The sequence below is a fragment of the Magnolia sinica genome, chromosome 6 (genome assembly GCF_029962835.1).
Source record: "Magnolia sinica isolate HGM2019 chromosome 6, MsV1, whole genome shotgun sequence".
NCBI lineage: Eukaryota > Viridiplantae > Streptophyta > Magnoliopsida > Magnoliales > Magnoliaceae > Magnolia > Magnolia sinica.
Genome location: NC_080578.1, coordinates 44,426,927 through 44,499,015, shown reverse-complemented (window position 1 = coordinate 44,499,015; position 72,089 = coordinate 44,426,927). Strand labels below are relative to the sequence as shown.

The following is a 72,089-nucleotide window of genomic DNA, read 5'->3' as shown; positions in this document are numbered from 1 at the left end:
TAAGCTGTGATGCCAATGACCAGTATGTGATCAATAGGTTTATTCACAAGTTGCTTGTGTATGTTGCACTCTTTTTGGAAATGTGAATGCCGGATGCATCGTATGATTTGATTACTATTTGTAATATGAATGCATCGTTTTATTTCCTGATTGCATTTTATGTACTAATCTTAGCAGCATTAGTTGTATTAGCTTAGATGAGTTGATCAATCACAACAAGTTCTTAACAATTGTATTGCTACGGATTTCATTCTACTTTTAGCTACAGATATTATCCACAATTGTATGTGCATTTCGCGACAGAAAGTATAGCTACGGATTATATTCGTAGCTATTGATATGTATTGCTACGGATTTAATCCGTAGCCAAAGACTTTTGACCTTTACTACACCACTAATTGCTACGGTCGTGATACGAACTATAACTGTAGCAATAGGTCTTTAGCTACGGTTTTTATCCGTAGCCTTTGCCCCTTTTCTGGTAGTGAGAGTAGGGGCAGCTAGATGTTCATGTCACAGTGAGTTGACTCGACCGAGTCACTGGGTTAAGTCGAGCTGAGTTCGATTGGGTCCATTGTTGGACATCTTCCAGTAGAAAGAGAGGATAATGGATAGGAAGAACGAAGAAGAGCAATAAGAAGAAGAAGAAGAAGAAGAGAGAGAGAGAGAGAGAGAGAGAGAGAGAGAGAGAGAGAGAGAACCATAGGTTAAGTCAACTCAGGGTTGAGTTGACTGGCTAAGTCGCATCGTATTAGAATCTGGTTGACTCCGGGCTGACGTGTTGTTAAGTTAATCAAGAGGTAAGGTTCGCCTCCAAGCCACATTTAAATCGCATCGAGGTGAGCTACCGAATCGACTAATGATTCAATCATGAGGACGCATGCACTTCCTAATGACAATAGTTGGCGATTGTGATTCGACTCATAAGGTGATGATTTCTTCTCCTTGAACTTTCCTTCTTCCATGTTAGCTTAAGTGATAATTCAACTTTTATTTCAACTAATGACTGATATCTCTAATTTATGATTACTTGTGCTAGTTATTGAATCTGATTATCAAATTATATGCTCAACATTTATCTTGTATGAACATCTTTATGTTATACTTGTACATCTTCTCATGCTTATAGATTGCTTAAATGGACTAGCTGTTTGAAAAGTCCATTCTCTTACTTAAACTGGTCAACTGTTTGAAAGACCTGTTCCCTTACAAATTGAATGAGCCAACTATTTGAAAGACCCATTCTCTTACTTCAGTGGACTGACTGTTTGAAAGGTTCACTATTTTACATGAGCGGGTTAACTACTTGAAAGACCTGTTCCTTTGCAAGTTGAATGGATCGACTGATTAAAAGACCCATTCTCTTGTATGAGTGGACCAACTATTTGAAAAGTCTGTTCTCTTATTAGGGATGAGCCGACTGTTTGAAAGGTCCATCTTCATGCATGAATGAGCCGATTGTTTGAAAGGTATATTCTTTGCTTAAGTGAGCCGACTATTTGAAAGGCCCACTATCTTACTTGAGTGGGTCGACTATTTGAAAGACTCGTTCCTTTGCAAGTTGAATGAGTTGACTATTTGAAAGACCTATTCTCTTATTTGATAGCCGACTGTTCGAAAGGTCCATCCACTTACTAGGAATGAGACGACTGTTTGAAAGGCTTATTCTCTTGCATTAATGGACTGACTGTTTGAAAGGTCCATATTAAACAGTTGATGTACATTTACACATCCATGCATTCAAATAAGATCGTATCTTGGATTGTTTTGTATATTTTCTTATTTAAACTATGCTTAACTAATGCATCGGTGTGTAATATTAAGAAGAATTCAAACTGAGTTGGTCACTCATCCTTTGAATATATAACCGTACAGGTAGTACAGGTGACTTAAATGATATTCATGTTCAGGTGGATGAGGAGCAGGGTACAAAGTCTACCCAAGATCTGCTGCATGATCTTACAGTTTAAGACTAGTTAACAATTTATGTAATGCCCCGGTTTTTGAAACCCGAGTGTTAGCTTTTAAAATTTAGTCCAAATTTAAACCATCTTATCAAATATTAGTGTTAGCAACAATTTTTGGCGGAGTAAACCATGCATTATATAAAAATATTTTGATCATCACAAAATTTCAATTGTAGCGCCCATATAGGACTTATATAATCTCAAATAACAAAGTTCATTAAACAAAAACATGAATATATCATCTAGTGACGGAGCTCAATACGGGGTCGCAGAGACCCCGTTTAGCTCCTCAGCTACCCGATCTGCTCTAGCAACCTAGTGAACAGCATCGAATCGCTCTACGTTTGCATCAACTGATATGGTTTGATAACGTCAATGGCTATCCCAGTGAGGAGTACCCTCTAAGATTACACACTCATCATTCACAATCCAAGATAGATCGCAAGTCATGAAATTGGACATATTAAACAGCGCAATTCATAATCATTATCATATACTTAAAAAATTAAGTCAATCAACATAATCTCATTATTAGCAAAATATAATAGCAATCACAATGCAAGTTTATATGTCCAGATACTCCAATAATCAATCATGCAACTTTTTATTGAACCCGAAAATCACATTGCACATGAACTTCGCAAGATGGCTACAAAATCGATAAGCGAACTCCCGCTCCACCCAAAAATCATGGTACAAGTAAACTCCTTAATGTGAATAGAAAATCAACTTTTAAACATCTACTTCACTTGGAAATAATATCGTACATGAACTCCACAAGATGGCTAAAAAATCGATGAGCGAACTCCCATTCTATCCGAAAATCATGGTACAACTGAACACCGTAAGATGAAGAGAGAATCAATAAGGGCATTCCAACATTATCCGAAAATCATATGAACTCCGCAAGACGGCTAGAAAATCGATAAGAGAGCTCCCTCTCCACTTGGAAATCATAATGAATTTCGCATAATGGGAATCAGCATACAAACATCTACTTCACCCGGAAATTATATCGTACGTGAAATCTGCAAGATGGCTAGAAAATCGATAAGCGAACTCCCGCTCCACCAGGAAATCATGGTACGACTGAACACCGTAAGATGAATAGAAAATCAACATACAAACTCTAAACCACCGGGAAATCATATCGTACGTGAACTCTGCAAGATGGCTAGAAAATCGATAAGCAAACTTTCGCTCCACTTGAAAATCATGGTACGACTGAACATCGTAAGATAGCTAGAAAACCAACATACAAACCTCTACTTCACCTGAAAATCATATCATACGTGAACTCCGCAAGATGATTAGAAAATCGATAAACGAACTTCAGCTCTACTCGAAAATCATGGTATGATTGAACTCCACAAGATGAAGAGAGAATCAACATGGGAACTTCGGCGTCATTCAGAAATCGTATGAACTCCACAAGATGGCTAGAACATCGATAAGCGAACTTCAGCTCCACCCGAAAATCATAACGAACTCCGCATAACGACCCGAAAATCAACAAAATATGCGAATATAACCAACAAGCCACAGAATGAAGACAATATCCATCAAAGCCACAAAGGGCAAATAATCAATCCGTGCCAAGTAGGGTAATTATGCAGTCCAAGCCATATAAGGCAAATATACGATCGAAGCCGCATACGTCAAATGTGAATCGCAAGATGGTAAGTCCACAACAAGTCACATTCAATCCATCAAATGATCACAAGTATCAACATATAATCAATTAGCATGTTATATAACTAAAAATAGCATGTGAACATCAAGTCAATTATGCTTGCCAAATTTAAAAAGACATATCCATTATCTAACACAAGAATCAATTCGGCAACATACTAGCATATTCATGTAGTAAGATAGGTAATTCAATGAGAGAAATCAAAGCATCATCTATGTCTAGATTGATGAATTTAAGTGGGAAGCTCAAAGGGTGAGTCCTCACCTTGATCAAGCAAGATGAATTCAACTCGAATCACCTCAGTATACATAAATCCGATCTCAGTGTCCACACCAACTCATCTTGGACTTAACAAGAGGGATCTAAAGTAACCTTTAAGGAATTCCTATATTCAACCAATACAAGAAACTCAGTAATCTAGATAAAGTTTTAAATACTAATATAAGGCGACTAGAGAGTCAACTCACCTAGTTGTCGACTCGTCCTCGACGTGGCCTCAATCTGGATTAAACCCAAAAAGACTACCGAGTTGACTCGACAACAATCAAAGAAAACTCCCTCTCTCTATTTTTCTATTCCTTGCTTTCTCTTCTTTCTTTTTTCCTCTCTCTCTTCTTCTTCTACTTCTCTTCCCCTTTTATTTCCTCCTGGAACATCCAGGAATGGGTCTGGACAAACTAAACCTGAACCAGGTTTGAGCCCAACTCATCCTAGTCGAGCTTGGTTTTGGCCGAGTTAACTCGACAGCCACAAAACTCAATCTCTCCTCTCTCTCTCTCTCTCTCTCTCTCTCTCTCTCTCTCTCTCTCTCATTTTTATACCTTCTTCTTCTTCTTCTTATTTTGCTGAAGGTCCAGCAGTGGAACTGGATGTTCAAGGGCTTGCACGAATCCAAACTCGGATAGACCGAGCCTGCAACTCAGTGTGGTAGCAAGGGGACAACACTCTATCCCTCTTCTTCGTTCCTTCCTCCTTTCTTTCTTTCTTTTCTCTGCTTCTCTTCTCTTCTTCTGACCTGACGATGTGGCTAGACTCGATCTAGCAACTCAATCAGGTCGGAACTTAGATGTCGAGTCAGCAGCAGTAGCAACAGCAGCAGTCTCGCCTCTCTTTCTCCTTCGTTCATTTCTCTCTCTATCTCCTTCCTCCTTCTTCCCTATTTTTCTCCTCTCTCTCAGTTGCTTCTAGTAGCATTTAGACTGAGAGGCCCGACTCAAGCTGGTGCGACAGCGACGGGTAGCGCTCAACTCTCTCACTCTTTCAACTTTCTGTTTTGGGCATGGAATTCCCTAAAAAGGAGGCTATTTATAGCCATTTCTCGGTCCTAAAACGGTCTTCCACTAATCTCTGGATTAGCTACAGCATGAGCTCTAATCCACATGAAAACCTGCTGTTATTATGTCAATGGGATGTTGATCACCCCTAAACCCTTGCATGGCTTCAATTAGACCTCGAGAATGAATTTTTTTAGGACCCTAACCCACCTAAAGGATGGCCTAGATCAAAGGATGGGGCCCACCTAATGATGGTGGGTTCTTTCGGTCAAAGGAGAAGATGACCCGGCCGTTAATGGCTGGTCATCATCGAAGGGTTGATTCGACGATTAGCAATGATTGGACGGTGTGGATAGGTCCCATCATCACCGTGGGACCCTCTGGATGGATGGTCATTAGCTTCTTTACTAATGAGCTTGTGCTTCAACTCGTGGCAATAACAAGAGAAACTCGAGCAGTAGCCTAGGAAAGCCCTAGCTTGGAGGGTTGTGATCTGCTGAAGTGGAGGGCTGGGATCACAGGAAGAGGTTGCACACAGATTGCCAACCTGGAAAGGAGAAAGAAAATGAATCTTTCCGTTTTCGAAAAGATAGCCGCACGTAGTCTAGTTTGTGGCTAAGCTTATGCACGCGCCTGTGCCATTCAACGGTGGAATGGGCAGGGACTGGTCGTCTTTGGGTGCTCTACAATATGGACAGTTTAGATCATCAGTAGGGCCCTTGATGGTGGGCCATATCCAAGCCAAACGGACATTGTCCGTTTGAGTTGGTCAGGCGAGAAGAAAGCTCCCTGCTTTCTTGCCAAATCCATCGGGTCAAACCCATTTGACTAGATTTCCTGGTCCAGTGCACCATGGGTGCGCGTGTGCTGTGCATGTGCACTACCAAAAGTGGGGCCCATAGGACTGATTCGTGCAATCTGCGCCGTCCACCTACTTCCACTGGCCTCATCAAGATCCCTGACCTGAGATGGGGAAGATCCTAAATTCATGGAGGCCACACTTAGAATCTTATGCTTTAATTGTGAATCTTCACTGATCTGACGACGATTTATGGCCGAATCCCGTGATCAACACCGTTCACCTAACTAGTGAGCCACCCAGAGCCAATATTTACTTTAAATCGATGTCATCTTATATGTATAAGCTACACAACATTTTCCCTTTTTGGATTTTATTGAGGATTTTCGTCAATTGGACGGTCGGATCATTTCTAGATTTGATATTTAGGTTTCATATGGATTCCTAGTTAATTTTATAGGAAACTTAATGGCGGGTTAGGTTTTGATTAGTCAATTCATATGTTTTTTGTGTGATTCGTTCTATGTTATTAAGGATGCATTGAACGGTGGATGGTGCGACTTAAGATATCATATTTGTAGAAAGTGGTTTAGTTTTAGGGTGACGTGATGGCTCATCTTGAGAATTTAATGGATGGATGGGTTGGTCTATGGATGAAGATCATCCGTAATAATTTTAGGCTAGAGTGTGTGAATGTTCGCATAAATCAGGCATGTGTTATACCAAGTTAGGTCCTCCTGGTAACATCCGAGTACTGAAAAGTATGGGGTGTTACAATTTATCTTGTTTCATTTATTATATTATTTCTTTTTGTAATTATGATTATGAAACATTGGTTTGTATAAGTTTTCAGGCAGCCACTTGAGTATTTGGATGTTATATTTGGACTTCCTTTTATGCTTGATTTGTCCCTCTTCCATTAAACTGCGAACTCTTAGAAAGAAAAAAAAAAATTTTATTTACGTGAAATTTGGCTATCTTTAGGGTTAACACTCGGGTTTTCAGAAAATGATTCGTGGACTCGGGTATAAAAAATCGGGGTGTTATAAGTTGGTATCAAAGGGGAGAGACAAACAAGGCCTATGGAAAATAAACTTATACAAACCTTAAAACTCAAGTTAGGATATTAAAATTAGAGATTTGAACCTAGGTGAATCTCCCCTTAACTTATGAAAATTTTGAGAATGTGGAGACCCAAACTTTTGTTCCCTTGTAAACTACTAGAATAGTTGTTTGAACTTAGAAATTAGCCTCCGATACTGTGAGAGAACAAATGGCTGCTATGATTAATTAAGATCAACAAGAATACTCCCTGAACTTGTCTCTTAATGAACAATATTTTGAAAATATAGAATCTTTTCAAAAACTTCTTAGTTAGAAATAACATTCTTACAATTTCATCAAAGGAAATGACCTTAGGCATCTAGGAAATCCCTTGCCACCATATCGTATGTTAGGTCAAACTTAAGCACTCCCTAAGCTTAAGTAATCATATGAGGAAATATAATTTGAATTCTGTATTACATCTCATTAGTTAGAGACGATCATTCTGATAAATTTCAGCACTTAGATTAAATAAAGGTGAAGTTATGGAATTCTAGGTAAATTTCCAAACCTAAACTAAGCATATCGGAACTAGATTTGAAAGTTTGGATAAGTTTAGCAAATTTCAAACTCAAATTTCATGTAGAAATCTTGCCTTGAAATTTCAGGTAATGCATTAAGTAATCAGAATGCACAATGGAAGCGTGATGGCCATACAGTTTGCTCACATAGATCTTGAGCACTCTTATTGCAAAATAGGAAATTACATGATAATTCCCAGAAGTCTATAATGATCAGGATTACAGGCTGATGGAATCATGTTTAAGTGAAGTATACGCAGTTTTATCTAAATTCTACATCCTAGCAAATCCCAATGATCTTAATGCTCTAATCAGGTGGAAGATTGAGATTTACTAGGATTAGAGAATGATACCACTAAATCCACTATTCTGCGCAGGCAGAGGATCAATGTATCGGGCTCAAACCTACTATAACCATCTGTTCGTGTAGCCCGAACACTGAAAAGTAGAAAATTGTATTGTACTTTAGACAGCGGGGAACTACCATTAAAAGCAAAAGAAAATAAAAAGAAATAAATGGATTTGTAATCTTAGGAAATATTATAGGAAATTGTGATGTCATTAAGCAGTGAAGTAAATTCCCAGTTTTGAGAGATACTAAAAAAGATTTTTAATCTTTAAGGGAACACGTATACATTCAACGATTAGGTATCTTATACACTTAAGGGGATTAGGTATCTTATACACTTAAGGGTTTTGGTAGATTTAGATATATCTTAATAAGAATGGAAGTTGTGATTTCTCATTTAGATAGATGAAAGATAAGGTACACCATTAAGATTCTTTAACTACTCATAATATTAATAGTTAAGATGTACGCTAACAAATCTCGAGGGTGAGATTTTCTTTAAGGGGGGTAGATTGTAACGGCCACAGTTCTGGTAGTCAAACAACCATTATAGGCAAATAATGAATGCTTAAAATCACTACAAATTAGATTGTACTCGTTCCCATTCATGGTTGAAATGTTGATTTTCGGGGACGAAATTCTTATAAGGGGGTAGATTGTAACAACCCGTACTTTTCAGAACTCAGGTGTTACTGTGTACCTAACATAGTATAAGTACCGACCTAGCTTATGTGAATATTCACATTTAATCTAGCCTAAGTCTGATCATTGTGAGTAATCTCCACCCATAGATTAAGCCATCCATTAATTGAATTCCAAGATGACCATCAAATCATCAGGTCCACGGTTTAACATGTTTACAATATTCCGTTGTACGGTTCATCATTTGAAAACACAAATAGGATTATCTAGGTTCATATTCAACTCCTAGAACACACCTAAACATTCTTTAGGATCCCTAGGGTTATTAATAATTAAATACAAGTCAATCCAATTGTTGGATTGTTTGAGTGCTCAGTAAACCAAGATTTGGTAACTTGATGTTCATGTGGTATGGCCCATATAGCAGTTAAAAACTTACACTAAGAATTGAGTACATTATTTATAAGGATTGATCTACCATAAGGATAATTCTATTTAAAAGCAAACACTACAATTTTAAGATTAAGATAATATTGATAATAGTAATTTATATTACGAAAGATGTTATGGTAAAGGCATTAATAGTGAAAAGTCATAAATAAGCTCCATAATCATCCAAACAAATTCCCAGGACCCTTTGACCGTTGAAATTCATATTGAAATCAATCCGACCGTTGGATTAATAAAAGTTAGTAAAATAACTCAAAATCAAGCTGTATAGTCCACCTAAGCATTAAATCTGCCTCAACATTGAATAGCTGGTTTATCTAGGCAAGTAGAACGGAATGGACAGAGTGGATGTCACTAAGCATCACAGTGGACCCTACTTTTGACCTATGGGTGTGCAACAGCTCTTGTGCACAGGCGGTGCACTGAATCCACATCCAGTGAAATCGGGTGTTGGCCGATACAAATCGAAAAGGGAATGAAAATCCCTTCCTTTCGTTTTCCCGCTCGAACGAGATTTAAACGGACTATATCGGTTCTCAAGAGAGCATGGCCCAAGTTACATGTGGCAAGCTTCTATGTCGACTACATCACACGTTACTTCGTCCTTATAATATTTACTAATGGAAAAGGATATATAACATCGTTAGGTGACCTCTGTTTTGTTAACCTCTTAGATCCATCTAATCGTGTATGGAGATGAGTGCCTGTCTATTTTCAGTTGTAACTTTTCCACCATTGTTTTTGACATGATATTCTCACTGCTCCTGACATCGATGATCACATTACAAACTTTTTGGTTTACAGTGCACCTCGTTCGAAAGATGTTGTGCCGTTATAATTCTATCTCTACTTTTGGTATGTATAATGGCTTCATCACGATTAAAGTGGTGGTCTGCGATTCACCATCATCGGGTGGTGCTTTACGAAAATTAGGGTTATGTCGTAGAGCGACCACAGGTGGTTGAGCATCGCCTTGGGCTCGTGGTAGAATTAACACATCCGCAATATGGTTGAGGGTTGCCCATAGCCCTTGCATGGTCAATTGACTCTCCCGGTGGAAAGCTTTCATTCTTTCCAAAAGATAATGAATCATAGGATCACCTTTCATAGGATTTTGGTCTATACCTTCGTTATTTTCCATCAGTCCAAAGGGAGTCCTCGCTTTGATACCAATTGACACAGGGATGAATGTGATGAGGTCGATCACTGTCTTCCTCAAAGGGATAACTACTCTGAATGCATAGAGCTTCTTTAGACTCCTCACAAATATACAACGAATCCACAAGGAAAAAATAGGAAAGAATAGAAATAAATTCTAATAAATTTAAAATCTCATTGATGAATAATAAAAATGAATTTACAACCCTTTAAATAGTGATACCAAACCTTGAAAGAAGTTTCAGAATCAAACTCCCTAAAATTCGTAACTTACTATAAATGGTAAATTTACTATTTATAGTAAATGTCCTATTTGGCTTAACCACGTTATTCTCTTAATTTTTCTAAGCACTTCTCATGTTGGACACAACTCCTAAAGCTCGAAGGATGAAGAGTTATAATCAAATTAAAACTTACTATAAATAGTAAAAACAAAAATAAAATGGATTTTTGACCGTCTATATGATGGAATCTCACAAATTCGACATGGGAAACTTTGCATATCCGGGTTAGTTGGCTAAAGTAGCTTCTCCTACCCCAAAATCATATATGGTATTCGAGTAACTCATTTCGGTTTGCAAGATGCGCCTGTTATAAGGTTCTGATGGTCCAAATCACCTCCACCTTCGATTAGGCCTTCTCTGGTCCATCTTGGACATGAAAGTGTCCCCAACCCACTCTACATCAACCTCTCATCTCCTTGGTCACCTCAAAGGAGCACTACATGTAAGGTTGTTAATCTTTAAGCTAAAGTCGTGGCGACGCATCGGCATCATGATCGGAGAAGCAAAGGGGAGATGATTGAAGTACGAGAGAGCATCGATCAAGCAACTTAAGATGACACTACAAAAGAGGCTCAATCCGACAAGTAAGTTATTAAGTGTAAGAGTTTGTGTACTCTTTTTCCTTATGTATGATTGAGGGTAAGTGTTTGTAACCCAAACTCGACTAGGTTCTTGTGTAGGACCTTAGCTCATGTAGGGTCTAAATCCAGGTTCTTGTGTAGGACCAAAGTTATTGGTTAGCCGATAGAAAACTAACTGAAGTCTCTTGAGGGAGCATATGGCGGGAGTGTACGTCAATAGGTTCTTGTGTAGAACCTAGGTTCATGGCGAACTTATAGAAAACCACAGAAAGTCTTGTCCAAGAGCCGGTCCTTGTGTAAGATTATAAAAGTTAGAGGTCAACCTAATTTAAAACTTCTGATAGTAAAATCCGATACACTCATGGTTTGAGTACGTCCACTGGGAGTGGAGTAGGGAAACTGAACCATTATACATATTTGTATTTGAGATTGTTATTTGAGCATCTGTTTAATTATTCTTATGTGATAAATGTATAATTATATGTATGCATGATTAGATGAATGCTATTAGTTAATAGTTAGCACATCTCACATACACATGTACACTATTATGTTATATACTCGTTTCTTATTAGCATATCATTTGTAATCTATGTGATTGGACCTTCTAATGGCTTGGAAACCTTAGAGATAATTGCTTTAGTTTAAGCCGTATATTAATTTAAGTTAGACAATTGTGTTTTAAAATATGAAAATTTTATTTGGTCCTAATCACCCCCCTCTAGGACATAGCCATCATTCCTTAGCTCCGTCAAGCTTTTGCACGGGCATAGTCCCATGCACCGCCATCAAACTTTCAGTGACCTTTCATTCAAATTTTCAAGTAGTCCTAACACCTTGAAAACTTTAATGTATTTCGTTCACTTATTTAATCATGTGTATGAAAACTTTACCTTAAGAAATAAAAACCATAATGCTATAAACAAAATTGTCTGTTGTACTGTATAAAAATAAAATAACACATTACTAAAATATATGTATCTTCCACTAATTGAATACATTTTTAATGCTAACCAATACCATATCATTTACAAACTCCTTGAATGCATTGGGAGGTAAACCTTTAGTTAGTGAGTTCGCAATCATCAGTTTCGTGCCAATATCTTTTATAGACGCTAGACGATTCTAAATTCTTTCCTTCATAACTAGAAACTTTAAGTATATGTGCTTCGACTGAGATGAAATTTTATTTTTATTAGAGTAGGTATACCACCATAGTGTTATCACAGTAGATTCGCAGAGGCTTTAAAGCTGAATCCATAATCTTAAGCCCCGAGATAAAGTTTTGTAACCAAATCACCTAACATGTGGCTTCATAACAGAAGATAAATTCTGCTTTCATGGTGAATGAAGTCATAAGTGCTTGTTTTGCACTCTTCCAATTCAACCCCGGGATTCTTGAGTCAGGTTCTTTACTGTTCTGGAATGTTCTGTGCAGGACTAGGTCTTCAGCTCGGAACCTCCTCATTTTCACCCTAGAGTTGTAGAAGTGGGCGACATGCTATTATCGAGCCACGACTTTGAGTTGGGCTTGCTCCCTTTTCTCTTCGATTAAGTCGAGGTCTAATGCCATTTGCTCGGTATTTTGATGTTCATCATAAGAGCGGGTCCAAGCAGTTTGGAATCCAATCTCGACTAGGACAACGGCCTTAGCTCCGAAGGCCAGGGAAAAGGGGGTTTCCTCAGTGGTCGTTCGAGCAGTAGTCTAGTATGCCTAGAGAATGTGGGGGAACTCCTATGCTCAGGCTCCTTTGGCCTTCTTGAGCTTGGTTCGAAGGAGCTTCGACCTGTCCGTTAGCCTGGGGGTGTCGAGGTGAGTAGACGTTTTGAATTCTAAGGTTCCCACACATACCTTGGAATCGATCGTTGTTGAACTGCTTCCCGTTGTCCAAGATGATCATGTGTGGAATCTCGTACCGACATATAATGCTTGTCGAGACAAAGTCAGTAATTTTCTGCTTGGTGATTGTGGTCAGAGGATCGACCTCGACCCATTTAGTGAAGTAATCGACTGCGATAACGGCAAATTTGGTCTGGCCATTGCCAGTTGGCAGAGGGCTAATGATGTTTATTCCCCATTAGGCAAAGGGACATGGCCCGATCATGGGGGTCAGCTGCTCAGGCGGCTGATGAGATACTGCTGCGAATCTTTGACATTTGTCGCACCTCTAGGTGTATTATTTGGCATTTTTCTAGATGGTAGGACAAAAGTATCCTTGTCGGATGACCTTGTGGGCAAGGGCATGGCTACCGGAGTGGTTACTGCAAATACCTTCATATATCTCTCTCAGGACGTACTCAACCTCTTCAAGTTGGAGGCATCTGAGATAGGGTAGAGGCAATCCCTTTTTTGTACAAAGTGTCCTCGACCATAGTGTACCGGGCCGACCTGGATCAGAGTTTGCGCTCGTTGAGTTGGTCCTCGGGAAGCTTCTCTTCTTGAAGGTAGTTGACTATTGGGTTCATCCAGCATGGCGTTAAATCCACTGGAAGAATCGTATCTGAACTGGAACCGCTGATGATTGGCTTAGCTAGAAACTCGATTGGGATCGACTTCGAGATGTCGTCTTCGACCATTGTGGCCAGCTTTGCTAGTGTATCCACTTTGGAGTTTTCCGCCCTAGGGATCAGGCCGATGTCGCACTTGGAGAATTTGCTGACGAGTTCCCAAACCCTTTATAAATAGGCAATCATTCTCTCTTCCTTGATCGGGTACTCATTTGTTATTTGGTTGACGACTAGCTATGAATCACTATAGACTTTCAAGTTCTGGGCTCCCATTGTCGCTGTTAACCTAGGTCCAGTGAGTAAGGCTTCGTATTCTGTTGCGTTGCTCGATGTTTAAAATCCAAATCTTAAGGCATATGGTATGCAGGTCTGATCAGGAGTCTTCAGGACTATCCCAGCCCCGCTGCCTTTAGAATTGGAAGAGCCATCGACGTACAGTGTCCAAGTCGGCAGGTCTGGCTCGGCCGTCTAACTTATAGGCTGATCGGTCACGCTGCTCGAACTAGTTTCCAACTCGTTTCCACATGTGAGCTCGACAATAAAATCAACCACTGTTTAGCCTTTGATGGCGGTTCGGGGCTGATATTTAACGTCGAACTCGCTGAGCTCGATCGCCCATTTCGTGAGTCTTCCCAACACTTCAGGTTTCTAGAGTACCTGGCGGAGGGGTTGGTTGGTCAGAACTACGATAGTATGGGCTTGGAAGTAAGGTCGAAGGCGACGAGATGAGACAACCAGAGCCAAAGCGAGCTTCTCGATGTCTGGATACCTGGTCTCGGCTAGGACCAGGGCTTTACTGACATAGTACACTGGTAGTTGTTTCCCTTTTTATTCCCAGATGAGTGTCGAGCTAACCGCTGCTATCAAAACTGCTAAGTATAGTAGGAAGGGTTCTCCTCGCTCGGGCTTAGAAAGTAACAGTACTGCTTGAGCTGTTGGAAGGCCAACTTGCAGTCTTCGATCCACTCTATCTTCTATTTTCCTTTCAGCTGTTTGAAGAAGGGGAGACACTTATCGGTGGCTCGGGAGATGAACCGATTGAAGGCGTCTATTCTCCCTGTGAGGTACTGAATTTCCTATATACTACCGTTGTCCTGGGCGAGCTCATGTCTAGCAGAGCTCAAATCTTGTCGGGGTTTGCCTCCATCCCCCTTTGGCTAACTAGGAAACTAAGGAATTTCCTCGAGCCAACGTCGAAGGCACATTTATAGGGGTGTACAAGAACCGAGCTAGCTTGGTCAACTCGCTCGAATTGGCTCAAAAAAGCTCGATTTGACTCGGTTCTAAACTGAGTTCAATCCAAGTCGAACTGGTTTTTAGAGCTTGAAAAGAAAACCTAATCTTTACCCTTTGCCTTTTGTTTAAAAACAACCCAGCCCTGAGCTCGCCCGACTCTATAGCCTCTCTCTCTACTCAACTTGGTGGTGCTCGCCCATCGTCGTGGCCCTGCGCGGCTGCCCGTCCCTAGCTGGTCCGGTCATCCCTGCCCTAATAGGCCGTCTGACCCGCCCGTCTCTGGTTGCTGCTCGCCTGCCCCTATCGTCAGTCTGATAGTCGCCCTGTGTTGTTCGGTGGTCCCTGCCCTGCCCGGCCATCTACTACTCGCCTGCTCATCCTACCTGACCATCTGTTGCTCGCCTACTCGCTGCCCTCCTCTTACCGCCACTCGCTAGTTCGGCAGTCGCCCTGCCCTAATTCGCCCTACTCGCTGGTAAGCACTTGAATCAAACCCGATTTTTATAGCATTATAATTTATTAATATTATTTATATATTATAAATATATATAAATATATATTATATATATAAATAATAAATAAAAATATATTATTTATTATTTATGAAATAAGAAATTTCTAAACAGTAAATACTATATAGTATATATTATATTATTATATAGTAATAAAAATTCCAATGAACAAAAATACACCACTTGGCACTTGAAGTTGTAATATTATATTTATATATTACATATAAATATATAGATAGATGGATGATTGGTTGGATGAATGAATTGATGGATGGATGAGAATTGGGAGGGAGGGATGGATGTTTGGATGGATAGGAGGGATTGATGGATGGATGGATGAGAATTGGGAGGGAGGGATGGATGTTTGGATGGATAGGAGGGATTGATGGATGGATGGATGATTGGTTTGGTTGGATGCTTGAATTATCGATAATAAATATATTATAATATATGAATATTATTATATATATATTAAATTAATGTTAGATTGGTAATCATATAACTTAATGTTATTGTTAGATTAGTTATCATTTACAATTATTTGATTTTAAATGTTGCTTAATCCTCATAGTAAAGTAATGTTCATTTTAGTGTTGTTTTCTTATTATTGTTAATTGTTAATGTTAGGTTTTTAATATTAATGTTAAATTAAATTAATTCAATATTAATATTATTGTTATTATTATTATTAATTTAATTAATATTATTGTTATTGTCAATTTCTTATTATTTAATCAGTAACATTATTTTTTAAATGTTTTATTATTGTAGTGTAGGATAATCGGTTGCCCATGTGAGGATTTCTATGTTGCTAGACATAGATTCAGTGTGTTTTTGGATGCATAGAAATTTTCAAATTATCCATTTTTGGACAGTTAAATGTTGGATAGATAATAATGTTTTCATTTATTCTAATTTATATGCACATACTTGTTTCGGTTCGTCTCTCATATTCTCTCTAGATATATTTCTTGCATGTATTTCCTCATCAAATATCCACACTTTGTGTAGATAGTTGACGTGGTAATCAAATACAAGATTAATATATTCTGTAGAGATAAGGGGAGATGCTGTGAAAATTTTGGCGTGGCATTTAAATTGAATAATGAAAGCATTACAATCTATTCAACATTGAATGAGTGACTGATTTAGACTGTTGATGCAGAAATCCGGTTAACCCTTCCTGGTCTTCGCGAACTTGCACCAAGGATAAGCAAGGAAGACCCTAGCTCGTGTAAAGGACCCTCCGATGCCTAAGTCAGGACAGGAATCTAGGTCTAGTTGAATATTAGGGCTTAGGGCTAGAGATTGTACGTACCATTCACCTTTGGGGTTTTCTTATTTATAGGTGGGAAGAGACGATGTCGTAGAGGGCACCAATTCATGTTTAGTAGGAACCGATTATAGTAGGATTCAGATTCTTTGCACAGAGGATCTTTCTAGATCCTTAGCTAAAATATTGAGCCGAACCATGTAGGGGTCGGTTTCCACGACCTTTGGCTAAGGTCGGATCCTACAGAGGGCGGGTTTACCTGTCCTGAAGTAGCCCGGCCCAGTCCACAACCGTGGTCGATGGATCGCCAACCTGAGGTGGGTTAGTTTGCTCCCCTTAGATGATTGTCTCGAAGTCGCGTCTTGAGGTTGAGCTTGGCCTTCCTTTGCACTCAGTCGAAGAGGTCAAGCTCGGCCATTCCCCATGCTCGATCGAAGGGGTTGGACCTTTAGGTCGCACCAGTTGTTGTTCGAATTATTAACCTGGCCTGTTAATAGTATGTCAGTCTATTTTTCCCATAACTTAGACACTTATGAAATTGTTGAAAAGTTAAAGGACATTTATATACACATAACCCACCACTTATATTAATAAGTGCCTAAAAGTTAGTTTCATATATTGATATTTAATTATTTAGAGATGGCTAATGAGGATGAAGTCTTAACTACCGCTGGTATCGGCGCGTCGTTTACATCTCCTCTTATTGTTAAGGGAGAGGGGTCATCAACTGCAACTGCAAGTAAAGAAAAGAAACGATCAGCTGTGTGGGATGATTTTAAAGAAATTCTTGTTAATGATGTAGCTAAGATCAAATTTGTGCACTGCAAAGCACTGTATAGCAAAAATCCCAGGGGGTTGACTGCTCATTTAAATAGACGTAGGCAAAGTTGTTCAAATGGACCAAGAATTTTGCTTCCAGGCCAACAGTTGTTATCGTTTACAAAGTCTGAAAGTGGTACTTCTTAAGGTAAACTTTCCACTTATAAGTTTGAAAAAGAGAAGTTGAATGAGTGGTATACAAGACTTTTAATCGTTGATGAATAACCATTTAAAATGATAGAGAGTAAAGTTTTCATGGGAGTAAATTCTTTAATCTTCATGTTGAGAAGGTTTCCCGTGTTACTATGAAGAGTGAGTGCATGAAGATGTACACAAGTGAGAAAATGAAACTGAAAGCAGTTTTAGCATCGGTCTCAATAGTAAGTTTAACTTCTGATATATGGACGACATCTAGTCAAAGAAATGGATATATTTCATTGATTGCACACTTTGTTGATGAAAATTTGAAACTTTGCAAGAGAATATTGAACTTCCGTCACCTTCCACCTCCTCATACCGGTTTGGTTACTTGATATTGTATTTATAATTGTCTACAAGATTGGGGCATTGAAAATAAAGTCTTTTCATTAACTTTAGATAATGCTTCAACAAATGATAGTGTAATATCATTCTTACGTAAACAATTCAAGGCAACCGGCAATTTTTTTTTGAGGAAAAAATATTTCAAGTTTGGTGTTGTGCCCATATATTAAACATAATTGTACAAAAATGACTGAAAACAATTGACCAAGCTATAGAGAATGTGAGGGAGAGTGTAAAATACATAAGGGGCTTATCTTAAAGATTGAGTATATGAAATGACATAGTCCAACGTTTAAATGTGAAGTCTCCAAAAATGTTGAATTTATATGTATGTACACATTGGAATTCGACTTATGAAATGTTGGATTCGGCCGTGGAATTGGAACTTGCATTTCCAAAATATACAACGCGTGATAAAATGTATGCTTGGTTGCCTACTGAAGAAGATTGAAGCAAAGCAAAAGAAGTTCACCAGTTTCTAAAAGTTTTTTATGACTGCACAAAGATATTTTTTGGAAATAAGTTTCCTACAACAAATATATTTCTTCCAACTGTTTGGAAGATCAAGGAAGCCCTAAGAAAAAATGTCAGTGAAGGTCCAGATTTTGTGCAACCTATGACACTTAGTATGCAAATGAAGTTCAACAAATACTGGGCTGGATGCCATTTGTTAATGTCATTAGCGATTGTTCTTGATCATCGGTGCAAGATGAGTTATGTTAAGTTCATCTTTATGAAGATTTATTCTGATGAAATAGCAGTAACTAAAACCTCGAAGGTTCGCGACGCAATCGAAGTATTGTACAATACGTACACAACCACACGGTCCACATCAAGTGATAAAGAAGTCAGAACTCATACTATTTCTACAAGCGCTAATGCTATGCTCGACGATGAATACATATCTTTCGTAGCACAAAAAGATACAGACAGTGAAACGAAATAATCAGAGTTAGACTTGTATCTCAAAGAGTTAATAGTAAGGCGGCAGGATTCATACTTCGATGTTCCGGAGTGGTGGAAAATGAAAGTTAGTGAAGAAAAATACCTTACACTATCGGCGATGCCACGTGATATATTGGTAATTTATATTTCAACGGTGGCATCAGAATCTGCTTTTAGCACAGGGAGTAGGGTCGTGAGCAAGACTCGAAGCTCCCTTGTACCAAATATAGTTAAAGTGTTAATTTGTACATAAGATTGGTTGTATCCGAGTTGGGGAGGTAATAGTTTTAATATTGATGAGGAAGATGAGGAGGAGAATGAGTTTCAAGACGCAGCACATGCAACAACTGCAACATGAATGTAATTAGGTTAACATTTCTTGTTAATTTATTGAAACATGAAAATGATGTAATGTGTACTTATTAATTTTATGTTATGTTGATGGATGCTATAAGTGCAATGTATCAATGTATTTTTTTTTATATAATACTTTTGTTTTATGTCATATTTTATTATTGCTTTTATATGTCATATTTCATTATTGCTTTTAGGGATGCACACGGGTCGGTTTGGTCCGGTTCTGGGGTGAAACTGGAACCGAATCGTTCCTAATGGTTCTACAATTTTTGGAACCGGAACCGGACCATTAACACCCTAGAACCGGAACCGGAACCGGACCGTGAAAACGGAATGGAATTGAAACCGGCGCATGAGACGAACAAAGAAATGAAAACAAAAAAATGAAAAAAAGAAACCAATAAAAATGAAAACCCATTTCAACAGAAAAAGAAAAAAGAAAATAATAATAATAATAATCGTACCTCAACTGCCATTGAAGGAAATGCGATGGCCGTCCTTCTCAGTTCTCAGTGTCAAAGAGGAGAGCAATGCGCATGGGGTTTGCAGGTGGCAAGTGTCGCCGCAGCACCCAGATACGGCGAGAGAGAGAGAGAGAGAGAGAGAGAGAGAGAGAGAGAGAGTACATCCATTGATAATGCCAGAGATCTAAGGCTTTTCTACAGGAGGAAAAATGAGGTGAAGATTTGATGATTTGAAGAGTGGCGAAAGCGATCGAGGTCCATCGATTTCCTGTTTTCCTCATTCCCCAAATACAGAAACGAACAAAACCCCGAGTAATTCTGACCAAAGCCCTAGTTACGAAACCCTAATTCTTTCCTTTTCCTAGACGAAACCAAATCAGACGAGATCAAAATCGAAAATCGGATAGAAAACCGGAATCGAACTCTATCAATCGATTTCGACGAAGAATGCACGAAAATCTGTGGAAATCGGTCGAGATCTGGTCATTTTCGGCGATCCCGACCTCGATCGGGCGAGCAAAAAGGCAGGATTTAAACAATCTAGGGTTTAGAGATGAAAATCTGTGGAATGTATACAGAAACAGAGAAATTACAAGAGAAGAAAGGGGCTTGAAACTTCGTTCTTGTGGAAATTATCAGATATTAGGGAGATTTGATCGCTAAGACACCGAAACTGAAGCTCTAATGGCCGGCAAGCATGCTTTCATATCCCTCTTCCTCTCTCTCTCTCTCTCCAAATCAGCACTTCATCCCTATTGAAATACCAAAGCCGAAACGGATTGGCTAGGGGGGGGGGGGCTAGGACCGCCGGACCGGGACGAGAGAGAGAGAGAGAGAGAGAGAGAGAGAGAGAGAGAGCAGAGGTAGGGCGATCAAATAGGGCAGGGGTAGGGCACTCAAATAGGGCCGACGCTAAAAAACGGGCGCTCAAACAAGTTTTTTTTATATTTTAGACTAAGTTGGATCTACGGTTCAGATCCACAGGCCACAACTCCTATCATGGTTCGGATCAACGATTCGATTCAGTTCTATAGGACCCTAAACCGGAACCGATCCATAATCAACGGTTCAGAAATTTTGGGAATCGAAACCGGACCGTTAGCACCCTGGAATCGGACCAAACTGGATCGATCCAATGGTTCCGGTCCGGTTCCACGAATCCAACAGTTAAATGTGCACTCATATTTGCTTTTATATCTCATATAAATATTTTATTTTATCATCTATTTTCATACTTCATCATTGCTAAAATACTAATTTTTCCAACACAATATGTATTCGAATAAAAAACATTCCATTCTCTCATTCAAACTTTCTAAGGAAGAAGAGGAAGCTAGATTATTAGCATTGAAAGAAGAACAATTCCAACTCTCCTTAAAGCGTAATATGGAAGAGGCTTCTACACATCAACAATGTCCTCTAAGACAATATGATGTCGAAGCAGGTTCAAGCTACAAGAATAAAAAGAAGAACAGTAACAAATCACTGAGTTTCTCTCCAGTTTTGGTGTGTTTTACAGGACATTGGGAACTACATATAAATCTGCTCACAAAAAAAGTTTGAAATTTTTAATTCAAAGTATACAAGGGAACAATAAAAAAGTATCTCTACCTTTTGATTCGGGAGAGGTGAACGAGTACGTATATGAAGAATTAGATAACAGCTCAACCTCGACAAATGAATCTCCTCTCCAGTAGTAATTAGTAAGTAACGACAGACGATAGTAAAAAATTTTCTAATGTTGTTGTAATAAGAATATTTTTAATATTCAATTTGTATTTTATTTTTTATTTTCTGCTTTATTGTGTTATTAAATGTTATGTATAATTATAATTTTAACTCAATACTTCTGAGTTCCAAGATCGAACTTGATCTCATCTCGAAAACTATAACTCAAATTGGGCTCAAAAACTCGAACTCGGCTCGAATTGGTCTGATCTGCTGACCGAGCCGAGTTGAGTAGAGATGGTGACTCGGTCACGGAGTCAAGTCAAACACGAGCTGGGTCTGTCTGCTGACGAGCCGAGTCGAGCTGAGGCTAGCTTGACTCGGTTCGACTCGATGTACACCCCTACACATTTACTCGGATTCAGCTTCATTCGATACCTCCACAGGATTACGAATATCTCCTCGAGGTCGGTGATGTGGCCTGCAGCTTTGATGCTTTTGACGAGCATGTCGTCGACATAAACTTCCATAGAGCCCCTGATCTGTTGGGCGAACATTTGGTTGACGAGTCGCTGGTATGTGGCTCCAGCGTTTTTCAGCCTGAAGAGCATGACCTTGTAGTAGTAAAGTCCTTTGTCAGTGACAAAGGTCGTTATCTGCTTGTTGTAGAGATGCATGGCGATTTGATTGTATCCCGCGAGTAAGCATCCATGAAGCCTAGGAGTTCATGCCTGGCAGTGTTGTGGGAGGGGAAAACTATCCTTGGGACAGGCTTTATTCAGGTCAGTATAATTTACACAGACTCGTCACTTCCCATTGGATTTTTTTCACTAAAACGACGTTGGCGATCCAGTCAAGATAATAGATTTCTTTGATGAAACCCACTTCGAGGAGCTTACCGACTTCTTCCCCGATGATGGCATACTGCTCTAGCTCGAATGCTCATCACTTCTGTCTCACTAGTCGGTGGTCAGGGTCGACATTCAATTTGTAAACCATTACTTTTAAGTTGATGTTAGGCATGTCCCAATGAGACCAGGCAAACACGTCGGCATGCCATTGAAGAAGATCCATGATCTCATCCCGCAGGGCTGGAGTCAGCGATGAGCTGACCTGTAATGTTCGGGTCGGGTCGGATTCGTCGAGCGGGATGGTCATGAGGTCTTCTATCGGGGATCCTCTTTTGATCGAGTCCTCCCGAGGATCGAGGGAGGTGATGGCCGTTGCATGATGTAGTATTTTTAGTGCTATGGAATAACACTAATCTCCTTTGAGTAGCCCAACCCCATGCTCGGTTGGGAACTTCATCGCGAGATGATACGTTGATACTACCTGCTCATAGAGTGTTAAAAGAAGGTCATCTAAGGATGATGTTATAGACGGAGGGGCAATCGACTACAAGAAAGTCGATCATAGTCGTTGTCTGGTTCTATCCTTCTCCCGCTATGCCCGGGAGCTATATGGATCCCTCAGAGATGACTTTGTCCCTAGCAAATGCGAGCAAGGGAGTTTTAACAGGTCAAAGTCGGGACCTTCCGACTCCCATTTTATCGAAGGCTTCGACAAAATAGAATGTCAGTCGAGCTGCCGATGTCTACCAGAATTCGAAACACTCTATGGTTGGTTATGGTCATAGTCACCACCAATGCATCATTATGAGGGTGGTGGACACCTCAGGCATCTTCCTCGGTGAAGGTCAGCTCACAAGATGCTGCTTTTGTTCCTTTGGAGGCCAGCTGGTGACGTGGATTTGATGCTCTGAGCTGCAATGACTGATACTTCGAGCATGAGCTCTTCGTGCTTGGTTTGAGTCTCCTCCCCTAGCGGGTCCGTCGAAGATGGTGCGGATTTTTCCAGTGGCTTCATTGTTGATGGGATGCTCATTCTTCCGATCTGCCCGCTCTTCCCTCCTGTTGACATATTCTCACAAATGCTCATTGCAGATGAGAGCCTCAATCTCCTCTTTTAAACCGAAGCAGTCATTGGTTGAATGGTCGTGGTCGCAGTAAAAGTGGCAGTACTTCCGCTTGTCCTGCTTGTTGGCATCGGATTTCATCTTGTTTGAACATTGGAGGATTCGTTTGTCCTGAACTTCCATGAGAACCTGTTCGGGCGTCGCATTGAGGGGGTGTACGAGCTAAACCTGCTCTCGAGCCATTTGTTCGAGCACTGACTTCTAGTTGTCTTGTCGTCCTTTCTCCGTTTGTTGCTGGTGACCAAGGCTTGTTCTTCATTGGGTTGTTTTTCTTTTATTAAGCTTCCTTTGTTCCGAGCAGCTTTTCATGAGCTGGGTTGTCGAGTGAGAAGAGGAATCTCCCCTCCCTCAGACCTCCCATCATGGTGGCTAAGGCTATCTGATCTGAATAGCCCTCTATCTACATTGTCTCTAGGTTGAAGCATTTGATGTAGTTTTTCAATAGCTCATCTTCTTTCTAGATGATGGTAAGGACGTGAGTAGTCAGCTTGAGCCTTTCCTTTCCTCCAATGAAGTTGGTGATGAATGCTTTGCTGAGTTATGTAAACGAGCTGATCGACTGTGGCTTCAATTGTCGGAACCACTTCCGAGCTGCTCCTATTAGGGTTAGGGAAAATGCTCGGCACATGACAACGGTTGATGCACCATGAAGTTCCATCGAGGCCCTAAAAGATTTCAGGTGTTCGGTTGGGTCGGTGGTTCCGAAGTACGGAGCGATTTGGGGCATCCGAAACCTAGGTGGGAGTTGGGCATGCATAATGTGGGCTATGAATGAGGGCTCGGTTTCTTCCAGTAGCGCTTCTATCGAGGTTGGAGCGTACGTGCAGTAAGCCCGTCGCATGTTGCCAATCTATCCTCACAGTTCATTGAGCTCGGCCTCCCAAGGATCTTCATTTTTTGCTATTGCCTCGACTTTGGCCTCAGGAGCTTTGTCTCGCCTCTTCTTCTCCAACTCATGACGTAAGTCGGAGGCAGCCAGCGCGGCGGTGCCTAAAGCGTGGGAGGGTGCTCATCTCGGTGCTTCGCTGACTTGTCTGTTCCCCCCGGGAGCCAACGGGCACTTGAAAAGATGCAAAGACTTCTGTGGCTGCTCGGGCGACAACTTCCTCAACCCCTTGGTTGGTAGAGGGATTTGTCGCTCCAGTAATCGCTTTATTTGATCAAGATTGCTAGTTAAGGCTTCGACTCGATGTTCAAGAGAGACAAGTCGACCTCCCCAATTCTAGGACCGCTGTGTCTGGCCTATGGGCGTGGGATCAGCCTGAAGTTGGGAAGATGATTCCCAGTGATCTACAGACTGTTCCGGTGGGATAAGGCTAGGCACAGTGGTGGTGGTCTGGGCTTTCTTTCTCCCTTTCGCCATTGTCAAGCTCTCGTGGATGATGAGAACGGCTTTCGAAGTCATTCCCACAGACGATACCAAACTGTTGATGCAAAAATCTAGGTGTCCTTCACTTGACCTTTGAGTACCTGCACAGTGAACGGACAAGGAGACCCTAGCTGCAGCAGGGGACCCTCCGATGCTTAAGTCAGGTAGGGACTCTGGTCTGGTCGTAAACAGGGTTTTAGGTTTTAGGTTGTGCGTAGCTTTCACCATTAGGGATGCTCCCATTTATAGGTGAGGAGTGGGCGGTGTCGTAGATTGCGATCTTTCCATTTAGTAGGAGCGTATTATAGAAGGATTTGGATCTCGGACGTGTCACGAATATTGTCCAAGATTTTCGACTGAGATTTCGGACTAATCTCTTTAATACGATCCGAGTAGTCAGAATTAGAAGTAATGTGCGGTAGAAGTCCTAAGCTGAGCAAAATGTTCACAGTGGGCTGGGCAGTCATCCCAAGGAATAACGCATCGACCTGGCCTTCCTCCCGAGCTGTGGTTGGGCTTTCCCTTAACATTGGGCATATTGCCATCCTGCCGAGAGCTGAAGTCAATTGAGGCCGGGCAAGACATGTTACTTTCCGTGGTCTCTCTCCATCTTGTTCTTCAATGTTAGGGCTCTTCTGCAAGCCTCCCGAGCAGGGCATGATTGACCTCATGCAGGATCATACCTCAAGAGGCGTACACTCCTGGTGGAGTTCAGCACTATCCAGAGGTAAGTGTTACTTTGACCGTTCGTGATCATCTTGGTCCTGAGCGGCATTGGTGGGCATCCGAGCCGACATTGCATTTCTGTCCAAATCATTTAAACCCATGACAAAAGACAACCTCTAAATCGAAATCAAATCCTTTCAACTAGAATCTATAGGTCATAGGCGACATTTCATGGGCCGCACAAAACCAACAGTTGTTTCATAGAAATAAACCATTATCCCACCTTAGATCTAGAAATAGCCCCATGCCCAAACTAAACATGTGTGCCTCTTTTGCAACGGAAGTAGATAATACCGACATTTCTCTCCCATTTTTTTTTACGCAGCAATGGTCGCCAATTCTAGCTACCAGATGCCATTACCAAGACCTAGTTCAGATAGAATAGGGGATGCTACTGGGATTGGAGAAGGGAAACAGAGAGAGAACGAGATGTTAGGAGGAAGAGAGACTTAGCGACCCGAAGCCTTGGCCGTAAGCCACTCCTTGTAGCGGAAGCCCTACGCCGGTTTTAACGGTAGGTAGCAAATGCTGGCACAATCAAAACCGAAAAAGCGGATATGACATTGATCTGATGCCACATTTAAGATTCACTGCTGTGAGTCGAGCGGGAGGGTTTGAAGCTTACTTCTTTTGCTTGAGTTGGCAACCATTAACACCAGCGATAGATCTCGCTGGAGAAGATGATGGCGCTCCGGTTCTTCCTCCTCTCTCACCTCTTTGATGAATTAGATTCCGCAACTTTCTGTGAGTAAAGTCGGGGAGAACAAGCAATTTTATACTCGTTGAAGTCAACGGGAAGTCTCCACACCTCTCTTCCTCATGGAAGAGAGAAACCCTAGCGGGAGAGAAAACTCTTCTGTTGTGGTACTCCGCAGTGTATAAAGGGGTAGTGTACATGCCACGCTTGTGAGCCCCACCTGAAACTCATCCCATTCTGTTGCCCCGACAACCAACACGATAAATGGGCCATAGAAGATTTCAACATTGGGCCAACAGAGCTTTATTATTGTAGTAAAATGGTTGATGCAATGATTCCGCTTCCTATATGACAGGAAAATAATACAGCACAAGATCTTAAAGAGATTTTGAAGTAGGGAAAATGGGTTCATCCACTGCCCCAATTCTCCCTTCCACATTAGACACGCTGTCGTTTTCTCATCAGATGCATAATACAATGTGGCACATCTTCTTCTTTGCATACCGGTAATAGGTCTTTTTGAGGAGAAATGAGACACGTGACAGGACCGCACCCGTGGTTGGACATTCATGGTGTGAGCCGGGGGCTTTAAGAAGTCAGGTCGGGCCAGTCGTCAGGTGGCTTGATTTCCGCTCACATGACTTTCAGGCTAGGGAACATGGATACCGTGACCCACTTGATGAATGGTCTGGATGTCCCACACATTCATGCTGCTACTTATCAAGCGGGTCGCACATGTTTGAACAGTCGGACATTTAATAAAGCTGGACAACGGTCCACATTCAACAAGGACGCAGCTCACTGGACATGCGAATCGGCCATAGCAAATGCAAACGAGGAGGCGTGCCATTATGTCATATGGGACAGGTTTCACCAGCTGCACGGTACGAGATATCAGATTAGTTCAGGCCCACTCATTTTGGCAAATCAATGTTGAAGCTACGGCCCACTGTATGGACGATTAAGATTTTATCAGATTAGTTCAATTTTCAGCTGTAGATATGCGGTCCTGATCTAAGGTGTGTCATGAAACCATGTGCAGTTTTAGACTGATCTCAGGTGTCATGAAAGAGTTTGGAAGCGGATTGCCAGCAGCACCCTGGCACGACTCCGTGGGGCCCACCGCGATTCTGTTTTATCCACGTGCTTCTATTTGGCCAGCTCGTTTTACTAGCTGAGCCCAAAAATGAAGCAGGTCCAAAGTTCAATTGGACCACACCAAAGAAAACGGTGGGGATTGAACGTCTACCATTGAAAATGTCTTAAGGCCCACAGAAGTTTTGGATCAAGCTGATATTTGTGTTTTCACTTCATCTAGGTCTATATGACCTTTTGAACAGGTTGGATGGCAAATAAACATCACGGTGGGCCCAGGAAGATTTCAACTCAGTGGGCGCCATTCTACCTGGTGTTTCCAGTGGTGCGGTCCGCTTGAGCTTTGGATCTGCCTCATTTTTGGGCTCATGCCCTAAAATGAGCAGCCAAAACGGATGGACATCACGCTGGGGCACAGATGGTGCCACCAGGGCGGGTGCTTCAGGCAATCCGCTTTTGTAGTGATTTTACAGTGGGACACCAAAATTCGTGATCATCACGACGTATTAGTACAGCCAACGGTAGGCTGAGGATGATAAAAAACAAACTGGTAAGCCACCGCCTGGGCACGTCATGTGCCTGAAAATATAAACCATTGATGGGCTGAACAAAGTGCCAACATCCTGGCCCAGCCCGAGACGGCCAACTTCAAACATAAACGGTTTTGGATTTGACAAACGGTATTAGATTCAAGTCAGGTCAGACATCACATGGTGAAAATTGTAAAATCAAAACCATCTTGCCTATTTTATTTGAGTGATGATCCAAGTCCCTTTGATCACTATAAGTTACAGCGTGGCTAGGTGCATTGGTACACTTAAGTCTGTTTGACCAATCTGGGCCGTCCTATAGCTCACACATGCCATGGGCTACAATGAAAAATCACACTTATTTGATAATCTTGACAATAAGATATTCGGCCTCTAAAATGGATGATGAAGATCGCTTATATAAACACAAGTTCTATCAACACAATTTGATCCATCTATTTGTTGGGGCCCATCATGGATTGATTATGATTCTAAAGATGCACTTCTCTTAGGTAATCGTAACCATTCCATCTATTCCTTAAAAAATAGATGGATATAAAATAAAATAATAAATAAAATTTAAAAATAAAAATAAAAAATAAAAATAAAAAAAAAGCCAGATTACTGATGGAAAGAATCATCACATGTGCCATAGGCACATTGATCTGACACACATTTGGACCCTCACAAATGAGGAATGCCCATTTAGTGCAAAAACGCTCTAGAAAACGTCTCCAAGTTGCAATAGATTTTTATTTTTTATTTTTGTTAATTGATTCTTAATAAGCAATTAATGCCCACCACTAATAAACAAATGCTTAATGATTAATTAATTTATTCTAGAAATTAGAATAACCAAAATTATTTTTTAAACAACATTAAATGGGCCCTTCGAGGGCGTCAATTTATCTAACATAAGAGATTGTGCAATCATTTAAGGCCCATTTAATTATTTTTAAGTATTTTATATTTCACGTTCCAATCCATCTTCAAGGTGATTCTACTTGCAAATTCTGTCTGACAGGTCTTGCACAATTAAATAAGGGCCTGTTTCGATACAGTTTCACAAAAGGAGGTTTCTGCATAAGGGTTCTCTCACACGTGCATTTTGGGTTGATTAAATGAATCCAATTCGTCAAGTCACCTTTCAAGCTAACACATTTTATCGTCGAGCGGGAGTAAGATGGGTCTTGCAAGAGATCACCCGAACACAATGCAAACTGCAGTTTGGGTCAAGACGCTGTTTACGCATCAAACACCCTTTTGAGGGTATGTCCAAACAGGCCCTAAAGACAACCCTGCTAGACTATGCCTCTCACTCGGTGAACAGGAAGTTCTTAAAACAAAAGCCATAAAACTACTCAATGAAACATCATGATAAAATCAAAACTGCAATCAAAGTTCTCGCAGCAACAAGTCTAGCAGATGCTAGGCAGTGGGCCATCCCATAACCCTTCTGTTTGATTTGGATGGTTCAAAACTCTCACTATATTGTCTATGAAATTAAGATAGACATCACCTTAAACTGACAAACTAGTTTGCTAAAATAGTTTTCAATCCATGGGTCTGTTTATTTTGTTTTATTTTTATTTTTACATCGATCTCATGCTGGGTATTTAGAGCCAGCAATGTCTTCTCTCTTGCAAGGTGCTTTAATTATCACCAAGGGAATTTTCTTACTCAGGAGAAGATTTGTATATAGATATACGAAAGGACACGTTCTTTCGGGAAGTTTCCTTGATCATTCAAAGACTAATATCTTAAGAAAAGACTATATCTTAAGAACACCAACATGAAATACAATACTAGCAACAAATTACGTCAACTTGTCAAAATACCCATGCACTTTTGTCCCTTTGGTCCAATCTTTTGTTTCCTCGCCAGCACAATGAATCAACCAAATCATTTTCACACACAACTTTGTACTGATTAACATGCACCACTCACTGCACTCCATCAAATGAGGCCATAAAAGTGGGAACCAATGAACCTAGAAGAAAGTACCTTCTGGGGGCTGAACCAATTTCCGGTTGTGGGGTGCTGCCATTTCCTTCTTCAGCTGTGTCAAGATATCTTCCATTGTGTATTCTCGCTGCCAGTTTGCCAGCATGCTGAATTTCTTCGGTTCTACCTGCATACTCGTCATTCAAACTCAACTCGGTTAGTCCCCACAATTAATGCTTTAAGGGCGCGTTTGGGTGTTCCCACTTCTCAAGGTCAATGGGATAGAAAAATGGGAAAAGGAATCCTTCATAATGGGGGCCCCATTTTCCGTGCTGCCCCAGAAAAAACAAGCCTATCTTGCCTATCATGAAAACACTGCCAACAGCAATTCAGCTGTACACCCAAACACCCCCTTAAATTAGACCCTCCTAACAAGCTCCTAGAGTTCCATTCCAGTCTTACCACTCCAGTCTCGTGATTAACGCACGTCATGTTAATTCGTGAGTGGAACCTAACACTAGGAGGTTTCTCAGGATAATCCTTGTCACAGAATAATTTCAGCTGAAATATGCGGCCTTCATGCACAGACTGCACAGTAATGGAATGAAAAAAAAAATGGTTAGCAGGAAATTTAAATGTAGTCAAAACCGAGTTACAAACTAATTTTCTCACATTGTGCGGCCCAATTATTGTGCCTGTCCAGGAACGCATGTAGATATCATCACCGTCATCCATCCCATAGCTAACAGTGCCATCTCCAATGCCCTTTTCTCCACGCTCGAGCTCTTCTAGCAATCTGAAGTTCCGAGGAACTGTAAATAGCATGGAGAGGATAATGGTGTAAGTATAACTTTTAGAAGAGACTGCCTGTATGAGTGACAGCTGTGATAGGCACTATGTACATGACTGAAAATTTTCATTTATAAATTCATCAGAAGTGGCATTCATTTGCATACCTGTTATGTCAGCAATATATACAAGAGACCTGCACTATTAAAATGAAAACAACTCCATGATGATTGACTAATGAGAGGAACAAATCCGCTTGCAGGTCTTCTAACACTTGATGTCTTATCATCTGCTTCTTCCTGAAACTATGGATCGTGGTTCTCTTAATAGTTTGGACTTCCTTCTGTAAGCTACATTCTCCACCCTTTGCTTAAATTCCAATTTCGGAAGCCTCCAGGCAACACGAGTGCAATTATTCCTTTTGGCATATCAGGGGCAATGCACCACTTTCCCTCTCATGTTGCTTTAGGGAGCACAGAAGCACAGTAGGATGGTCTCCAACAGTGAAAGGTTTGAGCACAGGGTTTCCAGTAAAATGACATTATACTCTTTTTATTGGTAACTATATTATCCATTTTATGCCCATTCTATAGGCAACAAGGATGAGAAGTTACATTTGAAAACATTAAAGACGAAAGATATCAACAACATCATAACCAATGATCACACAATAGCAGAGGCTAGCTGGTGTGTTCATTGTTGTACTCTTGGCAGATCCAACAAATATTTGATGGTGCAGCTAGAAATCAACAGAAGTTCAACATACTACTGCATAGTCAATTTGAGGACAATAATTTTTTAGGTGATGTCCAGCCCTAACTCTTTTTCCTCTCTTCACCCAACTTTCTCTTCTTTGTATTTTCTTCTATATTCTTCTCTCTTCAATATTTATGATTCAACATGGTATCAAAGCATCCTTGTTGCCAATTTAATCAATCTCTCTCTTCTATCCTAAATTTTTTGGTCTCTCTCATCCTTCCTGTGCTGAAAATCTTTTAAGAAACCAAGGATTTCTTTTCTGTTTGCTGTGCCAGGCCTTCGTAACGGTCCATGCGTGAGAAGGGGATGGTGTGCTCGTGATTATCACCTCTCGTGTCCCCCATATGGACTTGTGGGCTGATTGCCTTTGCTTGATGTCATGTTCATGATCGTCAACCCTTGTGATTGATTGAAACGTATAGACATGCAGGCTGGTTATTATCTTCAAGTTGTGGTGTGCATATCTTGTGAAGAGTGCAAGTTAGGTATTCATCTATCGCAAAAGGTCAACCGATGTTCGTATAAGCTTGCGGTATTTATTCTAATCCCTTATTTCCATAAAGATGAAGAATGATTCAAGAACTGGATTTATAAATCCATTTGAGTTTTTAGGGTGCAAATAACCTCTATTAAATTAAATGGAACAAACTACCTTCAGTTGTCCAAATCCATCCAAACATTTATAAATGCCAACAGCAAATTATAATAATATTTGACCATTGAGAAGACTGATGAGAAAGCTAATATATATGATCAACAGGACTAGGAGAATGCTTGGATTATGACGTGGTTGTGAAAAAGCATGGAACAATCCATTAGTGTGGATGTAATGTTTTTGGATATTGCAAAGGAAGTGTGGGAACCATTATGAGAGATAAATTCATCCAACAAAAATATATCTCGTACCCAGTGTTCGAATTATCTCCGATATTATCGAAATATTTCTGATATTATCTTTATCTCCAGCTCAGCGATACCAATAACGTTGGTAGTATCAAAAATTCCAATTATTAGCAATGTATCGCCAAGTATCGCCAATGTATCAATGTAGTTAATGTAATCATCAATATTTTCAATAATATAAATTCTAGGCGTCGCTTGTATTGCCAATGCATCAATATCACTAATGTATTGACAATATTTTCAACTATGTAAATTCTAGGTAACGCTTATATCATAAGTGTATTGACGCTATTTCAATAATATAGCCAGCGTATTAATATCATCAAATTTTTGTTTATTAGAAAATTTTGTATTTCAATTTTTTTTCATGGGCACATGGTTGTATGTAGTGTTCAATTTGTCATTGATAATATTGATAATATCTCGATATTATAGAATCGCAACATGCGAGATATTGAGATGACAATCTTTCATTTCCTTTCCAATAGTTGATGATTTCTTGGTGAAATATCACGTGTTGTTGATATTTTACAATATCGATGGATGTTTGGATGGAAGGTTAGATGACTAAATAGGGCAGAGGGGATGGTTTGACTGATTTCTTACAACAACACATGCTTTTAAGACCCCATTAAATGTTAACTTGTTATGTATGCGTTCTTTTTGCAATTTTTTTTTTTTTTTCTAAATATGCAAATATGTTCATTTTAATATCTTCTGGAGTTTCGCTGAAAATTCCACCATTTTTCCTATGTTCCCCGCATTTTCGGTTATCAACGATATTATCGGTGATATCAATATTGTTTCTGTATATCCCTGACCAACAAAACTTGTAACGATACTGATACTTCGAACATTACTCGTACCTATCAATTATTTAAAGAAATATTTGAGCATTAACAACGAGATATAGAGGTGGGCACGGGACGACCCGATCCGGCTAACTCAACTCATCCAACTCAACCCAAACAGAATGGGCGGGTCGGTCCGAACCGAGTTGAGTTCGAGTTACGCAGTAACTCAACCCGAAACTCGATCCCGATTAGACTTGACTCGATCCGAAACCCGACTTGACCCGACTCTCTAACCCTACCCCGACCCGATCCCAACCTCTCTCTCTCTCTCTCTCTCTCTCTCTCATCCTCCTCCTCTTCCAAGCCCGGCAACCACCCACCACCATCACCCTCCTCCTCCTCCTCCTCTCTCCTCTCCACTCCCTCCCTCATCCTCCTCTTCCTCTTCCAAGCCCGGCAACCACCCACCACCATCACCCTCCTCCTCCTGTCTCTCCTCTCCACTCCCTCCCTCCCTCCCTCTTCTCTCAATCCGACTCACTGCCAACTCGACCCGACTAGGTACTTCTGACCGGATCGGACTCGGTCCAGATCAATCCAGGCCAAACCGAACTCGGATCGAGTCAGGCATGCTAGACTCGGTATCGAGTCGGATCGAGTTTGGGTCATGCCTATTTCAAAATCGGATCGAGTCGAGTCAGCCCTAACTCGGTCCAACTCGACTCGATGCCTAGCTCTAACAAGATAAATCACTGCATGAATACTATTCAAAACTTAAAGGAATGTGGGAGGAACTGAATGCGTACCAAAGCTTTAATATTGATTTAGAGAAGCAACATCAACACCAAGAAGAGTTTCATGTGGCCAAGCTTTTATCCAATCTTAAATGTAATAATGAACAGGTTTGTGCATGGATTTTAGATGCTAAGAATGTGTCATCTCTGAATGAGGTGTATGCTCACCTCCAACGTGTATCTCTTAGCTCTACAAGCAGGAGCCAATACCAGCTCTGCTTTAGCATCTTTTACCAGTCGAGGCAACGATGGCGATTGTGGTGGCAAAGGTAATAAAGGAGGTTATGGTGAAGTGGGAGGAGGTCATGCACCTACACCCAGATCCATAGCTCAACTGGCAGACTGAGTGGAGATACCTCATTTCAACACTTGAGGTCTTGGTATTGATCCCTAGTGGGGGTGGCTAACTTGGAGTGTGTGTACTGACATGGGTGTGTACTAACAAGCTAACCCAAAAAAAAAAGGGTCATGCACCTCGAAAATGCACCCATTATGAAATTATGAATTTTCTATTGAAAAATGTTGGGACCTTCATAGAAAGCCAGCATAGGCTAATCATATATCTCGTATTGGAGAGAGCAATAGGACTCGTCCAGTTAGTTCTGCATCCACAAATCAACAACCACGTATTTTTAGAGAGATGGTTATGCTTACTCAAGAAGAGCATTCCAAGTTGCTGACAAATCTACAAAATCAATCTATTCCTACCACTTTTGTAGCTATTTCCACTCCTACGACTGCATTTGTGACCTCAAGTATGGCATGTTTGGGATCCAAGTTCCCTACTCCATGAGTCATTGACTCATGCGCATTTGACCATATGACAAGGGAGTTTCAATGTGTTTTCTTCTACTAGTACAGTGTTAACAAGTTCATCTGGAATTTGTTGATTTCTAGGAAGTAATCAAAAAAGATGTTGTTGATTTCATAACATGGAATTTTTCTCTACCAGTAAGCTTTCAAAATCCATGGGTACTTTCCTTTATTACCCTGATTCCTAAAATAAAAGGTGTTGCAAACCTAAAGCATTTCCATCCTATTAGTCTCCGAGGCGGCCCTTATGAGATTCTCGCAACAACGTTGACTTCTAGGATAAGGCATGTGGTCTCGAAAATCATTTTAATAGCTCAAGGTGCCTTTCTAGCTAACAGGAAAATCATCAATTGCACTCTACTAGCCCATGAGTGCATTGATTACCATAATAGAGAAAGTTGAGGGAGGTTGGTCTGAATCTAGATATTGAGAAGGCCTTTGACCATGTCGGTTGGGGTTATCTGGACTATCTTTTAGGAAGATTTGGATTTGGAGACAAATGGAGAAAATGGATCAATTCCTATATTTCTTATGTCTCCTCTGTTCTTGCGAATGTTTCCCCTAAGGGTCTGTTTGGGCAGTGGGATTAGAAGGGATTAGGTGGGATGGGATTAAAAAAACATAATTATTACCCATGGCAGGGATTGTCCCCTCTTGCCATGGGACGAAATTAATGCTCTCCTTTGTTGATAATACGGTAGTACATTGAATGCATATACCCACCATTATTTGAAATTACTGAGAATAACACACATGTTATATCTAAATTGTTCATTTGTTTTGTAACCTCATTTTATGGCATGGGCCTAAAAATGAGGTAGATCCAAAACTTATGTGGCCCCAAAGAAGTTTTCAATGGTAAGTATTCAATCCCCGTTGTTTTCTATGGTGGGGTCCACTTGAGCATTGGATTTACCTGATTTTTTGGCGCATGCTCTAAAATAATCTCGATAAATGGGTGGACGGTGTGGACATAGCCCACACATCATGGTGGGACCTACAACAACTTGCTAACATTGAGTGAAATTGGCACGAGACCCAATGCAATTCCATTTAATGTAATTCCAAGCTTTTCCCTTCTTCCCAAACATGGAGTGGAATTGGCACAGGACCAGATGAATCCCATCCCACCTAATCCCATCTAATCCCACCGCCCAAACAGACCCTAAGGGATTCTCCTCCTATATGGGTCTCAAGCAAGGGGATCCCTTCTTGCCTTTTCTCTTCGTTATCGCCTCAGATGGCCTCAACAGAATGATAGCTAAAGGGAAGTCCATAGGGCTCGCTATTTCTGGTCTAAAGATTAACCTTGCCAAGAGCAAAATGTTGGGTATAAACATCTCTGATGATTCCCTCGCCGAGTTGGCTGATGAGTTCGATTGCAAAGCAAGCTCTTTCCCTTACTCCTATTTAGGTCTCCCTCTTTGTATTGGCACTCCGGCCAATCATCTTTGGGATGTTGTCATTGAAAGATTGAAGAGGAAACTTTCTCCTTAAGAAAGTTGGGGGGGGGGGGGCTCTCACTTTAATCAAAGCTTCCTTATCCGACTTACCTTCCTATTTCCCCTCCTTGTTTTGCTGCCCCAAAATTATTTTATCTAGAATTGAAACTCCGTCATGATGTTCTATGGAATGACAAAGTTGACATGCATAAATTTCATCTTCTAAGTTGGAATGACGTTTGCGGGCCCCTCTCGGAAGGAGGGGCAAGTATTAAAATTTTATAAGAGTTCTGGTAAATGATTATGGTGTTTTGCAACAGAACCTGGAATTTGGAGGGATTTGGTTGCTACCAAATATAGATTTGTGAAGGGAGGTTGGTTCACCAAACCCTCTTCCCTTTATAGGGCTTTGTCAGTTGGGAAAGCCATTGTTAAGATTCTCCCTTCCTTCCAAGAAGGTCTCTCTTGGGTTGGGAGATGGAATTCGTGTCAATTAATGGCAACATCGATGGATTTCAGATAGCCCTCTAGCCTTTCTATTCCCCTCTCTGGCTAGAGTATCCACTAACCTATCAATTTCAGTCGTTGACTATTTCTCCTCTGTTGGATTAGGGGTGTGGTGTTCTCCGTTTAGAAGAGGGTGATCGAACTTGGAATCTGAGGCCTACCTGGACCTGTTGAGGCTTCTCCAAAGAGTAAAACCCTCCGAAGACATAAGACTCTCTCCACTAGACTTTATCCTCTTTCGGGATCTTCTCTACTAAATCCTTTTCCCTGATCATCAGACGATCATCAATGGTGGTTGAGCCTTTCCCATCCTTCATTTGGTCGCTTGGAGCTCCCCCCAAAGTAGTAGTGTTCGTGTGGCTCCTTGCTTGAGGTAAAACCCTCACGATGGACAACCTTCAGTGTCGTGGCATGACCCTTCCTAGTATCCGTCTTCTATGCAAGGATAGTGTTTAATCCATAGAGCATATGTTCCTACACTACTCCTTTGCAAATGAAGGTTGGTCTTCTATCCTTCGCTAGTTCAAGCAAACTTGGGCAATGCATGCTTCCATCTCAAGCCTATTGTTTGCTTGGAATGGCGGGAATTCTAATAGTGACTTCACAGCTATCTGGAAGCTTGCGATGATGGTTGTTCTATGGGCCCTCTAAAGAGAGTGTAACAACCGGTGTTTTCAAAATATATCTTCCTCTCTTTGCATTATCAGATCTCATCTTCAGTGACATAAGAAGTTGGTTCTCGACAATAAAGCTGAGAGATTCCTCTATAGTGTCCTCTCTGTTGGGATAGTCCTTTCTATTTAGGTTGCTCTGGGTTGCTGATGCTTTTCATGTTTTGTAGCTCTTTTTGTAGTTACTAGCCTCCTCTTTCTGTCTTGTATAGTTGTTGGGATTCTTTTAAGATCAATCAAGTTTGTGTTGTATAGCTTTTTTCTTTTGGGATTCACTTCCTTTTCCTTCCTTGGAGGTGTAGTACGTTGGGTCGATGTCTCTCCGATCATGCCATAATCCTCTAACCAAGCATTGAAAAGAACCGAGATGACTAAGTCATTTGGAAATCTTGGGGTCAAATGCTTATGTAGAAACCTCTAACCATCCCTTCCTGATAATAGGTCAGTACTCCCATCTCTAGGAACGCCAACCAACATCGGAAAGAGAAAGGATTAATATCAATTGACAAGTGTAGTAGCAAAAACTAACAATGCCGATGTTTAGTTATTTTCTGTTTGTTGTTTTGTTTCTTTTGGTTGCTTCAGCTTCCTTTTAATATAATTAGCAATCTTCCAAAAAAAAAAAAAAAGAAAAAAAAAGAGCAAAAAAAACTTAACAGGTTAATCTGTCACTTTGGTAGACAGTACCTAGTCTAGAGTATGTGAAATGAGTATTGTTCATCCAAGTTCTTCCCTTTTATTATCATCTCTCTTTTATGTCCCTAAATTCCCTTTAAATTGTTTGTCAGTTTGCAAGCTCACCAAATCTCTTATCTGCTTCATAACTTTCTATCATTTATATTGTGTTTTCTAGGATGAAATGACAAAAAATAAGATTGGTGGAGGACATGAGCATGATGGGTTGTACTATCTAGACCATAATGTTGTTGGCGTAGACATTTCTACCTATTAGTTGCACTACCATCTTTGCCATCCGTCTTGAAGATTCTCAAAGGCATTTTTCCTTCTTTTTCGTTTGTGTCAGTTCTAGAGTGTGAAGTATGTGGTTTGAGGAAACATAATCATATTACTTTTCCACCACGTGTAGAAAAAGCATAGTTCAGTTCCTTTTTCTTTAGTCCAGCACAAATGTTTAGGGACTAGGTAAAACTTTAAATAGGTCATGGTATAAGTATTTTGTTACATTTGTTGATGATTATTCATTCGCGACCAACTTAGATTTATTTAATGAAAGACAGATTTTAAAAACTTTTCACATGGAAATACAAAATCAATTTAACTTAAAAGTGTCCTTGTTCCATTTTGATAATGCCAAGGAAATTATGTCCCAATCCTTTAATTAGTATTTTCTTTCTTTTTTTTCTTTTCTTTTTTTTGAAACACGTATCCTGTATCAAACATCATGTGCCCACACCCCACAACAAAAGTGTTGCAGAATGAAAAAACTGTCACCTACTTGAGGTGACTCGTGCTCCATTAATTCACATGATCCCAAAAGTTTTTAAGAGTGATATAGTACTCATGGTGGGTCGATGTCCTCATGAAATTTTGCTTCCAGATACTCCATTATTTTCTTTGCCTCCTAAAGTTTTTGAATGTGTATGCTTTATTCACTAGATAGAGTTGGGCCACAATCAATTAGATCCTAAAACCATTAAATGTATTTTTCTTAGATACTCCCAAACGCAAAGAAGTTACCGTTGTTACAATCATTCACTTCGAAAAAAATATGCATGTGTAAATGTTACATTTTTTTTTTTTTTTTGAAGACATAGGGTGTCCCCACCTCTTTTTGAAGTGAGACTAATCCCTGCAGATGCACGCAATCACCCACAACCACGTGTATCAGGTAAAGCCAAGGAGGGGAATCGAACCCTCACCTGTAGGGAGCAAACCTACGGTGAAGACCATTCGCCCAAACCTGTAGGGAGCAAATGTTACATTTTTTGTCCACTCTATTCTGAAAAGATAGTAAATCTCTTGATGCTGAAGTTGTGACTATACCTATTGTCATTGAAAAAGGCATCATCCAAACTCCTGCTAACTCCATTCCCACTATGCCTCAGTTGAAAGTCTACTCACGACAAAAACGGGAAGATAGTGCAGCTAATCATGATGTGTCATCCACCATATCTTCTTTCAAGCCTAATGATCTAGTGAGTTCTCCAAATAGGCCGAATATTCTTATTACCTTGAGAAAAGGTAAGCGTGCTTGTACTAATCATCCAATTTCCAAATATATCTCTTTCCAATGCTAATCTCCCACTTCTTGTAGGTTTGGTAAGCGTGCTTATACTAATCATCCAATTTCCAAATATATCTCTTTCCCATGTTGATCTCCCACTTCCTGTAGATTTGCCTTGCCCTATCCTTGTCCTCTCATTTCATTTCCAAGTCATACCAAGAAGCATTTTTACATAAGAGATGGAAGCAGGCAATGGAAATGAAAAGAGGAAATGGCTGCTCTTATCGAAATAACACTTCGGAGCTAACTAGTCTACCTATCGGTAGACATGCTGTTGGTTGCAGATTGGTGCACATCATTAAGTTTCATCCTGATGGTATGGTTGAACATTAAAGGCTCGCTTACTTGCTGAGGTATATACTCAAGAACCTTGGTGTTGATTATACCGAGACCTTTTGTCCTATTGCCAAGTTGAACGCCATTCATATAATTCTCTCCACGACAACCCCTCTTCCAAGATTTCAAAAAATGCATTTCTTTATGGTGGTCTCACTAAGGAGGTCTGCGTGGAGCAACCATTTGGATTTGTTGCCCGAGGGGGGTAGGGTCAAACAATGTGTGTAAACTACACAAGACAATTTATGGGTTGAAGTCGAAACATGCATTGTTTGCCAAATTCAGTAAAGTTAAGCTGAACTATGTCTTTGTTCGAAGTCATGTTGATCATGCCATCTTTGTACGGAAAGGCACCTTAGGTCTTATTGTGTTAATGATATTGTTGTTACAGGAAGTGAAAATAGGGGGATTGAGGAGCTTACGAAGTATCTTCAAAGGCATTTTCTCACTAAGGATCTTGGCCATCCTTGATACTTTCTTGGTATAGAAGTTGTCAGATCTAAGGAATTAATGTGTCTCAATGGAAATATGTTATAGATTTGATCATGGAGACAGATTTTCTTAGTATTAAGTTAGTTAATTACACCAATGGACACGAATCTCATACTTCTTGGTGATCAAGGAGATGTAGTTGAAGAGTATAGAAGATTGGTTGGGAAACTTATCTATTTAACTATCACTCGGCTAGACATATCTTATGATGTGAGTGTGTGAGCCACTTTATGAGCTTTCCGATGGCACCTCGCATAGATACAATTGTGCGGATTCTGCAGTTTCTTAAGAAGCATCAGGAGTAGGACAAGAAATTCTTATACAATGGAACAATTATCTTCAAATCATAGGGTACTTTGATGGAGACTAGACAGGTTCTTTAACAAATAGGCATTCCACTACTGAGTACTACACGTTTGTGGGAGAAAATCTAGTCACACGAAAGAGTAAGAAACGGGTGTTGTAGCCTGATCAAGAGTTGAAGTAGAATATAAAGCAATGGTTCATGCTACTTATGAGTTAATGTGGATCAAGAAACTATTATGTGAAATTGGGTTTGCAATGAATTTACCTATGCAGTTGTTTTGCAATAATTAGGCAGCATCTCACATTGTAAATAATCCGGTCTATCATGAAAGAACTAAATATATTGAAGTCAAGTGTCACATTATACGCAATGTTCGAATTATCTCCAATATTATCGAAATATTTCTGATATTATCTTTATCTCAAGCTCAGCGATACCGATAACACTGGTAGCGATACCAATAACGTTGGTAGTATCAGAAATTCCAGGTATCAGTAATGTATCGCTAAGTATCGCCAACGTATCAATATCGTTAATGTAATCATCAATATTTTCAACAACGTAAATTTTAGGTGTCGCTTGTAATGCCAATGCATCAATATCGCTAATGTATTCCCAATATTTTCGACTATGTAAATTCTAGGTAATGCTTGTATCATAAGTGTATTAATGCTATTTCAATAACATAGCCAGCATATTAATATCATCAAATTTTTGTTTATTAGAATATATACATATATATATATATATATATATATATATATTTCATTTTTTTCATGGGCACATGATTGTATGTAGTGTTCAATTTGTCATTGATAATATCTCAATATTATCGAATCGCAACATGCGAGATATTGAGATGACGATCTTTCATTTCCTTTCCAATTGTTAATGATTTCTTGGTGAAATATCATGTGTTGTTGATATTTTGTAATATTGATGGATGTTTGGATGAAAGGTTGGATGATTAAAAAGGCCGGAGGGGATAGTTGGATTAATTTCTTACAACAGCACATGCTTTTAAGGCCCCATTAAATGTTAACTTGTTATGTATGCATTCTTCCTGCAGTTTTTTATATTTCTAAATATGCAAATATGTACATTTTAACATTTCCTGAAGTTTCGCTGAAAATTCCACCATTTTTCCTATGTTTCCCCGCATTTTTGGTTATCAACGATATTATCGACGATATCGATATTGTTTCCGTATCCCTGGCCATCGAAACTTGTAGCGATACCGATACTTCGAACACTAATTATACGTGAGAAGGTCTCTAATAGTGAAATCCTTTACGCCACATGTCCGGAATGATGTGTTCATCAAGGCCCTTCCATATAGTCAATCTACATGCACATACTCCAAGCTTGGCATCGACATCATCTATGCTCTACCTTGAAGGGGACTGTTAACGCATGAGGAAGTGGGTTGTATAGTGGGATGTATACGGCCCACATAGCTCCTTCCTCTTATATTTAGTGTTTACTAAATTAGGATATTAGTTTGGGACTTGTTTGGAATATGAACATTATTGGTGAGGGTATTTTTATACCTTTTGGTTTTGTTATTATTAATATAAAGGGGATGAGTGGGGATGTCGGTCCAGCCCTAACTCTTTTCCCTCTCTTCTCCCAATTTTGTCTTCTTTCTCTTTTATTCTCCTCTTCTTCTCTTTAAATCTATGATTCTACAACATCTAACGAGTGTTACGTAACATATTATTTTGGGAAGTTTTCTTCAGTATCTGATGTGCTTGTAAAGATGCATACCTAGACTAGACACAGTTTATACCCTAGAACTCAAAAACAAAACCCACAATTTGTGCACACAATTTACTTACTCAGGAATATAGACAATCTGACTCATGGATTAAAGAAAAGGTATAATATATTTAATCCAGTGTCACATAATGTGATGTATCATTCTAAAAAAGAACAAGAAGCATAAGTCTAATAATGCAAGCAAGATCCTACTCTAGGTGTCAGTCCCACTTTGAATTGCATGCTGGACTTGCACTCCTATTCCCACTTCCTATCTATTTATAATTGATAACATTTTGAAACATGTGCTTCCCCGCACTCAAAAGAAAACTAGTATAAGGCTTTTTATAGGAGAAAATGTTAAAGAAGCTACTTACAATCTAGGAAATCTGCTACTTTATATTTCCTCTGTAATCAATTCATCTTTCAATGTAACTATCTAAATTTCCAACGCCTCTTTGTTGTTGCAAAGAAACCAACTTCACAAGTTCCCATGCGTTTCACCTTTCTCAAGATAACACCCTCTTTAATGACTTTAAGATATCCAAAAGTACTTGGGCTACATGCAAGTTATAGGCCTAGGCTTAGCTGCGCTTAGGCATGGACTAAGGTATGAGCATGGGGCCATTGACATCAACACCAGACAGCATGAAAGAACTAGACTCCGCCAAATTGAAAGCTTGATATATCTTAAGCTTTAATCAAACCATTACCATGTCACTTTCCTTGTACTGACCAATAGACAGAGCATCAGTCTTTTCATACCTTTCTATATTGAGAAAGGTTTTGTTTCAAACCTCATCATGAATCTTAATAATATGATTAACAAATCCATCAGCATCTCTACTTGTTCGAGTAGCTGGGTGTTTTTCCATAGGCTCTTCCATTTCTTCTTTTTTGCATGTCACCAGAACATAGATAATTCCCTTCTCTTGACTTTCAGACTAGCAATTAGCGAGCATGCTGAGGGGCTTGGTTCCAATTTCTTCAGGGTTGAAATTGTCTTCATAGGAACCAAAGTCTTCTTACGACTATTGTAAAAATAAAAAATAGAAAGAAAAAAGATTGGTATTGGTACATCCATCTTGCTGCACTTTTCTATCAAACAACCATTGTGTACCAAGCAAAATATGGTTAACTTTCACAGGATAATGTAACACCAAATGGAATCTTCACAACTTTTACCAACGAAAACATAAACAAGTAGTAATGATTTACCAAAATGGAGTCATTTATCCACACAACTCAGTAATGTCATGGATGCTTTCCACCTTAACCCAAGTTTGTCCACAAGCTCTTGTGATGCCACGTTCATGCTGCTACCCGCCGATAATAATTGGTAGATAAGCAGTCATTATTCATTCAGTCCTTCAAGGCAACCATCATCATTCTTCATAAACATTGGGAGCTTCCTCATCACCTCTCTTGTATTTCGACTCTTCTTCATAGTACTGCAGATTTTTTGTGGGACAAGCCATGGAGAAGTGACCACATTTACTGCATTTATAGCATTATTACATACTACAATCCCTCTTAGTTTTGTCAACCACAGATGCCTTTCGATCCATAGGATCCCAAGTTGGAAAACTACAAAGCTTTTTGGCTGCTGCCTGCTTAACTGGACCTACAAATGTGCCATTTGGAGGGCCACATGTCACACTAGAATCTGGCCAAACATTAGAAGAACCACAGCTTGAATCTGGGAATAAGAGAAGACAGGATTTTCAAGTACTCTTCAACCCTGAGTGTGAGCTGATACACGTCATCAAAGTTCCACATGCGGGTGGCTAGGATTTCATGTCCATTCCACAGAAGTCCAGCTTTGTATCTTGCAGCCTTCTCTTCACTTTCTCAAACCCAGTTCCGGACGGTTAACTCTTGGAATTCCTCAATCTACTTTTCCATGGACTTGGTACAAGGAAAAACAACTTCGTCTAAAAGGTTTGTTCATAGTCCATGGGCAGAAAGTGTTCCCTCGTCTCGAGTCCTTGACCTTCATCTCATCCCATATTGATGGGTGGTCTCCAATCAAAGGAGCTGCTCCTCCACACTCTGCCACCCAAATGCACCCGCACCATCAATTTTACTTTCACAAATCAAACCTTCTCCTCTAGCATTGAGTACTAATCAAAATAATCATCCATCAACACTTAACCAATTAAGGCCATCAAATTCAGGTTTCCATAAAATCAGCAACACCAAGGTGGTCCTTCTTTGTAGCATCATCAAAGGAGTCGTGTAGCTTGAATCTGCCTTGACCTTTGGAAGACCTCCATAAGCTCCCTCTTTGGCAGCCCCGCATTAGGATTGCTACATCTCATGACCATGGTCCTCAGGTTTTGTGTAGCTGATTGATGAGTTGACACTTGATTTTCATTACCTCCAAGTTCTTCTTCATTCCTTTCAACATCAACATTCGGTACGCTAGGTTTTCTAGAATATCAGAACTCTCTCGCAAATAGGGATGCTCTCAACATATCATCACAATTCAGTCATCTGTCACATCAAGCCAAAGGGGTATATGATTTACCACTCTAGTCAGCATAGTGTCCCAAGCTACCCAAGGATCTGAAAAACTTGTTTTGATACCAAAAATTGATGTAGGACACATAAAGGAGAGAGTTGGAATTTTAGGTTTTGGATTAGATGAGATCTAGGACCGGTCAACAAGAGCAAAGAGGGATTGATGTGGTTATCAATGTATAAGAAAGTTAAAGAAAAGACAAGAATAAGAAAGAAGGACAATGGGCTCAGTCACACATCCTGAACTAGGATAGACGAAGCCTCATTTTAGACCTCTACTTCATGATTGGAATCACACCAATCGATCAGAGATATCAAATTATTGAAAGCAGTTGGATACACACCATCGAGCAAGAAAGCATGTGGTGGAAATTTTTATTTTTATTCATTAATGCTCAAGAAAGAACTAGTACATGGCTCTTTACAAAAGAGAAAACTTGCTAAAGAAGCTACATACAATTAATAGTCAACTAGGAAATCTACTAATTTATATTTCCTCTTTAACTAGTTCATTTTCCTAAGTATCTTAATTTCCTATGCCACTTTGATGTTGGAAAACCACCTTGATAAGTTTCCATGTGTTTGACCTACTCAAGCCAGCACCCTCTTTAATGACTTAAAAATCTTATGGTCCCTAGGCACTTGGGTTGCATGCCAGTTAGGGCTTGGGCTTGGGCCTGAACCTGGCTCTTGGGCATGGACCCGTTGCCATCATCCAGACATTATAATATACAGTCAAGGCTAGAGAAGGTAGCAATTCGAACACAATACAGAGCATGTCACATTCTCTTGACTTCTACACCAATTATAGCAACCCATTCGCAGGTGAGGTAAAAGAAGTTACAAGACCTCCCTCAATTCCTCGTCTCTCTCATCTCGTATGGGAAAAGCTTTCATGGGGAACACCTCAATTGATCATCATGTTCCTGTATGAGCCAGGTGGAAACATCTACACTGAACTAACTGTTCAGTTATTAGAAAATTACTAACCTTAGGTACCACAAGATGATAGATGTTGGAAGGTGGCATTTTCTGTTTTTCTTTGCAATGCATCTTGCTTTTAGTTACCAAAAAGAAAGAAGCAGGAAAAAGGAGAAGTGCAAATGTCAGCACACCTGAAGGCTTAATGTAGTCATGATGAGATATTTTTCAGGAGGATCAACTTGATCATTTCTACCAGTACCAGGCCTTGGTTTATGGTAGGCCTGTACGGGCCAGGTTAGAATAAATGGGATGTCCAATGCCATTTTGTGCAGTATCCAACAAAATTTCAAGTTTTGGATACCATGCACACTTCCCAAACATGAGACGAAATACACACAAGCTACATTATTGATCCCTATCATATTATCTCACAAATACATGTCCTCAGCCACCTTTCTGCCATGTCATAACAATCAGACCTGGTTGTAGCAACTTCTGCCATTTCAACATCATGTCATCGACCGATTGCTATTCAAAACATGTCACTGATCATCGGTGAAGTGGTCACAGTGCACGTTATGGTACTATTCAGACCTTTGCTAAGCCTACACTTGTACAAGTCAACTAATACAAATGCCACCACATATGGCAGTGTGGCAGACTGGTGCTATATCCAAGCCATCTATCAAAAGAGTCCCACTACATAGATTCCATATCCTAAGAATCAGATCAGTCAACTAGTCAAATGCACAACAATTAACTGAACAAATGTACAGTCCTGAAAAAATCAGCAGAACTCTTAACCCGTCCACTTATTTCTAACATCATGGCTCACTTGCTAAATGGACCATCTTTATCTTGGGCTAGTAACAACATCCACACGGTGAGGTCCACCTAATGGATGGCTTGGAAATACCCATCCGGCCACACTGCCATATGGCATGTGCATTAGCTGATTTCTGCATGCATGTGGGCTTAGCAGAACTCTACTATTCATAGAAGAATATTAGTATCCAACTACATATTATACCACTTATGATAGCCAATTGACCAACACACCAAAAGCTCCAGAGCTGACGAGGAAGGACCGATTTATCCATATATGTAGGCTCTCCTAGGCAAACCTAGACAAGACTTCCCTGTGAGCAACCTCTGCGTCGCACGGGTGCCCGAATCACACAATTCCACAGTGGGCTCCACCTTGTGGCCATCATGCATCTCACAGGCCCCACCTCGTGGGCCACCCCACCCCAACGTGGAGATACGGTGCATCCTTGGAGTTGCACCAAGATGCCCCTGCGTCATCCACCCACGTTGGTGAGGAGACTCGAATACCGGGCTCCCGCTCTGATAGCATTCTGATAGTGGACAACTGGCCGGCACACTAAAAGCTACAGAGCTGATGGGGAAGGACCAGTTTATCCTTATATGCAAGCTCTCCCAGGCAAACCTAGAAAAGACCTCGTGGGCAACCCCTGCATCGCACAGGTCCCTGAATCACACGGTCCCACAGTGAGCCCCACCCCGTGGACATCCTGCATTTCACAGGCCTCACCTCGTGGGCCACCTCACCCTAGTGTAGAGATACGTTGCATCCTTGGAGTTGCACAAAGATTCCTCCATATCATCCACCCACGCCAGTGATGCGACTCGAACACTGGGCTCCCACTTTAATACCATTATGATAGCAGACAATCAACCGGCGCACCAAAAGCTCCAAAGCTGATGGAGAATGATTGGTTTATCCTTATATGCAAGCTCTCCCAGGAAAACCCAGATAAGACCTCCCCGTGGGCAACCCCCACATCGTACGGACGAATCACATGGTTCCACAGTGGGCCCCACCCCATGACCATCCTGCATCTCAGAGGCCCCACCTCGTAGGCCACCCCACCCCAGCGTGGAGATACGGTGCATCCTTGGAATCACACCAAGATGCCCTCGCATCATCCACCCATGCTGGTGAGGAGCATGGGTGGGAGACTAAAAAACTAGGCTCCCGCTCTAATACTATTCTAATAACGAACAACTGACTAGCTCGCCAAAAGCTTCAGAGATGATAGGGAATGATTGTTTTATCCCTGTATGCAAGCTCTCCAAGGCAAAGCCAGACAAGACCTCCCTGTGGGCAACCCCCACGTCACACGAGTCCCCGAATCACATGGTCCCATTTGGAGTATGGGGAAGTGCGACAATATCTCACCCCTTGGGAAACTACTCACACACCACCTGGAAGACCAGCCTCTTATTGGGAAGTTGTTACTTCTCGGGAAGCCCATATCAAAAGTCGACAGTTGTGGTCATCGAAGAGCATGATGACGATTGAGGCCAACAAAAAGGGTCCTTAGGAAGACACGATAGTAGAAAACCTAATCTCTACTAAAGTCATAAACAGCGTGAAGGTGGTAAGACTAAGGTAGGAAGCTATATCCAGGTCTTGGGAATAGCTACATCGTTCGATAGTGATTTCCACAAAAGTAGGAGCGACCATCCCCCAACTGGAGCAATGGCTAGATGAGTGTTATAAACTATCCTCGGAATAATATTCGATTAAACCCATCAGACCGAATGAGATTTGGATTTGCCCGGTGCCGAAGGTGGATGAGAACCTCATTTTTATGGCAGAAGCAGTGCATAAGGAAGGCCCAGTCGATCGAGTTTGTAGATGGGAGGAGTACTTCATATTCGGGATGGATGACTTGTAGTATTTGATTTGGGGAGTTCATTGGAATTTTGGTTCTCCGATTTCTTCCCGACCATCACTTCTTGTTTGGGATAGGTGGTGGGGATCGACTCTTCAATGAAAAGTGGGGAGGAACTTGGAGTGGTTAGAGTTCCAGTCCGGCATAAGAAGGGATTGGAGACTCCATCCTCGGTGGCAGTGATGGTCAGTGACAGAAGATTATTATCGCTCTAGGTACAAAAGGAGCTGTCGAACCCTCCGTTGAGGTGGGTTGGACTGGCAGGGACGAGAGGAGTATCAGTCATTGTATAACCCTCAAGAGGGTGATGGAGGAGCACACTTCAATTGCTCTAGTGGAGCACGAGGGACTTCAGAGGACACGAGTAAGGTGTTGGTTACCTTGAAGGAGGTATGTGGACAAGGTCACGGAGTTAGTTAGGCATTGACGCGTGGTGAATGTTACCTTGAGGGAGTTCCAAGTAGGATGCCATCTACACCAAGCCTAATTCCTGAAGTAGGTTCAAGGCCCGAACTTGGCTCAAACCTGACTAAGTCATCTAAGTCGTCGCATCACATGGAAGCTTTGTGAGAGGTTTGGGACAATTGTCAAGAGGAGGGCAGCATCTTCCTCCCTCAAGATTTGAATTCAAATTTTCAATCGGGAGCCGTGTCAGAGGACGACATGTGGACGATGAAAGGTAAAGAGGTGATGGATCATCAAAGAGGATATGATACATGCATGAGAAGGTGTTGGTAGTGGTGCGGGCCGCGACATGTGCGAAGAGCTTAAATACCGAACATGTGGACGTTCTACACCCAACACGAACTTCACTCAAAGTCATGTGTGACGTTTCGACAAATACTTATATGGCCACTTTAAGGGATTTAGGTAGTTCTTCAGAGAGTTATGATGTTATTGTCTCTAAACCTAACCCCCTCGCGAAGGAGGGCAAACATCTTCATAGCGGCGATTCTTTAGCAACCAGGCCACTTACAGGTTCGTCAGACCATGCCAGGGAAGATGCTACACTCAATCTTGCAACTGGGGATAGGGTGTCCCGTATTCGTTACGATATGGCCGTATCGGCCAACACGTAACGGTAATGGCCGACACCGTTACGCAATACGGGGTCGAAACAGGCACTCCCCCGATTTTGCGACCGTAACGGCTGTTACGGGCCTAAAGAAAATACGAAAATATATATATAGGGGAAAAAAAAAACAAAAAACAAAACATACCTTTTCTTTTCTTTCTTTTCTTCTTCTTCTTTTTCTCCTTCTTCTTCTTCTTCCTCTTCTTCTTCTTCTCGGACCGCTGCGGCTGCGGCTGCAGCCATTCTTCTTCTTCTTCTTCTTCTTCTTCTTCTCTCTCTCTCTCTCTCTCTCTCTCTCTCTCTCTCTTCTTTCCCTCTTTTCTTTTCGGTTTCCCTCTCTCTTCTTTTTCATTTCAGTATCGAAAACAGAATGGACTGCATGGCTGTTTCACAGCCACGCACTTTAAATTTGTTTTTTAACGTGTTCCGCGGTGCACGCTGAACAGTGCACTTGCACTGTTTTGTTACATGGGCCCGCCTTAATTTATGTGTAGTATATCCATGTCATCCACTATAATGTTTATTTTCCATCGAACCTGTTGATAAGGTCACATAAACTTTGACCTTGATGAAGGGATAACACAAATAGTAGCTTGATCAGGAAAAAAAAAATGTCTTAAGAAATTTTTAATAGTGGGAATTAAATCCTTATTTTGTGGTTCACCTAAGATTTGGATCAACCTCATTTTTTGGACCAGGCCCTAAAACAAGTTGGCAAAAAGGATAGCCCACATGGATATACAACAAATGCATTGAGGTCGGCCCCACTTTTAAAGGAATACTCACTAGTGGTCCACCGAAGATTTAGATCTACCTGAATTTTTGGACCATGCCTTAAAATGAGTTGGCAAAACAGATTGATGGCATTAATATACAAGTACATCGAGGTGGCCCGCCTGGCCCACTAGTGGTCCACCTGAGATCTGGATTTACCTTTTTTATTTCCAATTGTTTTTTAAAATAAGACCACTTGATATTTTTCATTTTTAACTGTCGAATAAATGTTCACCAATCCATTAGTGGGATAAGTGCCAATAGATTGCATTAATTTGAGGTTAGTTTGGGGCATCAAATGGTCCCCAAACTAGCCCCGAATCGACAACACTATTTACCTCAATTTAATTTTAATTTTTTAAAAGATTTATGGGGAAAAATGATATCAAATTGTTAGGTATATGAATTACATAATAGGATACAAAAGTCCCTAAACTCTATATATTGAAATAAAATGCATGTGAGTACGAAGTATGCAATGCACTAGTACTATAAATAAAAGGAAAACTTGAAAATATAAGATGTTTTGGTATTACATTCACTATAATAAATTTATATAGATATTATATAGTTAGAAAACTAAATATAAAAGGTTTGCAATTAATTCCAAGTTGTTTGGTTCATAAATTCATCAGACAGTCCGATACAACTTCTCACCAAAGAGTGGACCGTTACACCGCCATAAACATGTTCCAATTTATAAATGAATGCATATTTGGAATGCTTAGAATATTCCGGATGTAATCCATATTTTTTCATATTTTTTTGAGAAAAAAAAATTACACCGTTATGGGCCGTTACGCCCCCCTATCCGTATCAGTATCGGTGGGCACCGTTATGCCAACCGATACCGATACAGAATACCTTGACTAGGGAGGACAGAGCAATCGCGGTTATCAGAGAGCTTTTTGCTACGAGAAGGTTGGGCAGAGTCTGGCAAATGACATCGATAAGCTTGAAAGAAGAACACCTCGAGGCTGTGTTAGTAGTTACTAGTTACATCCCTCTGTGTCGAATGAATTCGAGAGGCAAACAGGCGCGACAAGGTAACCTTCTTGGCGGCCAGGGACATGGATTTAGTTGGTACCAGAGAGAGACCCATCTCAACAAGCAATTCCAGTGGGCCACGGATGTGGTGGAAAGGGTTGGAGTTATGGCAAACTTGTCTTTCGACGTTAGAGACGATGGCATCCACGATTTCTTCCAGTTTGTGCAAGAGAGGGCAACTCAACAGTTGTATGAGCAACGGATCTTGAAGTCGAAGAGTTCTCTTAAGGGCACGATGGAATTCTTGAGTCTCAAGGTATTTCGTATCGGTAACAGTGGCCGTAACAGTCACCACCGATACTGATACGGGTATTACATTAGCATAACAACCGTTACAACCCCTACAACGGTTGGAAAAAAAAATTTGCCTAAAAAATATTTAGAAAATCCAGAATAATGTAAATATTGCAAATATGTATTGATTTTTTATTTTCAAAATGTTTATGATAACATAACAGTCCACTCTTTGGTGAGGGTTTTGTATCTAGTTGTCTAGTGAATTTGTGAACATGGTTATATGTCTCTAATATTTATATTTATACATCACAATCGAGCATTAGAACTAGAAATTGAAAAAAAGGCAAAAATACCACTCTCTTTTTTAAATGGCCTTCGAAGTTTCCATTTGCCCAAATTGCTTCAATCTACAATTTTAATCCTAAAAAATATAGAAAAACTAGTTGAAATCTGTTTTGGAATAATTTAGGAAAATTTCTATAATAAGAAAAACGGGAAAATGGGGAGAAAATGGATTTAAATAGAAAAAATATGGTCGTTTTTCGACCATTATGGGGGTAACGGTCGTTATGCCCTATAATGGCCTATACAGCCCCAGAAAACCAGTTGCACCTTTCCGCCCTCGTATCACACAACGGTCACAACCGTCACCTATACATATCAACCTTTACGACCGTATCGTAATGCATACGGAACACCTTACTGAGTTTGGAGTACTCCATCAATTAAGATGTTGTGGCAAAGGTAAGCGATGGCAAGAGAGCAAGATTCAGGAAGGGAAGTGTCCAATGTTAATATTATCCTGGAAGGTGAGAGGCTTGGGTTATAGGGTTAAGAGGGCCTAGATCAAGAAAGTGTCTAAGAACTCTAAGCCTGACATTGTAACCTACGAGAATCCTAGCTTCAGACTCTACTTTTAGGTATGATCGGGTCTCTCTAAAAGTGGAGTCTTTCTCTAGTTCTTTTTCTATTTTCATTCTTCTGCGGGATTTGACATTGGGGTTTCAATGGGTGATGACTTCAGTATATGGCCCATGTGTGAAAAATCTTTACAGTTAAATGTAAGAGGAGCTAGACACAATTAGGCAAAAATGGGGTTTCCCTTGGTGTGCTGGTGGCAAAAAAAAAAATAGGGGCTGGGGGGTGGGGGCGAATCACCAACAATATGGCCACTTTTTCTGATTGGGTAAATCTTCGTCAAATGGTGGACTTGACTTTGGAGGGGACCAAAGAAACTTGGTGAAATTGGCAGGAGCATGTTTCGATGTCACGCCTTGACAGGTTTTTGGTGTTAGTTGATTGGGTTAAAAGGTTTCCTTTAGTTATTCAGCAAGGTTTACCTAGGGTGGCTTCTGACCACTGGCTGATTGTCCTTGAAGTTCCAAATGAAAATTGGGGTCCTAAACCTTTTCAATTTGAAGCGGCTTGGCTTGAGATAGATGGCTTTGAACAACTAGTGGCAGATTGGTAAGGTTCTCGAGTGGAGGGTTACACGGGTTGAGATTATGCAAGAAGCTAAAGCTTCTAAAAGAAAAGATCAAGTTGTGGAAGAAAGAAGTTTTGAGAGAAAGAGGCTCAATTTGAGGAGACGGTTGTGCAAATCCATGAGTTGGACCTTTCAAAAAAAATAAAAAAATGGGCTTCTGTTGGAGGAAGATAGAGAAAGGAGGAATGACTTGTCTCGGAGATATGCTCAAAATGTTAAAGAAAGAGAGATTAAATGGTGTCAAAGATCCAAGGTGCTATGAGCTTAAAGCAGGTGATAAGATCACCCATTTCTTTCACAGTATTTTGCTAGTGCTCGAGCTCACGGAAATAGGATAGGCAATCTGTTGATTGAGGGCTCTCGTATCACAAACAAAGAGAAATATGATGCGGGGACATCTTGGTGTGACTCCAAGGATGCATCGTATCTCCACACTGGGGTAGGGTGGCCCTCAAGGTAGGGCCCGAGAGATGCAGGATGGCCTCGAGGTATGGCTTCTAACCACTGGCCGATTATCCTTGGAGTTCCGGATGAAAATTGGGGTCCTAAACCTTTTCGATTTGAAGCAGCTTGGCTTGAGATAGATGGCTTTGAACAACTAGTGGCAGATTGGTAGGGGTTCTCTTAAGGTGGAGGATTACGCGTGTTGAGATTATGCAGGAAGCTGAAGCTTCTGAAAGAAACGATCAGTTTGTGGAAGAAAGAAGTTTTGAGAGAAAGAGGCTCAATTTGACGAGATGGTTATGCAAATCCATGAGTTGGACCTTTTAGAAGAAAATGGCCTTCGGTTGGAGGAAGATAGAGAAAGGAGGAATGACTTGTCTCGGAGATATGCTCAAAATGTTAAAGAAAAAGAGATTATATGGTGTCAGAGATCCAAGGCGCTATGGCTTAAAGCAAGTGATAAGAACACCTGTTTCTTTCACGGTATTTTGCTAGTGCTCGAGCTCACGAAAATAGGATAGGCAGTCTATTGGTTGATGGCTCTCGTATCACAAACAAAAAGAAGATGATGCGGGGGCATCTTGGTGCGACTCCAAGGATGCATCGTATCTCCACACTGGGGTGGGATGGCCCTCGAGGTGGGGCCTGAGAGATGCAGGATGGCCTCGAGGTAGGGCCCACTATGGGACCGTGTGATTTGGGGAGTCATGCAACGCAAGGGTTGCCCATGGGGAGGCCTCGCCTGGGTTTGCCTAGGAGAGCCTGCATATAGGGATAAACTGGTCCTTTCCCATCAGCTCTGGAGTTTTTGGTGCGTCAATCGGTTGTCCGCTATCAGAATGGTATCAGAACGAGAGCCCAATATTCAAGTCTCCTCACCAATGTGGGTGGATGATGCAAGGCATCTTGATGCGACTCCAAGGATGCACAGTATCTCCACGTTGTGGTGGGGTGTCCCACGAGGTGGGGCCTGTGAGATGCAAGATGGCCACGGGATGGGACCCACTGTGGAACCATGTGATTCAGGGATCCATGCGACACAAAGGTTTCCCACGGGGAAGTCTTGTCTAGATTTTCCTGGGAGAGCCTACATATATAGATAAATCGATTCCTCGTCAACTCTGGAGCTTTTGGTGTGTTGGTCGATTGTCCGCTATCAGAAGATCTCCAAATCTATTATTTCCTATTATAAGAATTTCTCATCTGCTGATAATTGGGGTAGACCAAGACTGGATAATATTCTCTTTGATGAGATCTCCGGTAAGCAACTTTGTCCCTTGAAAAGCCCATCCTTGAGAAAGAGGTGGGGGCAGCTTTGCAGTCGATGTGTGAAGATAAGGCCCCCAGGTCCAATGGATTCCCCATTTTATTTTTTCATAAATTATGGCATATTGTCAAAAATGATAATATGGATTTTATTTCGGAGTTTCGGGAGTGGGGTCGTTTGTCTTCCGAAATGGGAGCCTCCTTCATTGTTTTACTTCCTAAGGTTAAATGGGTTGAGCAGTTGAAAGACTCCAAGCCTATTAGCCTCATAGGAGCTCCATGTAAGATTCTAGCCAAGATTCTCGCTTATAGATTCAAGGTCTTTCCAAAGTGATCTCTGACAATCAATGAGCATTTGTCATAGGTAGACAGATTCGGCATCGATGCCAAATTCAAGGAGAAGAAGAGCAGCCTAGTGCGTAAGCTTGATATTAAAAGGGCATACGATCATGTCGATTGGGGTTTCTTAGATTACATGCTCTTTAGATTGGGCTGCAGGCAGAAGTGAAGGGGTTGGATCAAGTATTGTGTTCAATCTTCCTCGTACTTTGTTCTCATCAATGGGTTGCCAAAAGGATATTTCAAGACCTCGAGAAGATTGAGGTAGGGAGACCCTTTATCCCCTTATTTGTTCATGATCGTTGGCAAAGCTCTTAGCGCAACGCTTCGTATGGGTGTGAAGGTTGGGTTATTCCAAGGTTTCAAGGTATGTAGCAACGGGCCTTAGATCACTCATCTCCAATATGCAGATGAATGATGATACTTTATTGTTCTGTCAGGCAAAAGCGAATGCAGTAATCTCCACAAGTTGATTGTAAGTGTTGAGGCAATCTCGGGTTTAAAGGTCAATGTTGCAAAATCAGAGTTACTTGGCATTAATGTAAGGGTGGAGGAACTCAAGGCTCTCGCTGGCATTTTTCGATGCAAAACAAGTGCTTTTCTTTCCACCTATCTTGGCTTGCCACTTTGCATAGGGAAACCAATTATTCACCTTTGGGATAAGGTGATAGAGAGAATCGAAAGGAAGCTTGCTTGTTAGAAGTGTCAATATATGTCTCTAGGAGGTCGCTTAACCCTCATCAAGTCGGTTTTCACTAATATGCTCATTTATTTCTTAACTACATTCCAATGCCCGAAGTCAGTTCTTTTGAGACTTGAAAGGTTGAGACGGGAACTTCTTTGGAAAGGTGCTAACGAGGGGAAGAAATTTCATCTCCTCAACTAGGATGAGATGTGCAGGCCTATTCAAGAGGGTGGGGCAGGAATCAAATCGTTAGAGGCTATGAATTCCGCACTATTAGGAAAATGGGTATGGACTATGGGGGTTTGGAGTAAAGGAAGGGAAGCTGTGGAGAGATGTAGTGATTGTTAAGTATGTTACACAGGAGTGCGGCTAGCTCATGAAATATTCTTTGTTGTACCGAGCATCCGCTATTTGAAAAGTGGTCGCATCTACCGAGCATATTGCTCACAAGGGCATTTCATTTGCCCTGGGAAGGGGGTTCCGCATTCGCTTCTGGGTTGACGTTTGGTGCAGTGACCAAGCGCTACAAGTTTTGTTTCCTAAATTGGCCCGCTTGCCTCCCATCTGATTCGTCATAGTGGTGGATTGTTTCTCAGTTATTAAGGACTCAAGAGTGTTGGCGCCTCCATGTTGTAGAGGTTTGCTAGATGTTGAGATTGATGACTTCACTAGTCTCCTTGAGATTCTTAGCAAGGTCAACCAAGGAATGCGGGAGGAAGATTCTATTGTGGACGAGAAATGCCTTCGGGAAATTCTCCTTTGTCAGGTCACTTTTTTGTTTGATTTTGGACTTTAGGCAACACCTCCCCTCCCATCCATTCCACCATTGGTTTTATGGTGCTCCCCCTCAAGTCGTTTTTTTCGTGTGGTTTGTGTGTCATAAGAGAATCCTCATTATTGATAACTTGCAGAAGAGGGCTATGACTATGATTCTTCCTAATATGTGCTTGTTGTGTATGGTTAGTGAGGAGACAATCAACCACCTCTTTATTCACTACCCTTTTGTTGTCAAGATGTTGTGTCACTTCCTCTCGATATTTTAGACGGATTGGGTGATGTCGGCAATGGTAGAAGATCTCCTTTAGGCTTGGCATGGTGGAGGCATAGGGAAACCTAGAAAAGTGATGTGAAAATTGCTTTAAATGGCGGTCTTTTGGGCAATACGGGGGGTAAGAAATGGGTGTTGTTTTAGAAATATTCAAGTAGGGACTGAGAAGGTTATTGGAAAAATATCTTACTTTTTAGAGTGTTGGGCCTCTTTTTTATGAGCCTCTTTAGTTGTTCTCCTGCTTGTTTTAGTTGGTTTGGAGCTGTATTCTTTGCTCGTTATTCGCACGCTCTTTGAATAAAATCTTTGTTCTCTCACCCAAAAAAAAAGGAAATGCTAAAAAAGTCATTTAAAAAAAAAAAAAAAAAAAAAAAACATTGTTTGATGTGTTGTAATCGTGTTGAGGGTTTTAAAAAAAGGTCAAAGTGACTACTACTAGATGCCTAGCCACAGATATTACACGTTGAGTTGACTCGCTCAGTTGGATTTCGAGTTGAGTCCCCTTCTTAACTGTAGTCATGTTGCATACTCAACCAGTTTACATGAACATTGTTCTAAAGACGGCCATTTTCCTCCACATAACCTTGTTTACATCAGTTTATTTACAACATTAATATGATAATTCGTCAAATATTATATATTATTTTACATCGCTGGGCAAGCATTCTTATCATGCCGCGCCACTTCTTCCCACCAACATGTCAATGTGTAAGACATCTAAGCCGTGTAAAAGGTGGGAACTATCATAAAAATAACCAGGCGCAAAGATCAAGCATGATTTGCTTCTCAGGTGGGCCACACCTGTAGTTTGTATGAGATACTTGTGATTCCAATGGCATGGCCCACCTAATGAGTGGATCGGCCTATTTTTTGTACCAGCCGATTTTCACGACAGGGCCAACCATATGCAAGAGCTCAGATGTGAGACACATGTGACTTTGGCACGAAAACAACTCGGCACGATGACCTTACCGTGCTGGGAAGTGATCTGATGTTCCTATATTTAAAGAAATATATATATATAGATGATAAAAATGCCTAATCGAGTCATCGGCCCGACCCGGCGCAAAATCGAAGATTCCAGTCGGGTTCTCGGTTTTCCCTACATACGAGTCAGCTTGTATACACCAAACGATTTCGTTTTTTTATACGTATCTCAAGATCGAGAGATGGAAACGGAGATCGATGCCTCCCTCAATCGATTGCAACGTAAAATCAAAGCATATGTATTGCAGATTATGCAGATTACTCACCAACGACGCTCGATCCTCCGGAACCAATCGTCATGGATTGACGGTGGTGATTGTGTTGTGTCCGTTTGCCCTCTCCCAACCCTACTCCCAACGTCAAAAATCCCCGATCGTTGGATCCCTTTCTTTTTTACGTGTCCGTCTAGAGGAAGAAAAGAGCCGGTGAGCCCTTTGTTCGCGTTTTACGTTTCCGTATTAAAGAGGAATTTTAGGATACGCGACCCGACGCTTTGAACCGTGTGCTCGAGTTTTTAATCCTTGTAAGTGGGGCCATGATTGGGTAATCCATACCTTTATTCTTTTCTGCCCCACTATGGATGGAATGTTGCCATAAAATATCTCAACTTCGAAATCATTTCTACCAATAATTGAACATTTTATGTGGACCGTTGCTGATATCTCTTCTTAGCTGCCTATTCCAACTCGCAAACTATCGGCAGGATGGTCCGCCACGACGGCTGTCTCGTGTTACAGGTCACCACGGGGCACGACTCGGTGTGGCTTTTGTACCCTATTTGTAGTCGGTCTGATCTCCAAGAGGAATAGTATCCATATGAAAAGATATTTAAGATAATCGGGGAGCATTTGTGCGGATCTTTAAGATAATCAAGGCATTTTTGCTTAATGGTGAATTCATGATGCACTCCACAAACTTTTTTTTAAAATCCAAAATTACCCTATAAGACAACCATTTTCTCCATCTCGGAATATATAACCCAACTTTCAGCGTACTGCACTTCTTTGAGCCCACTATGATTTATGTGTTGCATTCACACAATCCATTAACTTTTCTATATTATTATAAAGATTGATCCCAAAAAATAGGTGCATCCAAATCTCGAGCCGACTACACCATGTAGAGTAGTGGGAATTGAACAACTACAGTGAAAACCTTCCTAAGGTCCACCGTGAAGCTTATTTGTCATGTAACCTCTTCATAAGGTCACACAGACCTAGATGAAGGGAAGACACAAAAATTAGCTTGACCAAATCCTTCTATGGCCCCGGGAAGTTTTCAATAGTAGGCGCCCAATTCCCACTATTTATTGTAGTGTGGCCCACTTAAGCTTTATATCTACCTTGTTTTTTGTCTTTTTTTTCTAAAATGATATGGAAAAATAGATGAGAGGTGTGGATAAAATATATACATCATGGTAAGCCCCACAAAAGCCCTTCCTTGGTTTTTGTCTTTTTTTCTAAAATGATATGGAAAAATAGATGAGAGGTGTGGATAAAATATATACATCATGGTAAGCCCCACAAAAGCCCTTTATCGTCCGTCTCTATGTAGATCCTATTGGGTATTACGCAATCTTGGATTTGGGGACCATCATTTTAAATGAAAGCCTTTGGCAAGAAGTTCCTATGGTGGAAACCTAGGTGGGGCCCACCATAATGTTCGTGATAAATCTAATCCATCCATCTATTTTTTTAGCTCATTTTAGGGCTTGAGACAAAAAATAAGCAGGATACAAGACTTAAGTATGCCGTACTAAAGGAAAATATGGGTAGGGAAATTCCTAACATTAAAACATCCTTGGGGTCAACAATGATGTTTACATGTCATTAATACCGTTCATAACGTCACTCCTATTGAGATGAACCAAAGCCACAAATATTAGCCTGATTAAAAACTTTTGTGGCCCCACGAATATTTCAACTATGGATGTTCAATCCTCACATTTTCGGCCCATCTGAGTATTGGATCCAACTAATTTTTAGCCCCATGGCCTAAAATGATCTCACAAAATTGATGGACGGGGTGGGGATTTCTCACAAACATCACGGTGTGCCCCACTTAGGTTTCCAACGCATGAACTTCCTACGAAATGCTTTGGCAGGAAATCTGCATCCCAGATGTGGGGGAGCGGATTAGGTGCGACCCCAAATCCACCGAAGTGGGTGATACCCCTAATTGTGGGGCTCACTATGATGTATGTGACTACATCCACATCACCAATCCATATTGAAAGCTCATTTTAGGGTATGATCCAAAAAATAAAGTAGCTCCAAATCCTAGATGGACCATAGTATAGGAAAACAATGATGATTAACCATTTAAAACTTGTTGTGGGCCACAAAAGCTTTGGATCAGGATGACATTTGTGTCATCTCTTCATCTAGTTGTTTGTGGCCATATCAACTGGTTAGATGGCAAATAAACATTTCACAATTATTTTATATGAGTAAATGTGTCAAATTAATATATTTCAAGTACTTTAAACGTTAGTTAATAAACTGGTTGTTATAGATTCATTATTGTTTTTCCGACTTCTGATTCAAACTTTAGATTAAGACTTCGAATCTCAGATTTAACAAACAAGCCCTAAATCTAGTTTTACACGTAAGAGAATGGTCTATGGAAAATTGTGGTTGACATATAGGGGAAGAGAAATGTGGCTAGAGTTGTTCAAGATATGAAGGCGATTGAGAGGAATAAGGTATTGGCCAACGAAAGAGGAACCGTTATAAAAAGAAACATAACCAGAGAATGATTAGATAAGAAAATAATCTAGAAAGACTTTTCGACCACCATAACTATTGCAATTGTTTATCCCCATTATTGTCATTCCTCATGAGAGCTAATCAAAGTAGATTACGTGTGATTTATACAAATCTACAGGGTGTATTTAGATATTTGAAAATATTTCTTAGCAAACAATAACTAAACGTATCAAATAGTGCCACATCAATGTCTAAGCGTCCGATGAAGAAGCAATCGTGAAGGAATGGTTACAAGATAAATGGCTGAAGGAGAAACAGAGAAAGCCCGATATTGGCGAACAGTTATGGCAACCGTTAGAACGTGGGAATGATCCAAATTATTGATTAAAGCCATAAATAGAAGAGTAATGTAGCAGGAAAAGGTCATCTCATACCAACTCAATCAAACCAAACAATTACCTTTCAATTATCTTTTCAATTATCAGTCAATTTACATTCCATAGTGTAATCACTTTCTACTTTTTCTGTCAAGCAAATTACATTTCTTAGTGTAATCCTTTACTTTCATCCTGTTATTTACATTCCGTAGTGTAATCTATAGCATTAATCAAGTAGCTAGCAATTTTACCCATAATTTGAGTCTATCTCACATGTTGGATTCGGTTCCTCACTCAAAAAAGTGTTTTGCAACTGTTCTTTGCCACTGACTGTAATAATCATTTTCTTATTTCACTTTATTTGTATTAAAAAGTCATTTCATATAAAAGGCAAAGGTGCAACCTGTCATCAAAGGACGAACCCCACCCTCTGAATATCTCCTGATGTTGTTTACACATTGAGCGAGTAGCTGAATAGGTGGTCAATCTCATCATATCTCAGTCACATACTACATGTCTGCCTATCTTAGCGCCTGGGATCATAATTGTTCTGTTTGAATTGAGCCGTAAATCCAATTTTGGCACACCCACATTTGAACTACTGAAAATCGATCACCAACAAGTTTTTAGCACGCTCGGTGGGACCATAAAGAAAAAAACTACTTGGCTATTAGAAACATACACTATGCACCGGCTGTACCGATCACCAATAAGTTTTTGGCACACCTGGGGGGACCCTGTCGAAGACATTCCGGTTCCAGTGGCCCCTAAGGTGTTAAATCCAAACAGTAGTCTAGTGCGTGGTACTGGGGACCATGGAGGAGCATTGACTTCTTAGACTATTCTTCCAGATGAGATAGTTGTCATACTTTGAGATATACAAATGAGTATTTAGCTTGTACAAGAATATGAAAGGGCCTAAGGAGAGAAATTTCGTATTCAAGCTGAAAATACTAATTGATATATGGCCAACCAAACTGAGGGCATGCATTAATTGATGACTATGATAGTCGAGCAAAAGCCATCGGTGATGCAATATAATGCTAAGAGAAGTTCTATCAGCAATGCAACTCCGTTGCCATCAATGCCTCCTCCGCAATGAAATCCACCACCAGTCGCAATTCAGGAGATGAGAGATACTCCACCTCCTTTAGAGGCTAGGTGACTGGTGCAAGAGGCTAGCAACTTTATACCTGAGAATCAGAATCAGGGATTGCTAGGATGATTTAATCCCCAACAATTTCCCTGATTCCAGGATAATTTGAATCGATTTGGCCCCAACCCATCGCTAATCTTAGAACCTTAGTGGATGGATCGTGACCAGGTTGTGCAAATCATCCAAGAAGTTTCTGGTCAAGTACTTGTGCACAACACTATCCCGGTGTATCATAAAGCATACCCTGAATGAATAGATCAGCAATACCCATTGCCAAGGAACTATCGACTGAATTTTGCCTTATTTTAAGGCGAGCCCGGCTAGTCGACTATCGAACATGTTGGCCAATTTACCATGCAATGCGGAGAATTGACCAATAAAGATTTTCACAAATTACAACTACTTAGTTATTCCCTAACAGCAGCGTCCTTAACATGGTATTCGAACCTATTGACAGACTCAGTACACACTTGGCAAGAAATGAAAGAAAAGTTTCATGCTCAATTCCTCTTTAAGAACAAGGAGATGACTATGATTGATTTCGCCCGCTTTGGCAGTTAACTGGAGAGACGTATAAGAGTTATATCACATGGTTTAACCAAGCAAAGAGTTGTTGTAAAGTTGTCATGACTGAAGCCGAATTTGTGCAACTTGTATAAGATGGGCTTGAGTACAAACTTCGTACGAAGTTCATAGGCACAAAGTTCATAGATTTATACGACCTAACTAAGAAGATCTCTTAATATGAAGAACTCTTGTAGGAATGAATTAGGCAAAAGAATTCATCATTAGGGACATATTACAATGGCCCAAATTACGAGGTTGTAATTGCTGAAGTGGTGGCTAAGAAGCCACTGGTGTGTTCGGCATTGGTCAAAGCAGAATCAACCGCATGAAAGACTCAAAAGATTTACACTTTTGACATCGCAAGAGCTAAAGAAATATTTGACATTGTGTTAGTCGGAAAATTTATCAAAATTCTTATGAATCATAAGAGACCCTCGACCGACGAATTGCAGAAGACCAAATATTGCAAATAGCACGAAACTCAGTCTCATTCAACTAATAAATGTATTATGTTTAGGAACATCATTCAGGATCTCATCGACCGTGGATTACTAAAGTTTCTTGAAAAATGTGAGGAAGCCATGCTTATTGATATTTATATTAAGGTAAACTGAAACATTAAAAACCACTACAAGCTTCACCTCTTAGCCCTAGTTAGGAGATTTATCCAACCATAGACATGATTGAGCTAAACTCAAATAAAAACATAAAAATTGAAGTAGAATCAAAGGATTGGAGAGGGAGGACTCTGTAGAAGCTCGCAACTCCTTACTTTCTCTCCTCTACCATAATTCATATATAGAATAGCTTGACTCACTCCTTTAAATAGGAAAAACTCGTACTGACTTGGAACCACTTCAAACTTATGCACTTTTGTTTTGCTTCGGTCGCAATGACAAAAGCCTTCGGTCACACCAAATATACTTCGGTCACATGAACTGGTCTCTTGATTGCAGCTGAATTTCTCCAAAATAAGTCTGAAGTCTCTGTCTCCCTTAGGTCGTACCGAACCTCCCTTCGGTGGTACGAAACATTGCTTCGGTCAGACCTAAGTGTCGAGCCAAGTTACATCCGAAAATCATAATTTCTTGCTGGATTGTTCTGTGCACATTCGGTCAAATCGAACCAACCTCAAGTGGGACCGAATAGTCTATTATATTTGTTGAAGTACTTTGTGTTTTTTCCTATATTCTCTTTCTTTTGCACTTCATTTTCTTAGATCTTTGGCATTTGAATTATTCATTAATGACCTTCAAATTTTTAAATCTTCACTTAGTCATTCTTTGATCTTTAAATCTTCGCTTTAATCTTTCTTTTCATCTTAACTCTTCAAATCACCTCGCATAGCAAAACATACATAATTAGATCAATTAAACACATCTATACTTGTAAAACCCATGAACAATAAGGAAAAAAAATACAATATTTCACACTCAACAGTTAGGCACTCTCTTCTTTCATACGGTCTTTACTTTATTGAATATACCTGGGATTTTAAGGTATTAACAAGATCAAGAGAGTTTTATTTTCTAGTTGGTTATGGATAAAATTCAATGTTGACTAACAGTTAATCAGCTGTTACCAAGGAGTGTTGGTTATTATAAAAATAAAAGTGGACTAGGCATCTCATCTTTCTGATGTGATATGATCTAGGGAACTCGGCAAGCGACAAATTATACACCTAAAATTGCTTAGAAAAACAGAAGGGTTGGAGAAGTATGATATGATGATAATGTAAAGATGTAATAAATGATATGATGATCTAGTACTTTGCTAGAGACTTGATGGAGTTGCAAGTAAGGGAAGGAAGAAACTTGACACTCTTAAGAAAATAGATGATCAAAGCTCTTAATACCTATTCTACTCAGATGAGGGATTTTGATAGTTGCATTTGCTTAATGATACAAATAAGTGGATCTAGAGGGAGAGGATTGGGTGAATGATTTAGAGAGTAGTAGAATGGATGAGTGTCGAGAGTGGGAGTAGTGTAGAGGGTGGCTAAGGCCTTAGGCTAGGTTCTAAGGGCTAGGCTAGATTGTTAAGAGCTAGGTTAAAGGGGTTAGAGAGAGAAAAAAGATGAGGAGGTTGGATGGAGAGATCTCTCCTCTCTCTTTGTAGGAGAATGGGATATTTGTAATGGGAGGGGAGACCTCCTTTTATAGTTGGAGGTGGTCATAAACTTGAGGTTTTCGATTAGGAGGGGTAAAATGCTAGATGGAGGCCTTTAACTAGTTGAGGGAGCTTTGGTGCCACATGTCACCCCCTATTTGGCTCATAGGATGGTGGAGAATGTAGTAAGGGAAAAGGGTTCAAGGTATTTTACGGATATTGGAATTTGGACTGTTGATTTGAGATGGAAACTCTCCCCACCTTTCTCACCAATTCCACCTTGCAAAGCTCCACCTATGCCAGCTGGAGGGTGGCACTTAGAGTGTCGCCTACTATGTGGCACAACTCCAATTTGCAACAAGTGCTTCATTGAGTCTAATTGCATTTCGTGTCCCTCGAGTTTAGGCCGAATTGGTCTAGAGGGTTTTGGGTATGGACTTGGGTTCAAAATTAGGCTTAGTTTTGGGTGGGATTTAGGTTGGTTTTATATAGAGTTTAGATATGGAATAAGGGATTTTTGGGAATTTAGGAACCGTCTATCTCAATTTTGTTGTAATCAAGTCTCTTATGCTATATGTGTTGTCTAAATATACCTATCTTGGTAGAGCAGTCCCATACTGATTATTTAGTTGTTGTTCCCCAAGCCATGGATGTGGAGGGCAACACCCTGAAATTGTATTAGCTTACATGTTGGGTTCCTCTTACTCTTGTCAATGTTGAGCATAAGGCATGGGCCTTATTGCTCTTCACTTTGGGTACCACCAAATTCAGTCAGGGGAACGAGCAAGTTAACAACCACTTCCTATTTGTAACTGTCATCTTAGTCTTCCTAACACAATATATTTATGAAGGGGCCTTATTGGTGCACTTGTATCTTGGTCTAGACAAGGCCAACTGAGAGGAGAGCCGGTCTGTTACTAGTTTTTTCCTGCTCATCGAGGAAATGTTATTTCTTCTAATTCTTTTCTTTTAGCTCTTTGTGTATTTTTTGTACTAACCAATATGTAATAGGCTTGCCTTTTTTATTATTTTCCTTGACGGGCATTGCACTTTCATGTCTCTTATCCACTCATTCCTCAGATGTGTATGTGAACTAGAGAGAACTACTGGGGTATCGTGCCCTCTATGAAGGACAATCTACATCCAATGTCTAACATGATGGATCACCCACATCCAAGGTAGGACTTTCATGATGGACAACCAAGATCGAAGGTAGGCCTTGATACATGTATTGTCCACATTGAAGGTAGGCCCCACATGGTGAATAATTCATATTAAAGACATGACACATGGAAGGGTGTGAAGGGATAAAGAGAAAGATCATCGTCTTCCTCAAGTGAATGAGACCTTAAATCCACAAGAGTATTTCCTTGAATCCATAAGAAAAAAAAAATCAGAATTTTATTAATCAATAATTATTTAATGTGTATGTGTCCCAACTATACCATTAATAAATAAAAAATAAACCAAAATTCGTAATTACCAAAAGCAACAAAATTCTAACTCTAATAAAAGTCCTAATTCTATTAAAACTCTTCTAAAGCCTAATTTCTAAAAAATAAAAATTTCAAATTTTTTTTTCTAGAAGAGTCCTAACATGATTGCAAGTTATTTTTAAAATAAAATAAAATCTAAAACTCTAAAAATAAAGAAATACTACAAAAATTGAAATTACTAAAAATAGTAATTTTTCCCAATATTCTATTTTTGAGCTAAAAGCATGCATTTTCTTGTGATATGGACAAATGCAACCCACGTCATGGGCTTATTCACCCCAAATGGCTCATTACAGTAAAGATTGATAGGTTGTGCATCCCGTAATGATACCCGGATCAAAAGTTATGGGCAATTTTTGGTTCACCTACTTTTGGCCTAACCATTCTAGGAATGTATATGTGCCACATCTACATCAGACCCCTCCACTTGGAAAAAACTCATCCTGGAGTTACTTAAGAGACTTCACTCATGATACTCAAATAATTTATCAGCTTTTTCCTTGTATTTCACACTATGCTCTTGAGATGACACAATACATGTACTCATGCTCTCCTTAACTTGACCAATATGGATCAATTCCTTCACTTATGCTTGCAAGATCTCATATTCTTTATGATAATATGGGAAAATAGGCAGACTTGCCCCTGAGACAAATCAATGTGCTTTTGTATACCTCATATAAGAAGCTATTCCTTAGGGAGTTCAACAGGCATAATCTCCTTAAACTCTTGCAACATTAGTTTCAAATCTTTTGGGATGTTCACGAGCTCCACATATATTTTTTTTCAACTAATGAATCTACATCTCCTATCTCTTCGGATTGTTTAACGAAATCCTATTCAATTATGAAAGACCGTCCCTCCACTTTGGAAGTCTTGGGTTGGTTCTCCATTCCCACAGGGACAAAGATAATCTTCCTACCATCTTTAATAAATATAAATACGTTATCTTGACCGTTATGCATTGCATCAATATTATATTTCCATGGTCAACAAAGTAATGTGTGACAAGCTTCATGTCGACAATGTCACATATTACTTCATCATTATAATATTTACTAATGAAAAAGGATATATGACATTGTTCAGTTACCTCTATTGTGTTGACATCATTGATCCATCCAATCGTGTATCAATGTCAAACATTACTTCATCCTTATAGTATTTACTAATGAAAAATGATATACGACATCGTTCGGTTACCTCTGTTTTGTTGACATCATTGATCCATTTAGTCGTATATGAAGATTGATGCTTTTATATTTTTAATTATAAATTTTTACCATTATTTTTGACACGAGATTTTTGCTACTCTTGAGATCAATGATTACCTTATAGACTTTTTGGTTTACAATGCACATTGTTTAAAAGATATTGTTCCCCTGTAAATATATCTCTACCTTTGGCATGTACAACAACCTTTTCACAATCAAAGTGGTGGCTTGCAATTCACCATCATCGAGTGGTGGCCTGCGATTCATTACTAGTGTTGCACCATGAACATGATGACCACAAGCTCAATCACTGATCTCATACTACCTATTATTACAAACATGGATTTGTCCTATTGCTTTTGTCAAACGGTTGATCGTTGCCTACAATCCTTGCATGGCTTGCCGATTCTCCTCATGGAAAGCTTCAAATGCCGCCATTGTTATAGGATTATTCCCTTGAATACTGTCCATGAGATTGTTATCTGCACCTTCATTAAATGCCATCATACCGAGAAAAAGCCTTGCTTTGATACCAACTGATGTAGGGAAGGGTGTGAAGGGATAAAAAGAAAGATCAACGTCTTCTTCAAGTGAATAAGACCTTGAATCCACAAGAAAAAAAGAAGAAGAAAATTCGAAAGTTTATTATTCCATAATTGTCTAATATGCATGCATCCCAATTACACCATTAATTAAAAAAAAAATTCATAATTACCAAAAGTAGCAAAATTCTAACTCTAATAAAAGTCCTAATTCTAATAAAACTCTTCTAAAGCTTAATTTCTAAAAAATAAAAATTTCAAATAAAATTTTGCTAGAAGAGTCTTAGCATGATTTCAAGTTATTTCTAAATAAAGAAGATAAATCTAAAACTCTTAAAATAAGGAAATATTACAAAAATCTAAATTACTAAAAATAGTATTTTTTTCTAAAATTCTGACACAACCCACTTTGCGGTTCATTCACCCTAGATGACCCATTAAAGTAAAGATTGATAAGTTGTGTGTCCCATAATGATAGCCAGATCAAAAGTTATAACCAAGTTAGGTTCACTTTCTTTTGGTCCAACCATAATTGAAATGCATCTGTGCCACGTCGTACATCAAGACAAGGCCAAGGTGGACCCAACATAATCTACATTAAAGTTGGCCCCACATGATGGACTGTAGATATTAAGGGTGGACCAAACAAACTTGAGGAACCGCAATGTTAAAAACCAAACATAATTTTCTACTTTAGGCTAATAAGAATGTTGCTTGCTAAACGTATTTATGTGTTGAAAAAGTAGAAACTCATATATTTGAAGTATAAGTAGCTTATGGCTTATAACTTGTGATCCAAACCGATCACAAAATAACACATCTGAGCATTTCAAGATGGGTTGTTATTTGATATTGGGCAGTGTACTATGCTTGATACGCAGGCACTTAGAAATTGTAACCCATGCATGCACAGAATCAAACTAAACCGCCTGGGCTGTTGAACTCAATGCAACTCTCTAAAATCAGATTGGAGAAACATTTCTGACCTCTAATTGGTGGACACTTATTTGCTGAAATGGGAATGTTGGCTCTTTTCATTTCATCCAATAAATGTCCGCCACTCTGCTACTTTTGATAAGCAAATAAATTTCAATTTTCTTGTCCACACATTTCAGCTGGGGCCCATAATTTGGCCAGTTAAATTTAAACTATTCACATGCCACGATGAATCAACTCTCACTAATTCCTAAATATTATCACCGCACCATGTCATGGTACCAAAGTTTTCCTCTTTCATGATAACCATACGTTAACCATTGATCTGACAGGCCCAATCGTCAATGAACAATGCTAAAAATATAGCAACCCTAGAATCCTAGCCGTCCAATTTTGGGCTCTTTTCCACATGATTTGGATTGTTGAATTTTCATCTAGACATTGTTTTCTCGTTAATAAAGAACTCCTGTGCAACGAAAAGCTCTGTGGGGTTGACGGTGATGTCTCAGTGTGGCATCCAGGCCCTTCATCATTTGCGCCTGATTAGGTTAGGACGTGAGCCAAAACATCAAACCGGTGCAAAAATGGGCCACATCACCGCCGGGAACGGTGAGGGCTAGGACACCCAACATTAAGACATCCCTGGGGAGCAATGCAAACCTTTCACAAGGTGTGTCCCACAAAGATCTATCAAAACCCAAAGCCTCATCCAAACTTGGCAGGCCCAGGAAAGTTTCGCTGGTATCACCTTCATCCTACTTTTTCATGTGCTCATCCACCTGTGTTTGGCATTAGCCTGATTGATTGATTTTCGGGCTCACTACCTAATATGAGCTTGCACAGACAATGGACGGAGTGAATAGAACGTCACTGTGGACCCTATGGAGATTTTAATTGCAAGGGGTTCACTACACCCTTTATTGCACATACCTTATTGTATGGGGATTTTGACCAAAGTAACCTTGTGGTAATGCCAAATGCCCAAAAAATCAGGATTTTAAAAAAATGCCGTAGATGGCTTCCAACAGTGTTTTTATTTATTTATTTATTTTTAAAATTTTTTAAATTAAAATAGGATGAAATTGCTCTTGCTTGGAAGCTAGTGCTCGTACGGACCTTTTTCTTCATCCTTGATTGTTTTCCAAGGGTTCTTCTTCTTCCTTTTCAAGCATGTCTTATGGGGATGTGAACTCCTCGATTTTATCGGAGATGTTCCCTTCTAGCAAAGTCTGGGTCTGATAGATCTGTCGCCATGGTCCCCTGATTCGCAGATGGTTGTGGAATAGACTTGGATTTGTCTCTATGGGATCCCATCCCACGCATGGTTGGTTTCTGTATTCCGCGATTTGGGTAGTTGTTTTGGAGAAGTGACTCAAATAGAAACAATGTCTCGATTCGGGATCTTCCAAATGTTTGCGCGGATTAAAGTGATTGTTAGGCAAGGGTCATCCTTCCTTTCTCCGATTTAACTCAATGTGGCTGGTAAAACATATAATGTCTGGGCTCGCCTGGAAGAGCGAGAGAGACCAGCTCTAAGGAGAAGGTGCCTACCCGATCAGATGCATCTCCATCCCCTCCTGCTACCGGATGCAGAGGTGGTAACTCTAACAGGGATCCCAGCCTCGGACCCTCTACAGCTATCGAGTTGCATGGTGTCTCCAGAAATGTCCAGAGAAGTCGACCTCCATCTGTTTGTGAAAAGTCCAAGAAGATAGATGCTGATTCCCCTGATAGCCCATCTACTATGCGGCTCCCTTCCTCCCGCAACAGTCCTGAGGAAGGGGATTTTTGCTCCAACCAATGACAACTTCAACTGTGCTATCAGGTGCCTATTCTCACTCCTGTGGCTGTTCCTCCGGATTTGACGCAGAACCAGAGCCCTGCTAGGCAGATCTCGATGACCTTAGTTCATATCCTTCACACCAGGCCACAACACCCTGCTCAGCCCTCCCCGTCAATGCCCCCTCCCATACATGGTACCTACCAGCCCACCCAGGTGTGCAATCCACTCCCCTGTCAACCCTCTGCAGTAATATATCCTGTCAATCATTGGTCAGACTCTCAGGATAGGGGAGCTGAAGATCGATTGCCTCTGTCTTTGCTCCCTCAGCTTGAGCCAGACCCTCCCTTTCAATACAATTCGGCAGGGCAATCCCCCACCTCCTCCTGTCCTTCTAGTCCCAGCGAGCGGGATGATACTTTGGACTGTTCTTCCGACCCCACTCCTTGGAAAATTCAGGATGGGGGTAGGGCCATCCAACCTTTCAAGGGATTGTCTGATGGTTGTATATCAGTATACAGGCAATTAGACCTCTCCATCGATCTCTCGCCTTACAAGATATCTCCAAGTAATAAGGTGCTCAGGGATGACTATCAGATCTGATCAGTAGGAAGAATGAACAAGAACTATCATAAGGAATGTAGAGCGGGCTATTCGGGCAATGTTTCTGATGGATAGCCTCCTTATTTGGAATGCTCGCGGGGTGGCCAATGCGGCCACGATTCGTTCAGCAAGGAGGCTTATTCGTACTTATAAGCCATCCATCCTCACGATTTTAGAGCCTTTAGCGAGAGACAGTAGAAGGGTGAGCATCGGCCTTAAGCTTAACTTCCATTCCTCCCTCTCGAATGTCGGTGAAGGGGGAAAGATCTAGATTTTTCACCGCAATGACATTTCGATTGTTGTTATTGGTGCTACTAACCAAATGATCTCTGTAGATATTTCTGTTGCTAATCAGGTGATTTCCCCAAGGATTTCATTTGTTTACGCAAATGCTCGCGAGTTAACAGAAGACATCTTTGGGTTCTTTGGCTGTCCTCGCTTCCGCCTCTCCTGGCCCGTGGGCAGTGGGGGGAGACTTCAATGTTGTGCTTGACGCCTCAGAAAGGATTGGTTACAGGAACTCGGACCCAGAGAGCTCACGGGAATTCAGGGCAGCTGTCGATATTGCAGGGCTGATAGACGTCGGTTTTGTTGGCAACTCCTTCACCTAGTGTAATAACCACGCTAGTGCTTCTCGGGCCTGGGCCAGGCTGGACAGAGTTCTCTGCAACGACAACTGGCTGGGCTCTTTCCTTGGTTTCTTTGTCAAGCATCTTCCCAGAGTCAATTCAGATCATGCCTCTCTGTTACTGTCATTCCCTAAAGCTGTCCCTTCTGTCCCTAGGCCTTTCCGCTTTCAACGGATGTGGTTGCTTTGTGACTCTTTCCCCAAGGCAGTTGCAGATGCTTGGGAAGGGGATCCTCTCCGCTTTCGATAGTGAATCTTTTACTTAAGCTGAAAAGGGTGAGTAGTCAGCTGAAAGTTTGGAATAGAGATGTCTATGGTAATGTCTTTCAAAATGTCACTAAAG

At 40.5% G+C, this 72,089-nt stretch overlaps 1 protein-coding gene across 1 annotated transcript; it reads right to left on the bottom strand.

Moving 5' to 3' along the window:
- Positions 1–29,317: 29,317 nt before the first annotated feature.
- Positions 29,318–58,072, bottom strand: LOC131248722 (ubiquitin-conjugating enzyme E2 variant 1D). The gene is made up of 4 exons (XM_058249139.1): positions 57,897–58,072; positions 30,156–30,295; positions 29,946–30,071; positions 29,318–29,670 (listed from the first exon to the last, which is right to left on the bottom strand). Exons 1-4 carry the CDS (start codon positions 57,928–57,930, stop codon positions 29,530–29,532), a joined length of 441 nt encoding a protein of 146 aa, XP_058105122.1. The 5' UTR covers positions 57,931–58,072; the 3' UTR covers positions 29,318–29,529.
- Between the last annotated feature and the right edge of the window lie 14,017 nt (positions 58,073–72,089).

Coding starts and splice junctions, on each gene's coding strand:
- LOC131248722 (XM_058249139.1), bottom strand. CDS start 57,930: ATGACGATTGGTTCCGGAGGATCGAGCGTCGTTG. Junction 30,296..57,896: donor CGGAGGATCGAGCGTCGTTG/GTGAGTAATCTG, acceptor TGCTATTTACAG/TTCCTCGGAACTTCAGATTG. Junction 29,671..29,945: donor TTAATCACGAGACTGGAGTG/GTAAGACTGGAA, acceptor ACGAGTATGCAG/GTAGAACCGAAGAAATTCAG.